The sequence below is a fragment of the Microtus pennsylvanicus genome, chromosome 13 (genome assembly GCF_037038515.1).
Source record: "Microtus pennsylvanicus isolate mMicPen1 chromosome 13, mMicPen1.hap1, whole genome shotgun sequence".
Taxonomy (NCBI): domain Eukaryota; kingdom Metazoa; phylum Chordata; class Mammalia; order Rodentia; family Cricetidae; genus Microtus; species Microtus pennsylvanicus.
In genome coordinates this window covers 68,276,452-68,344,394 of record NC_134591.1, presented here as the reverse complement: position 1 = coordinate 68,344,394, position 67,943 = coordinate 68,276,452, and the positions used below count along the sequence as shown (strand labels likewise).

General features: G+C 53.1%; 2 protein-coding genes across 4 annotated transcripts in view; both read left to right on the top strand.

Annotated features, from left to right (window-relative positions):
• The first annotated feature begins 8,639 nt into the window (after window positions 1–8,639).
• On the top strand, window positions 8,640–36,301 carry Epha8 (EPH receptor A8). 3 transcript variants are annotated; one of them, XM_075945600.1, is made up of 17 exons: window positions 8,640–8,803; window positions 13,545–13,609; window positions 18,825–19,488; window positions 25,233–25,388; window positions 27,161–27,496; window positions 29,572–29,696; window positions 29,805–29,967; window positions 30,713–30,806; window positions 31,206–31,273; window positions 32,057–32,152; window positions 32,230–32,415; window positions 32,676–32,737; window positions 33,227–33,436; window positions 33,713–33,862; window positions 33,947–34,137; window positions 34,302–34,475; window positions 34,607–36,301. In XM_075945600.1, exons 1-17 carry the CDS (start codon window positions 8,713–8,715, stop codon window positions 34,719–34,721), a joined length of 2,946 nt encoding a protein of 981 aa, XP_075801715.1. In that variant the 5' UTR covers window positions 8,640–8,712; the 3' UTR covers window positions 34,722–36,301. The 3 variants fall into 3 exon arrangements, with proteins under 3 accessions (XP_075801715.1, XP_075801714.1, XP_075801713.1); XM_075945599.1 differs by having other exon boundaries at window positions 31,988–32,152; window positions 34,302–34,436; XM_075945598.1 differs by having other exon boundaries at window positions 31,988–32,152.
• Window positions 36,302–67,604: 31,303 nt separating this feature from the next.
• C1qa (complement C1q A chain) overlaps window positions 67,605–67,943 on the top strand; it is a 3,362-nt gene continuing 3,023 nt past the window's right edge. The window contains exon 1 of the mRNA XM_075946173.1: window positions 67,605–67,736. The gene's annotated coding sequence lies outside the window, so the exon portion shown is untranslated. The remainder of the gene's footprint in view (window positions 67,737–67,943) is intronic.

Here is a 67,943-nt window from a genome sequence, read left to right as displayed (position 1 = left end):
CCCTCACAGGCACAGGAGTGGTGAGACATGACATGCAGTCAGAGAGAAGAGAAGAGCCAGAGAGTCCTGGGGAACAGTAGAGCTGAGGGGTATCTAAACCCTTCCTGTGAGCCCCCCACCACCACCGGCAGAATTACCATGGTACCTCAACGGGCCTCACGTCTAGTGCTTGGTGAACAGAAATGATGGCCTGAGGTGACCCAACAGGGATGTCGGGTGCGAGCCCACCACCAAGGCTGCAGCAACCGCTGCCCACCAACACCCAGTACTCCGTTTCAGACAAACGCACAGAATGCCCTAAGGCAAGGCAGGAGAGAAGCTGTTCCTTAGCCAATGGGAGTCAGAGCCAAGGTTGGAACCCAGAGCCCAGAGTCCCCATTCAGGCTTTGCAGCTCCATCAGGAGGGCTGTTCCTTGAGGGCCAGGGCACCTAGTTCATCTCTTCCAGTGCCTGGCATCGGGCTGCACATTTGGTGGGTGGGCTGAGGGATGAGATGGTGTGATATCAATTAAGTGGCATTTGAGCCACAGCCTTTCTAGAAGGACACAGAGAAGACTGAGTGCTGTATACATGTGTCAAACGTGGCCTGGAAGAGGGTGCGGACCATGAGGCGGTGTGGGGCCCCGCTCTCCCCCTTGTAAGGGGCTGCTCGCCCTCCTCTTACCCTTCTGTCCAGCCCCCTGAGCTGCAGAAATGTATGCTCATGCACAGCGATGTGTGCCTGTGTGTCGAGCAGGCGCAGCTACAAGCGCCCCAGGTGTATTCCAGGGCCGCTAAAGCTCCGTGCTTAATGGCTGGAGCTACAGCGGTCACGGCTGTCACGCGGGATTTCATGGGTTCGTTTACATCTTTAGCACCGTCCTTCTCTGACAACTTCATCATGCCCAGCCCCCAGCTCCCTTCCTTAATGGGGAAGAGGCCTGGGGCCTGAGCTAAGCTCCTATGGGGTTTACAAGCTGTTCTGGGGGCAGGAACAGAACATAGCCAAGCCCAGTGGGGGGTCTGGGCGGGCTCTAGGATTAGGGCACTTCTCGGACTGCCCGTCGTGGCACAGGGCTAGCCAGCAGCAGGCATGGCGAGCCAGGAGACGGGGTATGAAGTGAGGGCACGAAGATCTAAGCTGTGGGGTGAGAGCTGAAAACTCAGACATGAGGGTGATATGTGGCAAGGGGGGGCTGGGTAAGTCAGAGTCCTTGGATTCCCCCTTTTGTGTGGGTACATCACCCCTGATCTCTTGTCAAGAGCGGTTCTGTGGCCTCTAGTCTGGGTGGGTAAAAGAATGAACAAGTGTCACCATGGTCAGCGCTAGGGTGGAATTCGACGTGGCAGCAAACGGCAGTTAGCTGGCTTTGAGAGCACCCTGCTGTAATGACAGATGGTCCCAGGGGCATGTGATGGGGGTGGGTTCACTCTACTCAACACCGAGGCTTTGCTTCAGGAAAGGCTTCAAGGAAGAAGGGAGGTGATGACCATGGGAGGCAGAAAGAGCCACACATGTAGGGCCCAGAGCCAGCGAGATGTGGCTACAGGAAGAAGCCACACCACAGACATGGGAGGCCTTTTCCTGCGTCAGGGGCATTGCTGCTGCAGCCGAGAAGCAGGGGGGATGTCCTGTTTTGGGAAGGCACCCTGGTCAGGGTGGAGGCAGAAAATCCACTGGAAGCTGTAGCCAGGAGACAAGAGGCAACAGAGTTAAACAGGGTTGGATGTGGTCAGTGGTCTCCGGAGACAGATAAGTCCCAGGGCTCCTGGGGAGGAGACCCTGAGCTGAACCCTTGCTCAGGAAGCCACAAAGAAGCATGAGGACTGATCTGTGTCCACCCCGTTCTCCTCCAGCCAGAGATGAAGCTGTCATAGCAGCCCCAGGAAACTCCCCCATGGAGACAGTGTCACCGCGGACCTGTCTCCCCAGCCAGCCCCTTCCTAAGCTTTCACTAGGAACTGTCTGTCAGCCCCGCCTGAGCCCGAGCTCAGTGGGCAGCAAGGGCGGGCAGGAGCTGCCTTTCTTCCCTCAAAGATGACCTTGAGCTGCCAGTTAGCTTAGGAGGCATTTGGCCACCCTGGACACAGACACCTCTGGCTGGGCCCCTGAGGGGCAGGGCTAGCCCCCCAATTCTCTGTTATTCCCTAGGGTACATGTTTGCATTTGGGGCAATTTCAAATTAAAATGGCATCTCAAGAACTGAACCATTAATGGGTCTCTAGCTTTCAAGTTATCCCAAGAAATCCATCTTAGGGACTCTTTTGGCTGATGGGGAACATACAGGGCTGGCAGCTCAGGCCTGTATCTCGGCCCAGCTACTTCCTTCTGGTACTTCAGCGGGACACTTTCCCACTGCGACTCTCCATGGAGTCTGGGTTTCTTCGGGGCAAGGCCAGTAGCGCACAGGGGCATTGCAAAGCACCCAGCTACTACTGTGGGCACCTCACCAATGACAGCTCCTTCCAGCTGTGTGTCCCCTGCACTGCTGGGGGTTCACAATGCCACGCTCCAGTCCTCTGTACTTGGGGAGCTGGCATGCATACAGGCCAACAGCCTGACATTCTCTCGGTCCGCAGTGGCTCCATGATGAGATGGTTTCCTGAAGGGTCAGAGCACTAAGCGAGGGATGGAGATCAGCTGTGTGGCGTCAGGGGCGTCCTCTCCTCTCTCTGGTCCTGAGGTCATTGCCTCTGTTCCCACGTGCACACTGTCCCCACACTGCCTTTCCTTTGGACTATTCAGTAGCTATTTGTGTTCCTGTCTCACAGTCGTGAATTGGCGACTAGGCGGCCTGTCCTGTCCAGTCTCTGCTATCACACTAGCGGTGTCCCAAGGGACGTCTATGTGCCCCCCGAGTAACTCCAGGCTGCCGGGCCCTACAGAACATAGGAGAAGGAATGAAATGCAAGATGAGTTGGGGTCCTTGCCTATGTGACAAATGGGTCGGGGGGGGGGGGATGCTGCGCTCAGGGAGCCCTGGGCAGTTGCAGCGGCAGCGGTGACTGATGACTGGTGTTGGCCATCAGCACCGCAGGGCAAGCGAGAGCAGAACTTCCTCCAAGCGGCTACTGAGGTGAGGGCCTGGATGGGAGCAGCTGGCAGGGTAGAGGCTGGTACCACACAGACCGGGCTGTGATCCTGGCACTAGACCTTTCCAGATGTGACAAGCCACCACCCCTCTGTCTGACCCTCAGTGAAAAGCAGGCTCAGGTCATCAGGTTGCCTGGCAAGGTCCTGTCACCAGGTACTGGTCTGCTGGCTTTGCCCCCATCATTGTCTCTCTGTCTGTCTAACTGGCTATAGAAGCCATCACAACATACAGTGAGCTGCTCCCAGCTGTCAGAATGCCATGTGGGCTCCCTTCCTAACAAGGCAGGGTGACAGGAAGGTTATCTTTTAATATCAGGGATAAGAATGCATCTCTTTCTGCTGATGAGCCCTGGACTGCCCCAGCTCCTGATCCCATCTTGAGATGGGCAGGGAAAGGCAGGTCCAGGAAGGTGAGACATGTGGGCCTACTGTGTGCCGGGTGCCTTTTAATCTCCATAAGCTTAAAGGCTGGGTGGTGGTGTCCTTGTTTTATAAACCAGGACAAAAGCTCAGAAAGGTGAAGTGTCCTCGCAAAGCCACACAGCAAGAGCTCTGCCTGGAGCAGGTCTGAGGCCAGGACATACACTCTTTTCAGCCTGCCAGCAAATCTTGACCTCTCCAGCTGCTGCCCAGGAGTCCCCGCTCTGGCTCTGCTCCGTGCCTGCAGGGAGGTCAGGCCCAGCTGTGGTCTCTGGACTCCACAACAGCATCCTGCCCCCTCCCTGTGGTTTCCAGGCATGAGCCTCTCCTCGGGCTATGAGCTGTTCTATTTCCCCTCTGGCAGGCTAGAGTTGAGGGGACAGCAAGCCCAGCAGTCCATAAATCAACAGCCTGGACCTGCATGGGGTCAGCTCCCTCCAGAGCCTTCAGGACCCTAATCCAGGACTTCTCCTCTCTCCCAGTGCTCCAGCCCCCCTCCCCCACTTCCTAGAGACCTCGTGGCTAAGTGCTCCCCACTGTGGAGCCAGGCAGATCTGAGCCTGCCACTTAACATCTGTGACATCTTGGACAAGTTATGTCACCCCCCCTCCCCACCCGGTTCTCATTTCTATAGAGATAATGCAGATAAGAATAGAACTCGCTTCAAAGGGCTGCTATTAAGATTAATAAGAACAGTGCATGAGCTGTCACATGATTCCAGATGTGGAAAGCCCTCAGTAGCTCCCCCCGCCCCGTGGCTGCACAGAGCCCCAGATAGGAAGTTCGGAGATTTGCCTGGAGTCACAGGGTCACCTGGTGGCAGAGCTTCAGTTGCAGGTCTATCTCAAGTCTCAAAGGGAGCCATGGCCAAACAATACCAGGCATTTATGATAGGAGACCCCTCTGTCTTGAGATCCAGCAAGCACAGAAGGGAGGGGTTGTGCCAACCCAGGAGGAGTTACTTTTTACAGCCAAAACTCCCGGTGGAGCCCAGTACCAGCGGAAATGGCTAAGACAAGACCTGAGATGCGCTGTTGCCGTCGAGCTCCTGGATTGGCCTGCAGGAGCCATAGGGGTAGACCTCTACTGGCACAGGGCAGCTGACTCTGGGAGGGTTCCAGTGGGGTGAAGGTTTGGATCTCGATGACTGTGATCTTGGGCAGTGAGTAGTAGCCAGAGGAGTCCAGAGAGCATGCCCAGATCTAGCGATACAACATAGAAACAACACGGTACTGGGGACTAGAGGCAGCAGAGACAGTTGTGGTCCAGACTCGTGTGCTGCTGTCATCACAAGGTACGGGTGGCCCTAGAGTGAAGAGAAACCAAGTGCAGCTTCCTGGTTTGTGTAGATTGGAGAAGGCCAGGGGTATCAGCCCTTGGCATGTGGCAATGAGGATGAAGGAGGCTGTAATGGATCGCAGGGCGAGGAGAGTTGAGCAGAGGAACAGAGGCTGGATTGAAAGCCAGACACAGTGAGAACAGACTTCCCATCCACACAGGCAGAAGGGAGGAGAGGGAGAAGGCAGTGGGACGGGGGAAGGAGCCAAGCATGGCTTGGGTGGCTTTTCTGGCTGTTGTTTTGTTTTGACATGAGAGTCTTGAACTTGAAGGATGGAGCAGCCGAGGCCCCTTCCCCGTCTGGGCGTCTTTCTGATCCACTCTGTGCTTGCCAGTGGTTCCCACCATAGAAGTGATTGATTGTGCATAAACAGGAAGGAGCAATTAGTCTGTGCATGCCCAGCCATTAATAAACCTCTTATGTATTTGTAACGACACCTCTCTTACCCTCCAACCTGGAGACCAATATCCTAAGAACAAACATCTTTGGAAAAGATTGGAATAAGAAGGGGAGGCCTCCAAACAGCCTTGGCTCCCCCAACCCCACTCCCAAGTCCCTTGGAATCCACAGACTCCTGATTTACATGTAATTCTCACAGCAGTGATGGTCACTAAAGCCTGCAGTGAGTCAGAAACCACAATTTAGGAGGAGATTCTGCAGCAGAGGGACCGGGCAACTGCCAGCCTGTGAGGAGGAAAGGGCAGAGCCACCCGGGGTCACCCAGCTGGAGGGCAAGTCAGCCGACCCACCTCAGTGTTCCCAAGGGCACCTGTCTTAGACTGCCCCCTCACCACGTGGTGGATCAGACCCGCGCATCTCTGGATCGGTTTCCGCATAAAGCCAAGGATTCTTTGTTCATATATGGTGACTCTGAGCCACCAAAAAAAGGACTAAATCACATGCCACGTTTATGCCTGAAAGGGACTTTAAAAATATGTATTTTTAAATTGTAAATTTGGTTTTAAGTTTTGGTGCCGACAGCTCCTGCCGTACCCCTCTATGTGGGAGGGAGTTTGGTGCTTGCTTGTGTATCTGTGTCATGGATACGCCACCTCTTAGCAAGGGCAGAAACTGGCTCTGTGTGGCCCATCAGCTTAGGCCGGACCTGGCACCACCTCAGAGAAGGACCCAAACACAGCTGCTGATTGACAATTTGAATTGGCTTGTTGTTTTGTTTTGAAGCCTGCCTGGCCTCATGTAGCCCAGGCTGGCCTCATGTAGCCCAGGCTGGCCTCACATTCATTATGTAGCTCAGGATGACCTTGAACCCCTGATCCTCTTGCCATCACTTCCCAACGGCTGGGATTACAGGCAAGTGCCTAAGTGAATTAGCGAACAGGTTCACTGGTTAATATTCCATCCCCGGCAGCATCCAGTCTACACATATATTTTTACACTGTGTCACTGCTTCATTTTACTTTTTAATGTGATATTGGAGGAAACTTTGAATCTCCTACGTGGCACACACTTCCTTAAGCACTCCTGCCTGGACTCAGGTAGAGGGTACAGCTTGAGTCTCCTGCAGGGTAGACAGCAGCAGACTGTGGGACTTTAGCTGTAGGCTGGGTTGCCTCTGCTCTGGCCTCGTATTCTGCAAGGGCAAGGTCACATTTTACTACGGAGAGCTAGGCACGCTCACAGAGGAATGCCAGGGCCAGGCTCCTCCATGCCCTTTGCAGCTCTAGAAAAACAACCCAGGTGGCGCATTACAAACTGGAAACTGAGGCTTGAGGAAGCTGCATGGCCTCACGCTGAGAATACAAGTTCTGTCTAGATCTCAGGCTCCTCCCAGGCATGGAGGGGGAGACTGGCATGCCAATTACGGAGGGCCTACCCTCTCCAGCCCTGCCCCAGTGAACCAGGCCCGAAGGGGGTGCAGGAGGACAGCCCAGAGGTTGCCCCAGTTCAGCCAGGCTTCTAGCCTCGCCACCTTGACCTGCGTGCTCTGCAGAGCAAGGTTTCACTGTGCCGGTAAGAGAGGAGCCAGTGCTCAGCTCCCTTCTCCAAGGGTTCTGGAAGCCACACTTGGCCATTCAACAGCTACTCCAGTGCAGCAGGAAGATCCTGTGCAGACGGGCCTGCCCGTAGGTCAGCAAGCATCGGAAGAGGAGCGGACCTCAACTGTCAGATCACACATATGCAGGGATAGCTCCTTCCCCACACCCTCTTGGCATCTTTCTCAGAGCTCTGATTGCTCTTCAGTCACTGGTCCTCTCTGCCATCCCTTTCCCTGTCTGTGTCAGGATAGAGCCTGGCTGCAGGGGTTCAGAGAGAAGAGTGTAGGTCCAGACTGAGTGTGCTCAGTGACTGGAAGACCCCGCCCCCAGCCCATCTATGGACCTCCCAGTGCCCTGTGGCTGCTCTACCACCCCGGGCAGGTGTCATTCGCCCAAGGCCCTGCTGGAGCACTTTTAATGGCTTCTTCCACTCTCCATAGCCTTGGGATACCCAGAACAACAGAGGCTAGGAAGCAGAGACTCCTCAGAGAGGACACACTGGGACATTCCTCAGGGACTCTCATATCCCAGGGATGCCTGCTGATCTCATGTAGGTGTTTGAGTTCATCACCCTAAGTCCAGTCAAATTTGCCTCTTCTACTGCTCCCCCGCCGCCCCACCCCTTGACAATCTTTAGCTTAATATCTGCTTAAATGTCTCTGGAAACAGGAGGCTCACTACATTTTTGAGACAGTCAGCTCATTCTGCTAGAAAGAGTTCTGAAATGGAGCTGCCCCGCCCCTTCTGTGATAAAGATGCAGGGAAAAATATGGACTTGGAGCCAAACAGTCTGGAGACCCCTTGAGCATCCAGCTCATGATGGCCTTACTTTCCTTCCCAGCTCCTCCCTGCCCAGCCGTGTGGAACTTAAGCTAGAACAGGTGTATTTATAAGGCCCAGAAATAGGGGGCTAAGTATACTTAAGGCATGGGTATGCTCCCCAAGTATGTTCTGTATGACCTCAGCAGAGGATTGTGCCAATCAGGAACTTGTGTGTCTCATCCTCAGTGGCACTCATACTTGGGGCTGGTCTCCAAAGACTGCTCAGAGTGTGGAAGGGTGATGGGGTGGGTCTCCTCATGAGACATTACATAACTCGATACCCCCAGCCTGTGGCCCTTCCAGGATGGATGGGCTTTAGGGGAATCAGGTAAAGGAGAAGTAGGAAATTAACTTCAGCCACTGCCAGCTTGGCTGTGTGCCCTTAAAGGATGCTGGGAGTTTACTTGGACCCTCTGACTTAACTCTCACCACAGCCCTGGGGTACAGGCATAGTGACTCCTGCTTTGCTCAGCGAGGGTAGGAAACTTGCCTGAGGCCACACAGCCGGATGCCCAGCATGCAGAACTCTCTGGAGCATCTGACCTGTATTTCTTTCCTGAACCTCGGTGGCCGCCTAGTCCTGGAGGTGGGGGAGGCAGAGAGGTGTGTAAACAGCAAGTGGCTCTGAGTTACCTAAGGGCCCACGAACTAGAAGCATGCACGCGCGGTCCCCTGAGTGGTACTACATGGGCAGGAGTGAGAGAGCTGGCGGTGCGTCCCGCGTGCGTCCTCTGGGACATCCCCAGGCGCGCCTAGGTCACGAAGCCTCCTGTGTGCGGTGCGGTCCACGAGTGGTGTGGGGGGCCAACGCCCCCAGGCGCGGACCGGCCGGGTCGGGCGTGTGCACGTGCTGCCGGCCAGTGGCCGCGGTGCGGGTTCGGCGTCCCGCCTGCCCGGGCCCTGATTGGCTGCGTGCGGGGGCGGCCCCGCCCGGGGCGGCGGCGGGCGCGGGTGCCCGCGTGCGGCTGAGCCGCGTGTGCGCCGGCCGGGGTGCGGGAGAGGCAGGAGCGCGCCACGCGCGGCCGCCGGGCCGAGCCCGAGGAGCGCGGCGCCGCCCGGCCATGGCCCCCGCCCGGGCCCGCCTGTCCCCTGCTCTCTGGGTCGTCACGGCCGCGGCGGCGGCCACCTGCGTGTCTGCGGGGCGCGGCGAAGGTGAGCGGAGCGGCGGGGCGGGGGCGGGGGCGGCGCTGCCCGGGGCGCAACTTCCCCGCCTCGACCCCAGCCAGCCTGGGCTCGGGATGGCACAAACAGGGGCTGAGGGAAGATACACAGGGGATTGAGAATAGAACGCCAGGGCAAAGGGACATGACTGGACAGAAGACAGACGAGGTATGGAGGAGAGAGGGGACAGAGAGAAGGCAAGGGATGGGGACCTAGGACAGAACGAACTGGCAGGCACCGGACCGACAGGGAGACAAGCAAGATTCCAAGAATCGGAAACAAGATACAGAGGACTGAAGGAATGGGGGCTGAAGATGGCATTGAGAAACAAGGCCAAGAACTGACAGAGACCAGAGAACAGGGGTTAGGAAACATGGGTTTAAGGGATGCTTGAGAGTGGGGTGGGGGCGGAGGCTGGCCAGGGGAAAGGGGCGCAATGGAGAGGCACTCGGTGGGAAGAGGTGCGGTGAGGAAAGGACTGGGAGAGACAGAGGCATGCTGCCTCCAAGAAGGGTCTTGTCTGGGTCAAAGCCAGGTGCCCCCTTCACTCAGGCCCCAGGAAGGTGGGAGGGTCACGGAGTCATCAGGACATCAGGACCAAAAGAATCTGGGAAGGGATTTGTGGTGGGGGAAGAGACGCCGGAGCTAGAGGGGCTCCAGGGTGCCCACCCACACCCTTTCTTAGTCCCACCAGACACTACAGTCAGACCAAGGGTCCTGCCTCCTACACCCCAGCTTCTGGTGTGGATTCTCCTTAGGATGCTGTGCCAAGGAGGCTGTGGCCCACCGTTCAGGGCTAAAGCCAGTCTCGCCAGTCAGGCAGGACTTATAGTGCTCACTGCTCCCTAGCAAGCTGAACTCTTCTTCCTGCTCTGAGTGTCCCTGGAATCCAAACATTTAGCTCAGGGGGCCCAGCCAGCCCACAAACACAGGCTCTTTCATCCACACAGACCCAGGCTAGCAAAACCTGAGATGCATGGGCAGCACGCATGCCATCATGCACACAGCAGTGCAGCCATTGCACACGCATGTGCACAGTATATGCACATGGAAATGTATTGTGACACCCACGTAGGCATGTTAGGTGCCGCAGCACACTCGGAAAGAGACCCTGTGACTTACATTCGTCCCAGGGAAACGTGTGCACTCTGAGACAGGTAGGATGCTGTCCCCAAGGAAAGCAGAGCCGAGGAGGTATGGGGGCGTGTTGCAGGTGGGCAGGCAGAGCTGGCTGGCTATCTAGTTATGAGACAGGTTTGGGGGTCATTCTTCTGAGTGAGCAGGGAAGGGGGCAGAGGCAGGTCAGGAGAAAGATGGCCTGAGAGAACAGTTTTCCCAGAGCTGGGCCAAGTGCTGCGGTATGCGTTGGGGTGGGCTAGGGCTGGGGGTGGGGGTGGTGTTTCTAGCCCAGTAATTTTTAAGGAGGTCTACAGAAAGGCTCCAGGAGTCAGCTGTACTCCCCGAGTCCTTTCCTCAACTGTTCGGTGGAGGAGCCAGCCACCTTCCAGAGTCACAGGCTGTGGGTCCCAGAGTCTCCATGGTACAGTGACTCTTTCTCAGGCTCTAATGCTGCAGATAGATCCAAGGTAAGGAACACATGCAAAAGAGGGGTCACAGCTGGAGGAAAGGCAGGCCTGGAAAAAGGGGAGAAACCTGCCCACACTGAGGGGGTCATGGCTAAGTGCAAAGTACAGAGCCAAATGATAGCTTGCGGAGTGGCCAGCCAAGCAGGGGTGACCCACACAACTCAGATGACCACATTATGGAGACCTGGGCCCGATGTCTACGTGGAACTCCCAGGAATCCTTGCCCTGTACAGAGCCAGAACCTGCTAGGGAGACCATTGGGGACTCGGGGAGAAGGCACACTTCCCAGCTGGGGACCAGCGGAGGCAACAGTGCCCAGCTTGGCTAGCTGCCCGTTGCTCGCAGTGGCTGCTGGGCAGTCGTACACCTGCAGAGATTCCTTGAGTCGCGCCAGCCACCAGGCCCCTTCTAGCTCCCTAGTGTGGACAGTCCTCCACTTCAGGGTGGTCTCTAAGGCAGTCTGCATGTCCTGCCTGATGTCCCTGGGCCACCCCGATTCTTTGGCCTCCCCATCACGTGCTGTGTCCTCGGGGAATGTGAATCAATTTAAGTATTAGTCTCAGCGAAATGGAATGGGGGAAGGTGACAGTTCTGGAGAGAAAAGGAATCGCATAATGCCTTCCACGGTCCGGCGGGAAGCTGCGGTGGAATTATCTCTGCTGCTCAGCACCTCACGGCCCCGTGTGGTCCCCAGTACAACCTGGACAGGGAGTTCTCAGAGGACTGCCTGTGGGCATGCTCCAGATGAGGAAACTGAGGCCTGAAGGGTTCAGTGGGAAGCCTCAGAGTCCAGCCTCCCATTTTCCAAATAGGAGATCCATCCAGAGCAGGGAATCGATCCCACGGTCTGGCAAGACAGGAAACCAGGCAGCTATATGATCAGGGGGTCTGGTCCAAGGGGCCTCAGACTGCCTGACAGGCCTAGTACTGGAACTCCACCCAGTTCCCATCAACCGCTGTTGGCGTGGGTTGTCCTTTGAGGTTCATCCCACTTCTCCTCCGTACCCTCACGGATGAGATGCTGAGATGCGAGGTACGATGGCTGGCAATGGTCCAGAGGAGAAGGATGGGAGGAAAGGGACAGAGAATGGTCTGGAAGGGATCGAAACAAACAGCCCTGGACTCCTGTAGCCTGTTGTGAATCCAATAGAATTGACTTTTGACTTAACTGTGGATTATCTGAGGACCGGCTGATGTGGTGCTACTTCCTAGGGACAGAACCCTGTAGTCAAGGTGTTCAGGGGGAGCCTCCATGGCAATGGAGGGTCCTCTAATGTAGAAGCAGGTCTGGACTGGGCTGTTCTGTGCCTGGAAGAGGGGCCTCAGGCTGAGACCCACATGTGGGATACTGGCTCATGTGGTGACACCTCTGGGTGTTCTTTCCCCACGCTAATGGGGCCCCATCGGTCTTGGGGGGGCTGCAGTACAGCCCCCTTCCCTCCCCCAGCCAGCAGGAGGAAAGAGCTTGCCTGACCCACTTTTCTCTCTATTGCCTGAGAGCAAAGAAGGGAGGGAGACGGAAAGCCTTCTCTCTGCCTGCGCCCCTGGCGTAGGGCTGGCTCCAGAGAGGGGACTTCCCTCTGTGGGCATTTTTTCTGGTTCTGGTCCCACCCAGTCCCTGGGGACCTAGAAAGGAGTGCAGAGGAGTCTTCCCCCGTTCAGCCAGGCTCCTGACATTGAAGCGGGAGGGTGGAAGGAAGAAGAAAATGAGTCTGTAAGAGCATCCTCACTCCACGGTTCCTGATGACACTTGGCTGCGTCTTTGAGGGCCAGAGAGGGCCAACTCGGAGCTATGCAAATGTCAAACAGAAGGATACCCCTCCTCCCGGTGGGAAAGTTCCAAGAGCTTTAACCATCTGTGACCTAGCCAGGTCACATTCCACCCTGGTAGATGGAAGCCCATGGTGGTGGGCTAGGGAAGGAGACCCACAGAGGACAAAACAAAACACGGAAGGCTATGGGGCTTTGTGCCAAAGGCATATTGAGATTAAAAAAAAAAGCAGAGCCCAGAGACAGGAAGGAACTTTCCTAGGACACACAGCAGACGCAGATAGTTGAGACTGGAGTCCTGTTCTCTAAGCAGGATAGCAAGGGAGTAGGCATAGGGTTGTAGGAAAAAGAACGGAGTGTCAACAGGACCAGCTTTGGACCAGGCAGCTGGCCCTGTGCTTTACAAATGGCTTCCTTGCCCCAATCTGAATCCCCAAGTCCTAATGATTCATTTTACAGATGAAGAATTGAGATTCAAAGAAATAGAAGCCATTTGGTAATGAGGGGCTCATGTAGCAAGGGCCCAGGAATGCCTGATCCCAAAAGCAGGCTCTTTACTTTGTGATTCTGCCAGACCCCCCCAGGTGGTCGTGGGGCCTGACTTTGAACAAGCTGGCATTTGTGTCAGAGCTCCTCCCTGCTGCCCAGGGCACCACCCAGAGAACCTGCTTCTCTGGCTAGCCTTGTCAAGTGGTAGCTCTCTCTGTGATGGCCCTGCTAGCCACACCCGGGCTTCTAGGCAGATTCCGAACCTCTTAGAAACATATGTCTTTCATTCCTAAGTGGAAGTAGTACAGACTGCTTCTCTGGACTGTCATGAGACACCGTCATAGGCAAGGTGTCATCTAAGGCTCCCGTGGGCAGAGTTCAGCACACAGATGGTGTCAGGAGGGAGCTCTTGTCCATCCACGACCTTCCCATTCCTGTCTTCAGTGGTCTAGCAGGTGCCGACCTCCATCCTGGGGACCCTGAGGACATTAAGATCGTGCCTGTCCTCGGGGAAATGGTGGGACCTGATAGTGTAAACGTGAATGCTGTCATCTCCTTAGAGAGCACTGGGGGTAAACACCACCACCCCCGTTCCACAATGGAGGAATCTGGGGCTTAGAGACGGTGAAGAGGCAGAACCAGAATGGCCCCCACCCAGACCCAGCTCTGTACACCCAGATATTCCAGGAAGCCCAGGGCTTGGGTAGCACGTGCTGCAGTAGTGACGTGGCTGTTGGTTGGGGCGTTGAAGGACACTGGCAAGAACAAGCATCCTGGGATAGGAACTGTGAGCTCCTGGGAAGGGGCAGCTAAGAGTGACCGGTGTGGTTGGCGCTGGCTGGAAAGGGGTCCCAGGGTCCTAATGCCCTCTTGTCTTGTTTTGACAGTGAACCTGTTGGACACATCCACCATCCACGGAGACTGGGGCTGGCTCACGTATCCGGCTCACGGGGTGAGTGATGGAGTTGCGTCGTCTCTCTGAGAGGTTACAGTTTGGGGTCTTGGCATGACACAGGTCAAAAGGAAGCAGAGGCTCTGAGAAGTGTGCTCATTCATTCAAGGGCACAGAAATAGGAGGCAGAGTGGATAGTTCTTAGCAGTTTAGCTCATTGGCACCCCTGGGGTCACAGAGCCGGCTCTGACACGGGCCCCCAATTCCTGTCTAACCCTCTGTTTGAGAATCTTTGTATCTGTGCCCTGGACTTGCGTATTCACGGCCTGCCCAGCTCAGGCCCAAGGTAGTCGGAACCAGAGCAACAGAAAAATAGACAACCAAGTCCACCGAGACCTTCCTTCGTTTGGGCTGGGTCCCCTCCCTCCAACTGCCAGGCCTCACCAGGACTCCTAGGACCCAGGAGCATTGAGTGTCTGTCGGAATCACCTTGTGCACAGCAGCCCACGATGGCACATTCCCAGGCCCCATCAGGTCTCCAGGTGACCGTGGACTCCATAACAATACTGCACAACCTGTGGCCAAATTCCGTGGACATCATAGTAAAGGTAGGACAGTGACTGGTGGGACCTGGGTCACCACCTCACCTCCCCAGGCCTCAGTTTCCCTGTCTGTAGAAAGGCAGGTGTGCATGGTGGTCTAGGCTGTCACATGGCCTTCGTGCAGGGTGGGACCTCAGCAGTGTGGCTCTTAGAGTCAGTGAGCATTGTTACTAGTGTGTGCGGTGATTGTATCCCATAATGAACACACATACGTGACACGAACCCTTGTCCCAGCACAGGCATGTATATTGACGGCTTTTATGAGTACTTTTGACTTTCATAGTCCTGGGGACAGGACGTAGTTTGTCCTTGATGATGACAGCGGCACCAGGAGTTCAGGCCTGGAAAGGGACAGGGTTTTTTTTGTTTGTTTTGTTTTACCTCGGGTGGGGTTTTCTTCTTGGATGCCAGGATGGATCTCTGCTCTCCCTCCTGGGGTCTCACGGCAGGCAGCAGTGGGCCGAGCCAACAGCCATCAGCTCTGGGCACAGGACTCTGGGAGCTGGCAGGGACAAGCCCCAGTGCTGTTATTCTCGAGGCCCAGAGCTGTAGCCTGCACAGCCACAGATTTTGAGGACAGAGGCTGGGCCTTCTGCTCCTGAGACATGCTGCTCAGTGTGGCTGTCCTTGGGAAGGGCCTGGGATGGGTCTGTTCACGAGAAACTCCAGTCTCAGGCCTGGTCCATGCTCAGTGCCCTGATACTAGCTGAGCAGGCATCTCCCTTGCCTCGTAACTGTGAGGTAGAGGTAGCCTTGGCCCCAGGTGGGCTCTGTGCTGGCTGTCTCTGTTGCCCTGGGGCCAGGGCTTGGCCATTAGGTTAATGAGAACCTGGATTTGGTTTGGGGAGGCTCACACCTGGTGACAGATGGCTCAGCTTTTCAGGCATGTGCAGCGTCTTCTTGCTTCTAAGATTTGGAAAACAATGATAAAACCTTGTGTTTATATCACGACGGGAGCAAGTCCTTGGGGGATAGTAGGCCCATTCCACAGATGAGGCCTGCATCAGTGCAATGAATGCAAACAAGCAAAAAAGCCCCAAAAAACAAAAGGCAAAGAACCCTCCTCTGGTGGTGAGCCAAACTCAAACCGAGATCTCTCTAGGCCTGGCACCTACGTGGAACCCATAGGCACCTCAGGTGGTCAGGGCTTGTCTGACCTCCCTGTAAGGGGTGAGGGAGGATTCATATTGTCTGCTGAGCCAAGGATGCACTCCAGGGATGCCTGGACTTGCCCAAAAAGGAATAGCTTGCTGGCTCCAACCCCAGGCTTGAAACTGAGCAGGTAGAGCAGAGGCGTGATCACGTACTCCCATCTCGGGGGCCCTTCTGCTGATCCTCCTGCCCAGCAAGGAGGAAAGCCTCTGGGACTGGCTCACCAAGCTCTGCCCAACTCTCTGCAGCTTGCTCCTTGGTCCTCTGGTCTGTGCTTAGCATTGGGGGGTGGTATCTCACTTGGGCAGAGCATAGCTGAAGGTGTGGGTACCAGGCCCCAAGATGGTCCAGCGTTGCCTTCTCTGACCAGTGGGATCGCACAGGCCATTCACCTCCTCGTTTATACCAAGATGATCATGGAGCATGCTCTGTGCAGTTGCAGAGAGTGACGCATAGAAAGGGCATTGGCCAATGAGAAGCCAGAAGCTTTTGAGAGCTTAATCTACTCTGCTTAGGCCCCGACCCTGTGTACTTAACCAGGATGCATCTCTCTTTCTGCCCCGCTGGAGTATCCAGTGCCTTGCCTGTCAACAGCCAAAGTGCACGCTGCCCTTAGAAGGGGGCATATTACCGTCCTCACCTCCCTTGACCCTTACCATGCCCTGGAGTAGCTAGAAGAAGCAGGCATTCATAGATAAAACACCCAACACTCAAAGAGGAAGTGTAACAGACCCACGGCTGCACAGCTGCTTTGCACAGTTCTGTTCCGGGAAGAGAACACGGTGGGGGACAGCCTGAGGTGTCAGCTGCAGAGGTAACTTGGGTGCGAGTGGCCCAGAGTGGTCTTGACTGGGCTGGCTTGTCCTTGCATTTATTTCCAGGAACCTGGCCACTCCAGGCGTCTGCCCTCACTCTGGGGCTGCCAGGGCTGGGCCAGGCCATTGGCACTGGTGGGGACAGCTGGAGCGGACTCTGTTCAAGCTGGTTAATTTATCTGGGCCCCTGGCAGGAAGCAGACAGGGAGCATCTGGCAAGCTTTCTGGTGTTCCGTTAACTGTGACAGTGACTTTAGCCCCAGATGTGGCACCACTGCCTGGAGCTGGGGCTACGGTGTGGTGTGGGGGGCAGCAAGCACGGGCTCTTACAAGTGAGACCACACCTCCCAGAAGCTCTGTGGGCAAGAACCTCATTCTAATGGTCCTGCAGGCATGCAGGCAGAGCAGGGATGTGCTGGCAAGGGCAGCAGTGCATTCGTGTTCTGCTCTTTGAGCGTCTTCCTGTGCCAGGCCTGAGCTCAGCACTCTGTAGACATTTTCTCCTGGCGTCCTCCCAGCCTAGCAGAGATGGGCCTGTCTGGGGGTGCTGGGGTTGCTGCTGGTGCGGCCAGCAGAAATGAGGACAGGTGGAGGGCCTTGTAACAGGCAGGAAAGGCCTTGGGGCACTCAGGACCCCCACTGTGCCACACTTAGAGCAAACTCAACCTACAGATTAGTCAAGTGTCAGGAGGGAGGGTCTTCAAGCCCCCCTGCCCCATACTGATGTAACAAGATCCTTAGTTCCCACAGGGCAGAGAGAGAGAGTTAACAGAGGTGGACATGGCCGTCTGTCCTCAGCCCCCGCAGTTTCTTGAGGCCCTCATGACTCAGCCCAGTGCCTGCCCCTGGCTAGAGCTAGGTAGTGGTGTGGATGAGGGAGCCAGGGCTCTTCCCTCACTGTGCCTACATAAGCCCCTGCTTCACCCAGGATGTAGCTGGCAAGTGCCACATCAGAAGGGCTCAGGTGTTACCCTCCCTCTCCCATCTGGATCCAGGTCCCCTGAGCTGTCACTCTCCACTGCTGGGGGGGTCAGGAGCCCACTTTGTTTTTGTTTTGGTTTGGTTCGGTTTGGTTGTTTTCTGAGACAGGGTTTCTCTGTGTAGCCCTAGCTGCCCTGGAACTCGCTCTGCAGACCAAACAGGCTGGCCTTGAAGTTACAGAGACCTGCCGGCCTCTGCTTCCCAAGTGCTGGGATTAAAGGCGTGTGCCACTACTGCCCAGCTCCCATTCCTTTTTAAGGCTGAGTAATAGTCCCCTGTCTGTGTGCGCTATTTTCTCTGTCCGTGTGTCTGTTGGTAGACAGGTAGGTTGTGTACTTGAGATGTTTGTGTTTTCGGTGCTGGGGATCAGACCCAGGGGATGTTGCATTTTAGGCAGGCTCACTCCATAGCACATCCGGTTGCCCGCCCACCTCGTGAGCGTGGTGGGTATACAGGTATCTCATCAAGACGATGTACACTGGGAATCGCTGCCTCGTGTAATTCTGGTTTTTGAGGCCCTCGCTACACTGCTTGCCACGGCAGCTGCACAGTTCAATAATGCACCAGGCTCAGTGATGCACCCGGCTCCCGCGTTCTCCGTGCCCTCGCCGGCACTTCTTTTCTGTTTAAATATCTAGCGGAAGAGAAGTGGGCTCTCACTGTGGGTTTGATCCGCATTTCCCCAGTGGTTAGCGATGTCGAGTGTCTTTTCTTGTGCTGTTTAGCCATCTGTGTATCTTCTTTAGAAAAAAAATGTCTTTTCAAGTCCTCTGCTCCTTTTTTAATTGGACTCTTAGTTTTCCGTTGGTGAGCCGTATTTATTTGTTATGGATATTAATGTCTCGTCTGATATATGGTTGGCAGATTTCCCCTGCTTCCCGGCTGCCTTTCTTTCAGCTCTGTGGGGGTATTTGGTTTATCTCTGTTTCCATTGCCTGGCTAGGGCCAGACAGAAGCAGTACCGCTTAATTTTCCCTCAGCCTCGTTCTAGCCTGAGTGGGGTCCAGACCATCCCTAGGATCCCAGGCCAAGGACAGTGGTGCAGAACCTCTTTCAGTGGCTTTCCTGCCAAGCACACAACATAGCTCTGAGTCCCATCCCCAGCACTCCACCAACCAGTCAGGTCTGTAATCCAGGCACTCAGAGGGTCCTGGCAGGAGGAACGGAGGCGTTCGGGCTTGATTCTGACTACAAAGTGTGTTCAAGGCCAGTCTGAGTTACAAGAGACCCCATCTCCGACAAACTACAAACCAAAAAGCAGCAGGGTAAAGGGAAGAGTCCATCAGTCATTCAGCAAGCGGCCACAAAGGAGAGGGAGCCGGAGAGGGATTGAGGTGGGGTACAACCTAGGGCCACTGCTTCTTGTATTGGACAGGTCCCTTAAGTAGCTCAGTGGGAACTGGACTCACCCACTTCTCTAAGCTAGACCTGTCACCCTGGGAATGGAGGGACAAGCCATATAGAAACAGTGCTCAGAGCCTGGGTGGCAGTCAGGCGAAGATGGGCTCTGGTGTACCCCTTGGTGGCACACAGCTGGCTCTTCCTCAGTAACACTTCCATGGGCGTAACTTAAGGGTTCATTTGCAGATATCTGGCATTGGGCAGTGGTGACTTCCTGCCCAGAGGGACATTTCTCCTGTGCTTTTCCTGGTACCTATGCAGGGGCTGGCCGGAGAAGGCCATGTGTGGCCTCCACCCTAGCAGACTGTGTTCTCTTTGCCACAGTGGGACTCCATCAATGAGGTGGACGAGTCCTTCCGGCCCATCCACACGTACCAAGTGTGCAACGTCATGAGTCCCAATCAGAACAACTGGCTGCGCACAAGCTGGGTGCCCCGCGACGGCGCCCGGCGTGTCTACGCCGAGATCAAGTTCACACTGCGTGACTGCAACAGCATTCCCGGCGTGCTGGGTACCTGCAAGGAGACCTTCAACCTTCACTACCTGGAGTCTGACCGGGACCTGGGTGCCAGCACACAGGAGAGCCAGTTCCTCAAGATCGACACCATCGCGGCTGATGAGAGCTTCACGGGCGCTGACCTGGGCGTACGGAGGCTCAAGCTGAACACGGAGGTGCGTGGGGTGGGCCCGCTCAGCAAGCGCGGCTTCTACTTGGCCTTCCAGGACATAGGCGCCTGCCTCGCCATCCTCTCCCTCCGCATCTACTACAAGAAGTGCCCCGCTATGGTACGCAACCTGGCGGCCTTCTCAGAAGCAGTGACCGGGGCTGACTCGTCCTCGCTGGTAGAGGTGCGAGGGCAGTGTGTGCGGCACTCGGAGGAGCGTGACACACCCAAGATGTACTGTAGTGCCGAGGGCGAGTGGCTGGTACCCATCGGGAAGTGTGTGTGCAGTGCTGGCTATGAGGAGCGGCGAGATGCCTGTATGGGTGAGTGGAACTCAAGGCTGGCTGGCCGGGTGGGTGGCAAGTGGCTCCGTGTGGGCAGGGCGGCCAGTGTCCATCATCCCCAGTCATCTGGCTCCCTGTCAGCAGATGCACAGGACATCTGGGGGCTGGGGAACAGGCAGGTGGCCTGTCCTGTGGACATTGTCAAAGGGATCAGGTATGCTATCAGGCGAGTCCCTAGGGTAGGAAACCACTCTGCATGCTAATTCATGCGGCCGTTGTTCTAGGGGCTTCACATGTATTAACTTACTCAGTCCCCATCACCACCCTGTGAAGCATTGGCTGTTAATGTCCTGGTTTTGAAGATGCGCAGAGAGGGGGAGCAGCGTGCCCCAGGTCACACATCTAGGCAGTAGCCAAGCTTGATTTGGATGCTGGCTCTGGATTCTAAGCTGAAAGTCAACCCTCTAAATTGTGGAGTGGACAGAAGCAGAACCAGGGTTCTGAGTAAAGAAGTGTAGGGAGGGGACATTGCAAAAAACATGTCTACAGGGCCACCCAAGGAGGACAGGCTGGGCTGGACTTGTCACATGGCCCTAGACTCAGGGAAACTTGCAAAGTAAGTGCTGTTGAGAACAGCTGAGCAACCGGGTATTCCAAGACTAGGCACCATACTGCATGCACGCGTGCTTGCCTGTGTCTGTGCACGTGCACACACAAGCATGTGCACACATTGTGCTCTCTGGAGCCATGTGGGACCCTGCAGCCTGGTATGCTGAGAACAAGTTACTTAGGGGAGTTCCGTGGGCACCAGCTGGGGCACCAGCTGGTGTGGGGCTCGGCCTGCTTTCCCTCTGCCCTTCTTGGATCCCCTAGAGGCTGGACACATGGTCCCTCTGCCACCAGAGCACAGACAAGCCTGGCTATGGAAAACTTTGGTTCTGGCTACAGAGGGTTCAGGGAGGGACCTTCCTCTGTGGCGGCCATGGAGACACCTCCTACAGACCAAGGAGAACACACTGTCTCTATGGCACCTTTTCCAATGTTTGCCATATTTGGAGACTTTAATGTATTCCCTTAACACATTAGGTCGGCTATTCTTCCACTGAGTATCGTGTGCTCAGGGCATGGAGATCTGGGCCGGAGGCCTCTGCCCTTAGGAAGTCCCCATCCTTACAACAGTTTTCTAAGTGAGATGGGATTTTTTTTTCTTGCACATGGGACAAACCGAGACCCTCTAACATGAGAAGCAGAATGGATCTGATCCCAGGCCACCTGGCCCTCAAGCCAGGGACTGGCCCCTCAAGACTCCCCCTCTACCTATGGAGCCCACCTATCCCATTCAGGCTACTAGTGATGGGTACAGCCATGCCATCATGACTAGGCAGACGACTGGCTAGTAACACCTGCTCAGGGCTGTCTCAGCTCCCAGTTCTGTATGCCACCAGCTCTACAAGTAAGCCAGCCAGTCCCACGGGGGCCAAGACAAGCTGGCCTTCGGGAAAGACTAGGAAGTCCCCTTGTTTGGAAGAGGTGAGAAACGGCGCAGGGCAGGGCTCTTGGTGAGAATTCCTCAGAGACTGGGAGGCCAAGGCCAAGCTTCCTGCCTGCCGCTGCCAGCCCATTAATAAAAAATAACAAAGACGCGCAGGGCAAGGTTAGGGAACTGCAGTGTGTTTTGAGTTTTACATTTAAATCATAATGCAACGTAATTATGCTAGTTGCAAGATAATTACAGGTTTTATAAAAAATATCAATTCACAGTGCACTGCAGGCAGCCATAGGGATGAGCTGCGGGTTTCGAGTCCCCCATGGAAGGACACTCCCCAGTCCTGCTGGTGGCATCTGTGACTGTCTATGTCACCCCATCTGGAAGGAGCCACATATGGGGTCTGAACTGAGACCTTCACATGGGAAGCCAGGCCAGCAGCCTTGCCTGGGTCTCTGTCTGGAGACTGTAAACTCTGCCGTGTCACCTGGCTCCTCAGGTGACCAAGTGAGATTTCTTTCGGGCATCAGAAAATATCAGAATCGTATGCAGCTAGTCCAGTTTACCATTGAGAGACAGAGGTCCAGAGAGGTAAAGTTACTGGCCCAGGGACACACAGCAGGGACTGGTGGGTAGATCTCCAGTCTCCGGGATCCTCCAAGCAGGAAGTTGCCAGTTAGTGACTCAGTGACCTCCTTAGCCACCTGTACTCCTCTCTTCCCCCAACTCCTTCAGCATGTGGGGGGGCCTTGGAGCATCACCCCCATCCCAAGTGGCAGGAAGAGTCTGAAGCCTAGTTGCTGTCCTTCCTGTCACCTGGATGGGAATGTAAATCACCCTCGGGGGCCCTAATCATCTTTCTATAAATATCAGAGGCTCATGCGGAGGGGAGCGGGGACGACGAGCTCTTTCGCCTTCCTGCCTGTGTTTAAAATCTGATTTAGAATTAATTTCCTTTGGTCGACCACGGGCGGGCACCTTATTTGTCAAATCTCAGGCTTGGTGCAGGGGGAGCAGAGAGGTGGCTGAGGCTGTGGGCAGCTGCCAGCCTGACAGGCAGGCTGGGCAAGGTGCCCTCGGCGGGGCAGCGGCCTCTCCTGGCCCACAGCCTGCCGCTCCAGCCCTGTACCACTCCGGAAGCCCCCTGGGTCATTGGGCAGGACCAGGCCACAGCCCGGAGCGCCTCCATCTGTCCCAGCCACTAATTCCTAGCCCAGCCTCCAGGATCCAGGGCTCCCTGAGGCCCGGTGATTAGTATTCTTATTAAAGATGATTTTATTTTCAAGGCGTGGATTAATCTGGCCTTGACACGTGATAGCCATATTGGGTATTAGCGGAGCAGGAGGGAACTGCCAACCGGTGAGCTGTAGGAAGGCACAGCCAGCCTGTGGAGAGATGGCTTGGTGGTTAAGGAAGACACAGCCACCTCTAAGCTCAGGACTGTGAGGAGAACCAGGTAGGGGCCCAGCTAGGTGGTCCTAACTGTCTTTGCATCACCTCCAGGCTGAGAATCTGGGGCTGAAGGCTGCAACTCTCTGAGCTGTTCCCTCTTCTGCCAAAGGGTCCTGTGTGTTGTTGTGCAATGCAGTGACAGAGTGCTTGCTGAGCTTGTGCAAGGCCCTGGGTTCTAGCCCTAGCATGCACACACATACACACACAGAGACACGTGAACACATACACACAGACACATGCACACATACACATACACACAAAGGCACATGCACACATACACACAGACACAGGCACACAGGCACATGCACACATACACACAGACACATACACACAGACACATGCACACACACACATACACACAGATACAGGCACACATACACATACACACAAAGGCACATGCACACAGACACATGCACACAGGCACATGCACACATACACATGCACACACACAGGCACACGTACACATACACACGCACACAGGCACAAGCATACGGAGACATGCTCACCGACACACAGGCATACGCACTCAGGCACACACACATACAAAACAATTGTACTACAATTGCCGATTGTATCTAGTTATAATAACCGGTGCCAGGTACCACCAGATCCTGATGCTCACGTGACCCTCTCTGCAGCCCCAAGCAAGCACTATTGCTGTCCCCGTTTTATAGATGAGGAAACCAGGTCCAATGACATGCCCTGTGTCACTTAGCCCAACTGTGGGGTTATACCAGAAAGAGATTCAGTCAACCCCCTGTCCCCCTGTGCCCATCCAACAGCCATGAGCTGTTGACAGCCAAAGCTTTTCAGAGATGCCTGTCACATTGTGCTCCCTTCATGCCGTGCCACAGCAAGATGTCCCTAAGAACTGCTTCTCTGTCCATTGCTGCTCCAACGGCTCCCTGGGCAGAGCCAGCTCCTCTGACCTAGTTTGTAGTGGAGGGGCAGGGGAGTGGGGAATGGGTAGGTAGGGGAGGAACAGCACACAGGGGTCTGCCCACCACAGTGAGGGCACTGTTGCTCAGCACAGTCCCAGGTCCAGTATGGCGGTGCCAAGCCCCCTGCTAACAGTGCTGCCCTGATAGCTCCCTGCCTCAGAAGGAGCCTGTGTCTAGGCTGCACCCCAAGACAGATCCCTGTACTCCGAGCCCAGATGGAATCAAGCCTGAATCTTCTTGGGGTCCCTTTGGATGGGGCAGGTACCTCAAAACGTGGACATATTGTCCCATCACCTGACAATGCTGAGCCCCCAAAGTCACTCTAGGGTCATCCTTTCCCCGACTCTCACTTTCTTACAAGTCTGCTGACTTTTAGAATTTGCTTGGCATTAGCGGGTATAATAAAGAGATCTGATCGGCATCCACAGGCACCGTGCTCTGAAATGACATCCTTAAATAAAACTCTGGGGGACTGGCTTTTCCAGAGTGGGATTTAGTGTGAGAGAATCCAGTGAGCCTGTGACTGTCCCTGTGGCACAGGACTTCTGCTATGACAGAGCTGGAAGCGACTGGGTGGCATTGGGTGTGCCTGACCTTCCAGAAGGGTCCCATGAGTACCGGCTTTGGCACAAATCAATCCTAACCTCCTAAGGATCTGGGAGGTCCTGGATTGGGAATCCAGGAGGAGAGACTGACTGGGAAAGGGAGATGCAGGGACAGGCACAGTCATTTCTGTGTGTCAATGGAGAGGGCCAGCAAGGCTGTCATCAAGGATCAGTTGGAATGGATCCAGAAAGAGGAGCTCAGCACATGGATAGGAGAGAAAAGACACCCTGGGAAGAAAACCCAACACGTGCAAAGGCCCTGAGGCCAGCAGCCTGTTCAGACTGGCCTGGGGATGGGCGACTGCATTGGCCTGGCAGAGAAGGTTATTTTTATTTGGAACTCCAAGGGACTGAGTGGGGGCATGGGATTCCAGAATTCCTGCACCCATCTGCCTGTGTGATTTTGTTCTTACCTTTCAGACATAACCCTCCTTGGGGAGGGGGGCTTCTGCCACCGCCCTCCACGATCCCCTTGCCCTCCTGAACACGATTTCATCATGTTTACTTTGTGTCTCCTTCTCTAACATGGTGGCCCCCAGAAAGTGGGTTGGGTTCCTGTCAGGGTCTCCTGGGTCTGGAAGGGGCCTGGTCCTGGGTCCTTCTCTAAGCTATCTGGCCAGATGTGAGAGAGCAGGTGGCGCCACTATCACTCAGATGAGGTAGAACAGGTGAAAAGTTCTGCAGAAGAAAGGATCGGGCAGGAGACAAGCCGCTGGCAGCAGAGGTAACAGGGTAGTGGGCCTTGGAGTTAGGTTCCCTAGGGAACTTGTGAGGCATGAAGTATGAGACCCCAGCCATAGCCTTTGCCACTTTAGAGTTTGTGCTCGAGCCAGGAAGCTGGCTTTAATTGGGGAGGGTCCCTGTTTGTCCAGGCTTGGGCCAGGTCGTGCTTGGGGCTTTTCTTACTCGCCCACATTCCCCCCTCTCCCTCTTTGATCCACTCAGGTCACGCAGGTCATGGCTTTAACCACCCTACCATTGATTCTCAGCTGCTTAGGCCCTGTAAGACCCCAAGGCCAAGGAGGGTGGGTGATTTGGGAAGCTTGGGAGTGGGGTTTTGGGATGTCCCTTTTAGTATTGGGATGCATACTAGCTCAGCTCCGTGCAACCTTACAGAAGTCAAATGTCCTCTCTACACTCTGTCCCTTATTCATTGGTGAGGATAGCAGCATCGTATTACAGACGAGAAGCTCGTCCCTCCAAGATCCCCCAACACACACACTGGGAAGCTCAGGGGGAGTCCCCCTGAAGCCGTTTGGTCAGCCCCCAGATTGCCTGCAACTGTCTTATCCTCCACAGCCTGTGAGCTGGGATTCTACAAATCAGCCCCCGGGGACCAGCTGTGTGCCCGATGCCCACCCCACAGCCATTCTGCGACCCCTGCAGCCCAGACCTGTCGTTGTGACCTCAGCTATTACCGCGCGGCCTTGGACCCACCGTCGGCAGCCTGCACCCGTGAGTATTGCCTAGCAGCTCTCCTGGTAGGACCCCCAAGGTTCAGGAGCTGTGTGTCTGTGAAATAAGGGTGGATTGTGTGTAGGGGAGGGGACTGGCCCTCACTGCAGCATCAAGCTTGACCTCCTGGAGTCTTGATGTGGTCCCCTGCCATCTCTTTAGGGACACCCAAGAACCTCCTTCTGTCCTTCCCTCGGTCTTTCTCTCCTAAAGGAACATCCAGTCAGGGCTCCTGCTTTCCTGGAGCAAGGTGGCTTTGGTCATCAGACTTGGCAGTGATGTCAGTGTCCCAGGGCTGGGTGGGCAAGCCTTATGCTCAGTGTGAGGTGAGGGTAGGAACCAGAACAGCACTCCCCCCCTCACCGTCCTAGACAAGCCAGCAGGAGCTGCTGGATGCTGGGAGCTGCGTGCGTGCGTGCGTGCGTGCGTGCGTGCGTGCGTATGTGTGTGTGTGTGTGTGTGTGTGTTGGCGGACCCACGGGTGATGTCTGAACGCCTGAGTGTGAGTGTGCAGCATGCATTTGTATTCATGTGTATTACAGATTCTCAGGTGGTTGTGTGTGAGACACAGGACAGTTGAACGGATTCCTGAGCTTGCACAAGTGTGACTCGTGCCTGGAGAGGGTGTGGTTCTGTGTATGTGTGCCCTGTGTACCCAAGGGGACTCTGAGGGCTGCAGGACTGTCTTGGCATTGATGTTGTTCCTCAACCCTGGTCCTTGATCTCCACTGGCCTGGGGCTCAGCATTCACCAACCCTCGCTCACTGCCTGCTGCAGAGGGGCTTGCATGATTTTGCGTGGAAGCTGCTGCCTAGATCCCTCCTCCCTTGCCCCTCCCATACCACCCAGCCCCAGGCTCCCTGCACAGGCAGGTCAGGGCTTGAATGTACTCACACCCACGGGTGCCACACACACGCATGCCAGCCGTCCCTCCATAGTGATTCCTGCCCAGGCTTGAGCATTATCTTGATGTGAACCTGATGGGGCAGAAAGAATTCCTCCTAGCTCTCGGTCCCAAGCAGGTGCCCACATTTGGCTAGACTCTGGCTTCTTCCTAAGCCCAGGCTACAGAGCCCAGAGCTACCAATTGGCCTAAGTCCGTAACTCCAGGCTTTTGGTGTCTTGTACCTTGGGCTTGGAAATTCTTTCCTACATCTTTCAAGAGCCCCAAGAACCCTTTAAGAAGGGTTCTGAGAACGTGTGCTTCTAATCTCTCAAGGCCAGGATTCCCAGCCTGGAATGATGAGCCCTGGGGTCCTCTACCCACCCTGTGCTCTCCCGGCTCAACCCCCATGACACACTGCCCAGTGCCACAATTAGCTCAAGTAAGGAGCCACCAGCCCCTCTCCCCAGAGTCTGTGTTGCCCAGCCTGGGGCTGTATTCCAGGACAAGGCAGGGATGTGTGGTACCACACAGCCTAGTGCATACACGGCAGGATTCCTCTTCCGCAGAGAGTGCTTGGTAGCATTTCTGTTAGCATAAGAACGCAGAGATGAGACAGGTGGACACGACCAGCCTGTTTACATAAAGCGTGGCTGCTATGGGCTCCCCAGGGCTGTGCGGTGTCCCTCCAACTATAAGTGGGAATTGTAGGACACACACTGTGACCCTGTGACATGGAAACTCAGGCTCCTTTCTCTGATGCTGGCACAGTCTTCACCCTGTGAGCTTCTGGAGGATGGAGTGGATGTGGCTTCCTTAGTAAAGAGGCCCCAGATACAATGGTGGTCTTGGGCCAGTGTCACCCCAACTTGTTACTCTCTGCCCTCAGGGCCACCCTCAGCTCCAGTGAACCTGATCTCCAGTGTGAATGGAACATCCGTGACCCTGGAGTGGGCCCCTCCCCTGGACCCAGGTGGCCGTAGTGACATCACCTACAACGCAGTGTGCCGCCGCTGCCCCTGGGCCCTGAGCCACTGTGAGGCTTGTGGGAGTGGAACCCGCTTCGTCCCACAGCAGACCAGCCTGGCACAGGCCAGCCTGCTGGTGGCCAACCTGCTGGCCCATATGAACTACTCCTTCTGGATTGAGGCTGTCAACGGTGTGTCCAACCTGAGCCCCGAGCCCCGCAGTGCTGCCATGGTCAACATCACCACGAACCAGGCAGGTAGGCGGAGCAGCCCTAGGGACCCCCATGCCCCCCTAAGCCATTGTCTCTCTTGGCTCTTCCTTCCCACCAAGACCTAAGCAGGGGACAGTTTTGCCTGTAGGAAAGCAGAACCCATACTGTGAATGGATGTACTCCAGAAAGTACAGAGGCAGGCTTCTTTTGGGGGGGGGAGGTCATAAGCCTGGATTCTAGAACTTTCCCTGCCTATATCTCTGCTTTCTCTCTTGTGCAGTGGAAGTAACGGCACTGCCCTCCATACTGTGGAGGCATAGAGAGGGGAGAGTGCCCAGCCCAGCAGATGGCAACAGAGTCTGACGCTGGCCCAAACTGGCCTTGAACCCACACCAGTCTTTTTGCCTTAGCCTCCCAAGTGCTGAGATGACAGATACGGCCCTCCACTTCCAGTTTATGCGGGGCTGAGTATCGAACCCAGTGCTTCATGCATGCCAGGCAAGCACCCTACCAACTAAACCACATCCCCAGCCCCAGATATCATCACATCAGTGCCTATTTCCAGAGCCAGGTGGGTTTGGATATATTCTGGTCAGCTGGACTGAGTTCAGCCCCCCAGAGGTTCGTTCTTTTCAAACTCTGGGGGGGGTCCTGCCTGTCGTGCAGCAGCCTGGTCCTCAGAGCATCCAGGGGCAGCTTTCTATGCTTGGTCACCCTGGAACATTCCCAGGACCTTCAGCTCCGCCCCACCATTGACATACACAGACGTGGTTCAGAAATCCCCTGTCTCCACATAGAAAGCCGAGGTTGGGACCCAGAGAAGCAGCCTCCTGGGAAGTTTACCACTCCCATCTCTCCCATGGCCCAGTGACATCTATCCAGGACACACCTCCTTTCCCCACATCTTTCCCACCATCTTGTCCAGCAGTGTTCAGGAATGGACCCTTGCCTGGGTTCACAGCCCTGTTCCTCCAGCTGTCTGCAGGAGTAGGAAGGCAGGTGGCTGGCTGGCGCGCGGGGGGGGGGGTGGGCAGGGAAGAGCAGAGACCCCAGCAGCATTTGGACAGCACCCACATTAAAAAGAGATATGCCACTACCCCACTCCACCCACTGCAGATCTCATGTGCTGTCCCTGTCAAAAGGCCCACGAGGCTCTCCTTGCAGAGTGACCTCAATTGCACCTGCTAGTCTTTTCCCCACCTTGGTACCATGGCCACACGCAGCAGGTGCCTCTCCTTGTTCTGTACCCCTGACCATCTGCCTGCCAGCCCTGGTCTCCTTAGAGCAGCCTGCAGGGACAGCCGAAAGTGACTTAGCTGGCCCTGGCTAGCGAGAAGAAAGCTACGGCAGAGCTGTGAGCTCCCACATCTGACTCCCTATTTCAGGTCCTTCCATAGGGGCTTCTTGACTTTTCTCGTCACAGTGTCTAGCAGCAGCAGCATCTATTGGGCACCAGCTGTATGCAGTCCCTGCCTTCAAAGTGCTCCCAGGCATGCTGGAGCAGCAGGACACCTAGACGCAGGAAGAACTGGCCAGTCAGGGTCTCACTCTGCAGCCCAGGCTGGCCCTGAATTCATGTTGATTCTCTTGCCTCCACCCCAAGTATTGGGAGTACAGGTGGGAGCCACCATGCCCAGCTTATGTCATTGTTTGGCCTTGTCTGTAGCTATGTGTGACCTTGGAGCAGACTCAGGAGAGCACAGAATACCTGAAGATGAAGCCAGGGGTAGGAGGCAGGGCACCTCCGGTGACCAAAGAACCCCTGAACACAGACAGGCCTCCTCAGCTCCTGCCCCTTGTTGTCCAGTGCTACCCCAGCCAGGACTCCAGCCCAGGGTCCTTCCGCAGGCATACCTGCTATAGCCGGACCTCTGCTCAGGGTGAAGGCCCTGAGGGCAACCAGGTCTATCCACGTGTAGCCAACTTCATATCCCAGCCCAAGAGCCAGGCTGTGCTGTTGTGCTGGCCGCAGGGAGTGTCCAGGAGGCAGCCAGTGCCTTTGCAGGGTATGGGGCTGCTGATTTTCCTGGTGTAGCAGAAGGGTCAACAAGCTCAGTCTGGGGTTTCAGAGGGGCCTGGGCGTGGCCTATGCTGGGCCTGATGGGTAGCTGCCACCCCAGCCCCGTCCCAGGTGGTGGTGATCCGGCAGGAGCGGGCGGGGCAGACCAGCGTGTCCCTGCTGTGGCAGGAGCCAGAGCAGCCCAACGGCATCATCCTGGAGTACGAGATCAAGTACTACGAGAAGGTTTGAGCAGGTCCCCGGAGGTGGGAGGGCGAGGAGCCAACAGGGGCATGGGCACCAAGGAGGGCCCCGGAACCCCGCGGCCTCACCGCCCTCGTCCCTTTCCATCAGGATAAGGAGATGCAAAGCTACTCCACCCTCAAGGCCGTCACCACCCGCGCTACCGTGTCAGGCCTCAAACCAGGCACTCGCTACGTGTTCCAGGTCCGAGCCCGCACCTCAGCTGGCTGTGGCCGCTTCAGCCAGGCTATGGAGGTGGAGACCGGGAAACCCCGTGAGTGTACAGAGGGGGAGGGACAGGGAGCCCCACTGGTGAGACCAGGAGGAGGATGAGGAGGACAAGCAGGGGAAAACCTGTGGCCATACCAGGCTGAGCCCTCAGGACCCCTGTTCTCATTATCCAATCCAGTGGGACCTTTACAGACAGGAAGGCCTCTTCAAGATGACCTTACGGGTGTCCCAGGGACATCTCTCGGAATCTCATGTTCTCCACAGACGGTAGAGGCTTTCCCGTGTGTATTCTGGGACCCACAGCATCCACATCACTGGGCCTTGTTGGAAATACTAATCCCCAGGCCTGTTGCCCTGAATCAGAAACCCTGAAAAGGGGGCCCAGTGGTTAAAGGTGTGCACAAGCCCCAGTGCTTATAGGTCATTTTGAGACCAAAGGTGGCAGTCATGCCCTTTCCCTTCCATTTATTGTGTGGCCTCCAGTAAGAGTTCTCAGAGCCTCCGGTAGGCTGCAGACGGTGCCAGGCCCGACCTTACAGGGCTGAGAAGAGAGGCCAGCGCTCACGTCTCTCAACACACTCCTGGTGCTGTGGGATTGACAGCAGCACAGGTGGTTTTCAGCTCTTCTTTGTTTGAGTCAAAGAGGGCAAGTAGCTGTCCCCAGCATGCACAGCTTGCACAGTGGGAAGCCAGGCAGCCCAGCTGCACGAACTCCAAGGGAAGCCTAGTGCAGGGTGGCAAAGGAACAGAGCAGGCTGTTGGTTGCAAAAGACCAGGTCTTCCTGCAGGACCCCGCTATGATACCCGGACCATTGTCTGGATCTGCCTGACACTCATCACGGGCCTGGTGGTGCTCCTCCTCCTTCTCATCTGCAAGAAGAGGTAGGTGCACCTCTGCCCCACCCCAGCCACAACCCAGCCTTGCCCAGCCAGAACCTATCCCCTCCAACCAACCTCAGCCCTGCCCCAGCCACAACCAAGCCCGTCCCGCCTCAGCCCCACCCCAGACACATACATGCCTAGTCATCCTCAGCCACAGCCTAACCACGCCCAGCAACACCCACGCCAGGAAAAAAGGGGACTTACTAGGGTGGCCCATCAGAGCCATAGGGCTATCCCCATGGGTTGTGAGCCCCAAAACAAGGACTGTCCCCTGAAGACTTGCTGAGGGACAAGAGCCAACCTGCTGGGAGAGGGGCATGCTAATTGATCTTCTGACTGGGTCTAGGCTGGCCTGGCCCCAGCAGGGTGGTGACTGCTCCCACCCCCATCCCCATGCAGGCACTGCGGCTACAGCAAGGCTTTCCAGGACTCGGATGAGGAGAAGATGCATTACCAGAATGGGCAGGGTGAGTGTGCAGCTTCACCCCAGCAGGACCTAGTGCAGGGCTGCCAGGTCCAGCTGTCTATAGGGAAGGCCAGGCAGGGCCCAGGCTAAGGCTACTGTTACAGAGGCATCTCCCACTTTGCCAGATGACAGCCTCCTGGGGGATGCTGAAGGCTCTTTGATCAGGCCGAGGCCCAGCCATGTCCACTCAGACCTAGTTCATGTGTGATTTCTCTGGTGGGGATTTGTGCAGTTTTGGACGAGAACCCCACTACAGAAAGATTTCCAGAGTCCCATAGAGAGATTCCAGGAAGCAGGGGAGACATGGGGTATCTTCCCCTCCACGTCCCACCACTATGCCCGTTAAATGCCAGTCAGAATAGTCTTCCCCACGAGGCTCCTCCATGCAGCCTTGGAATCCTTAGTGACCCACCTTCAGGCAGAGTTGGCACTTGTGAGCTCTTTTTCTTAGTAGCATTACCATCCTAAGAGCAATTTTAAGATTGCATGGGGGTGGGGCACAGAGAACAACAGACATGTCAGAATTAGCCGGAGACCCAGAACACAGAGCCACGTCATAGACTTCCCGCTTATGTCTATGGGTAAGCCTTGTGGGGTCCCTGCTGTCTGACACTAAATCTAGGGATTCCCAGAGACACCCCATTCCCCCCAGGAAATATTGGGAGAGGAAACTTCCTCCTGTCCCTATTGAGGGCCCTTCTCCTTGACTCCTCAGCACCCCCACCTGTCTTCTTGCCCTTGAATCACCCCCCGGGGAAGTTCCCAGAACCCCAATTCTGTGCAGAGCCCCACACCTACGAGGAGCCAGGTCGAGCAGGCCGCAGCTTCACCCGAGAGATCGAGGCATCCAGGATCCACATCGAGAAGATCATAGGCTCGGGTGAGCCCCAGAGGCTGGGAGGGGACCCGAGTGGAAGCTGGGTTCCACTGCTGCCTGCTCCTTCTGCGCCCCCACAGGGGAGTCGGGAGAAGTGTGCTATGGGCGGCTGCAGGTGCCGGGCCAGCGGGACGTGCCTGTGGCTATCAAGGCCCTCAAAGCTGGCTACACCGAGAGACAGCGACAGGACTTCTTGAGCGAGGCAGCCATCATGGGCCAGTTTGACCACCCTAACATCATCCGCCTTGAGGGTGTCGTCACCCGCGGTAGGTGCCAGACAAGGGTAGCTTCACCTTGTGGGATGCTCCTACTCACTGGGGGATCAGGCCCAGCTGCTGGGCCATCCTAACTCTGTCCCTATGTCTCAGGTCCCTAAATGACCCTGGAGTGCTCAGAGCCCAGGATTACAGTCGGACCCTAAAAACGGTCCTGACCACCTCCCTGGGTGGGCATATGTTCTTGGGGTCCCTGATCAGCAGCCCTGGCCCTGCACACACCAGGCCTGCATCTCCCTTTCCCTGTCCAGGCCGCCTGGCAATGATCGTGACAGAGTACATGGAGAATGGCTCTCTGGATGCCTTCCTCAGGGTATGTCTGTGCCCACGCGGGGGAAGGGTGCTCGTCCTTCACTGCCACCCACACAGATGGGGTATGTTCGCTTGCCGTCCACATATGGAGGTTCAGTCTGGCTGCTGAGGGTTTGTAAGCGGCATCCCTCACCCCACCCAAGCTTTCATCTCGCATACGTGGGGGAGAGGCAGGTACAAGGGACATCTTGAGGGTCAGGTGATTGAACTGCTTTCTACCATCCTACCGTGAAGGTCCCACTTTTGCAAGGGCCCTTACTGCCCTGCCCCAAGCTAAGGGATAGCGTGTCCTTTGCCACCACTGCTGGGTATTCACTGGGGACTGTCATACCTGGAACGTGACCCTTCTGGGCCTCCATTTCCCCAGAGGAGACACCTCTAAGCAGCTCGACACTTCACTTTGCCCAGTCTCTAGGGAATTATGGGAAGTTCCCCAGCCCTGAACCAGGAACTACCTCCAAAGCCCACACCACTCTGTGTCCCTTTGCAGACTCACGATGGGCAGTTCACCATCGTGCAGCTGGTGGGCATGCTTAGAGGGGTGGGCGCCGGCATGCGCTACCTCTCAGACCTGGGCTACATCCACCGTGACCTGGCCGCCCGCAATGTCCTGGTAGATGGCCATCTGGTTTGCAAGGTGTCAGACTTCGGGCTCTCGAGGGCTCTGGAGGATGACCCTGAAGCCGCCTATACCACTGCGGTGCGTTTCCAACATCTTCTTGTGAGCAGGGGGTATAGGCAAGGCTTTATAATTGTTTCTATAGCTTGGGGGGCAGCCCGTCACGTTCTGATGTGTTTTGTGGAACACACCATGTGTTTCAGGGTTCTTTAGTCTTCCCTTATCTTTCTAGTGACTTGGGAGGTGGGCTCCCCTAAGACAGGCGCTCTTGGTTGGTGGACTGGGAAGCAGGACTCTGCCTGGGGCTAGAGGACAAACCCAGCCACCGGTCCTTCAACATTTTTGTATCCATACCAGGGAGGGAAGATCCCTATTCGATGGACAGCGCCCGAGGCCATTGCCTTCCGCACTTTCTCCTCAGCCAGCGACGTGTGGAGCTTCGGAGTAGTCATGTGGGAGGTGCTGGCCTATGGTGAACGGCCCTATTGGAACATGACCAACCAGGATGTGAGTCTGGGGCCCAGGGGAGAGGAGCAGCAGTAGGGCTCCAACAGGGAACCCGGCCTGAGCCCAGCACTGTGCCCCACCCAGGTCATCAGCTCAGTGGAAGAGGGTTATAGGCTGCCAGCACCCATGGGCTGCCCACGCACCCTGCACCAACTTATGCTGGACTGCTGGCATAAGGACCGTGCCCAGCGGCCTCGCTTCTCTCAAGTCGTGAGCGTCCTCGATGCTCTGATCCACAGCCCTGAGAACCTTAGGGCCACAGCCACTGTCAGCAGGTACCTGAGCCCTGCACCAGCCGTACTGCCTTCTTCCCAGAGTCCAGCTTTGCAAATCATCTACCTTATGTGGGGCTGGGATGGAGGGAGAGGATGCCCAGTGCCCATGTCCCTGGCAAAGACCAGAGCCCTGATAGGCTACTCACTGGATTCTCTACACCCAGGTGCCCACCCCCTGCCTTTGCCAGGAGCTGCTTCGACCTCCGAGGAGGTGGAAGTGGCAGTGGGGACCTCACTGTGGGGGACTGGTTGGACTCCATCCGAATGGGCCGGTACCGGGACCACTTTGCAGCCGGCGGGTACTCCTCCCTTGGCATGGTGCTTCGCATGAATGCCCAGTGAGTGACAGGGCGGGGAAGAGGGTGCAGGGCCAGAAGCAGTTCCACAGCAGTTCAGGGGTGGGCAGTGGGCTCTCTTCCCAGCTCCCAGACTCCTAAGACCAAACTAGTGGACCTTGTTTCTTTGGCAGGGATGTGCGTGCCCTTGGCATCACCCTCATGGGCCACCAGAAGAAGATCCTTGGAAGCATCCAGACCATGAGGGCCCAGCTAAGCAGCACTCAGGGGCCCCGCCGGCACCTCTGACTCCTGGCTGCCTGGCCCTGGTCGTACTAGCTGTTAGGGGCTCTGCAGGGCCACCCAGAAGTTGCAGTAGCCCCGGAGCTCTGCCGTAGAACCTACAGTTACAGCAGTCAGGCATCCGGGACAAGGTTCTTGGTGCTTCAGGTGGATAGAACACCTGCCCACTGGAGGCACAGGACCTGTGTCTTCTAGAGCCTGGGCCCTCCAACACCAGAATCCAAAAGCGATGTCACTCCCCTACCTGTGTGTGCATTCATGCATGTAGGTGGTAGTCAGAAAGGTCCTGGCAGCTGATGGAAACAATATGTGATCATGTCTCTGTCCCCAGATGTGTGCAGGTTACCACGTGTGTGCTTATCCACTAGAGGAGGAGCCACATGTGTGTGACCACAGATAACGCATCATGGATGAGGAGGCATGATAGTGTGAGCAAGGAATCTGTTCTGACACTGTCCAGTTCCCAGTACCCGTGGGGACCAGGCAGAGGCCCACATCCACTCCCCCCCAGTGCCTGGAGGCTGGAGCCCAGGCTGCTCCCGAATCACACCAGCACCAGGCCCACCGTCCAGCCTGGGTGAACCCACCATGGCTATATCTCAGGTCCGGGCCTCCTTCCTATATGGGGGAGCCACCTGTAGCTTCTGCCTGGCTCCTCTTGCTGCTCAACAGGAAAACAGGGTTCCTGGCCAGTCCCTCTGGCCACCTTCCATAGAGGGTCACAGCAGAGTGTGAGATGCCCTCAGAGGGGCTCGGCTGCCTGGCCAAGCTCTTACGGCTGTGATGCCTCTTCCCAACTTCTCACTGCCCATCCCTGCCACCCCTGCCCATGCTGGGAACAGGAGCATGGGGCAATTGCTAAGGCCCAATCCCACCCCTTCCTATACCAGATAGGAATGCCCAGAGAAGGGGATGCCTTGTCTGAGGTCACATGACAACCAAATTCCAGATCGGGCCCCCTTCCTCCCAGTCATGGTCTGTGAGGATGGGAGGGGCCTGGGAAGCCCGTCACCCACAGGCTGACCCACCCGTTACGGCCCACCAGGGTATGTAAATATCTTTTTTTCTACCATGTCAGGATATTTTTTCCTCACTCCTGGCAATGCAAAAATGGTCTTCAAAGCACATACAAAGCACCCCGGGTGAGAAAGCCCCACCCTGGGGGAGGCAGGGCCCAAGGAGCCCCAGCACAGAGCAAAGGGCGGCCCCCTCCCCTTCCCAGCCCTGCCCACAGCCAGCACAGCACCCCGCGAGACACCAGCACTGAGCCCCTTCCCTCCTGCAATAATTCAGGGGCCTCAGCCCCACCCAGGTGCCGCGGCCAGCTCCTGCGCTTCTATATATTATAGTACTATGTAGCTGAGCTGCCCTTCCTTCCTATGGAAGTGGGAAACATGGTCAGGACACGAGGTGGGGGGACACCCAGTCTTCCACCCCACCCCACTCACCCAGTGTCTGGGCTTGGGATCCTCAGGCAAGGCCTCTGAGGTGGGTCCCCCTGGGGGCTCCTGGGGCCTCTCTGTGGCTCCCATTCTGTCTGGAAATTACCTGTGATGAGAATAAATTCTGTCTCATCTTTGCCTGTGCATCCTGTTTTTCCCCCATTCCTGTTTCCACTGGGCACTAGCAGTGTGTATTTCACAGCAAGATGACTCCCCAACCCCCAGATGTTTCTGCTCCAGGAGAAATGGGTCTTGGAGTCAAGTCGGGGGTACTGGCGAACTGAAGCCCACACACTGGGAGATGCAATCCTCCCCTAGGCCAGGTTCTGACTCCAAGGCTGCAGTTGGGGTTCAGCCCCCAGCCCAGTCCTCACGGCAGTTTGATGGCCTCGCTGGACGTCTCGTAGGTAAGAAACACGCACGCTAGTGGAGAAAGACGAGGTAGGAAAGGCCCATGGGAACAACTCACTGGAACTGGGAGGCAGGGAGGCCCAGAAGTCACCTCAGGAAACTGAGAATGTAATACCAGGAGCCAACGGGGCGAGCAGACATCAGTGCCTGGATGGGACAGGACACCATGGCAGCAGAGATACTCAGGGCTGTCGGTTTGAGTCAGTGGCATGGGCATTTGGGTAAGATGCTTCCATGTTCCGTGGACAAGTAAAGGCTTTCCAACTGAGGAGGGGGCGTCCTCCCTCTTCAGCTCCCTCTGACAGTGGAAACAGAGAAGTGGCAGTGGGCAAACAGCGGGTCCTGTGTCCCAGCAGCGAGAACCTCTGTGAAACCATACCTGATGGGAACTCCAAGCCCAGCCCCAGGCCCCTCCCTGTGGCTCCTGCTGTTCTGTCTTCACCCTTACCCACCAATCATCAGGATCCACTGAACCCACGTGGGCCATGAAGCTGAGCGGAGTTTCGCAGACTATCCAGCATGCTGGACCTTCCTGAAATGGGCACAGGGGTTTCGGGGAGGCCAGAAAGAAGGGTGCCTGGGACTGTCCCCGAGGGTTTCCTGAAGTAGGAAGGGCTGGGTGTTGATTTTCTGGGCAACCCTTGGTAGAAAGCATAGAATGCAGAGAGGAAAAGGAGCGAGGTGGGTTGGGGATGGGCAAACTTGCTGAGCCAGAGTTGGTTGTTTCCCTCCGTTTTGCACTACGCCTTGCACTTTGAATAAAAGATTCACCAGCGTCGTCCCTGCCGTGCGACAAGGTCAGCCCAAGGTAAGTGTGGAGTAAGAAAGAACCTAGAGAAGCCAATGTGGCTTCACAAAGAACAAGGAGGAAAGGCACAGGGACTCGCTCCAGTGTGCTGGTCACTATCTTGAAGTGGGAACTGGAGAGTTTGTTTTAGTCCCAAGCCAGGGACCAAGTTAGGAAAATCGCAGAGACTCTGCCTCTGAACGAAGCCTGATACACAGGAGAGTTTGACAATAGCAAGGGTACAGCCCGGTCCCATTTAAGGATGACATCAGGACGTCTGAGCGCTGCAGAAAAGGAAAACCAGGGTCCCAACTCACACTAGTCACAAAATAAGTTTCAGGGCAACTGTAGCCTTAGATGGATAAAGAAAGCTAATAAAATTTTCAAAGGAGCAGGGCGGTGGTGGCGCACGCCTTTAATCCCAGCACTCGGGAGGCAGAGGCAGGCAGATCTCCGTGAGTTCGAGACCAGCCTGGTCTACAAGAGCTAGTTCCAGGACAGGCTCCAAAACCACAGAGAAACCCTGTCTCGAAAAAACAAAAAAAATTCAAAGGAGAACTACTAGGGGAGAAATATCAACAGAGCATAAAAAGCTTAAATGATAAAAGAAAATATGATGAGGTTTAATTACTAAATACAAGGACTTCTACTGGAAAATAGATAGATGGGGGGTAGCATCTGTTATCCCAACACATGGGAGGCAGAAGCAGGAGGCTCTTAAGCCCAAGGCCAGCCTTGGCTACATCAGGAGTGAAGGCCAGTTTGAGCTGCCCAGCAAGAATTTGTCTCAATAGACTAGTGAGAATAATGCTTTTTGTGGTACTAGGAATTGAATCCAGAGTCTTGGGCATGATCTAGGCAAGCTCTCTACCACTGAGATATATTCCCAGCCCAAGAAGAATGGGTTTTTTTTCCCGCTAGCTACATACAGACTGTGGAAATACCTATAAACTTTGTAGTCAAACCAGAATTTGTTTCTAAACTAATTTATGGGTTGTTTTTTTTGTTTGTTTGTTTCTGTTTTTTTATCCAAAGGTTGATGAGGTGGTTCAGTGGGTTATAAAACTTACCAACAAGCCTGACAACCTGAGTTTGGTTCCCAGGATCAGTGTGACTCCCAAAGTTGTTCTTTGACTTCTACATGTGCACTGTGGCATGTGTGCACACATGTGACACACGCATGAATAGTGTGGGGGGAAACCCTTTTAAAATCCACAGGATTCATGATGTCACACCGAGGTAGTGTTTGGCTAGTGGGCATGAGGCCTTGGGCTCCATCTCTAGTACCATGAAAACCAGGAATGAACAATAATAATAACAAAACCTTGGAGTCATTTCACCAACTCCCCCCTCTCCAAAATAGGAATATGGGCCAGAGACGGACAGATAACAGGAAGAAATTTGAATAGCCAATAAAGATATTACAAAGATTCTCAACCAATAAACACAGAAATGCAAACTAGAACAATAATGAGGCCACAGTCTACATCAATCTGAGTGTAGCATCCGCTTAATAATGGCTACGGATGGAGTGGGGGAAACAGCTCTGTTTATAGACTGCTGGGGGAAATACAAATTGGCACGCTATGCGGGGATGCAAATTGGCATGCTACTCTGGAGAGTCATTTGAAAATGCTTAGGAAAATTTTATTGTTGTTTGTCTTATGACAAGGGCTCCTGTAGCTCAAGCTGGCCTTGAACTCCTCACTACATAGTAGAGGATGACCTTGAACTTTTGATCCTCTTGCCTCTACCTCCAAAGTGCTGAGATAAGGGTGTAGACCACCACACCCAGCTCAGAAACATTTAGTAAATTGTAAAATGAACAGGTCTATGACTTGGCCAATATCAAAATGAATGTGTGCTGCCATAGCTTCTGGACTATCAGCAGGACCTGGGAGGGAGCGTCCTGCACAGGACGTCCTGCACATGAGGGGCCAGCAGGGTAGTGCAGTGATCTTGCGACATTAGCATTAACATGATCAAGGGAGGCACTGGAGTATCAGTGACCCTATAGCTTGTCTTTCTGTACCTTCATGTTAACCACAGCCTGTGGGTCATCCACAAATTCATAGCTTGCTTAGAAGGGACAGCTATGAGCCCTTAGCACCCGACTCTCACAGCCGCTGAGGAACAATGCCACCTACAGATGAAAAGACACCGGGAGGGGGGGGTATCAACTATGACTTTGGAGTTGGAACTTTGGGGGACAGTATTGTGGAGTAGTCTGCTCCCCCAAGAATGCTAAGCAATCTGTCTGCAGCTAAATTACCCTCCCAGCCCCATCAGCAATGGTTTCCATTAATATGCAAAAGCACGTATGTCCGAGGGTATCCATTCCAGCCTAACACATAACGGAAAAGCAAAGACGCAGACAGGCTCTCGGCGGGGGATCAGGAAAGCACACTGCTTAACAAGTCCAATGAAATAATCTACCTCAGTTAACATGAGTAACCAGATCAACACGAGTCAGCATGGATGAGTCCTCCAAACGTCATCCGGAGAGAAATGAATGACAGCAGGGCAAGCACCGTGTCGTCTCATTTATGGAAACCTCAGAAGTGCATGCTGCAACAGGATGCCGAGGTTTTGAATGAATAACTGGATAATGGCAGCACAGACCCTGTGGGGCAGATAAACCCTGGCTTCAGCTCCAGTCTACTTGTTGTGTTTCATTGATTTTCTTTTCTAAAAGACAGGGCTGAAATAAATATGGCCCAAAAAAGTGCTCAATCTTGATGATGGATGCATATATGCCCGTTAATTGTTTTCCAGGTTTTCCTGCTCCTGTGTGTCAAAATAGTCTATGATTAAAAATAAAAATGGTTGGAGGCTGGAGAAGGAGCTCAGTGGTTAAGAGCGCTGGCTACTTTTTTCAGAGGACAGGAGTTCAGTTCCCAGCATCCACGTTGGTTAGCTCACAAGCGCCTATAACTCCAGAGAACCTGATGTTCTCTTGTAGCCTTCGAGGGCACTCAACAAGTGTATGACATGCACATGCATTAAATAATAAAATAAATCTTAAAAACAAAATAAAGTTTGAAAGTCAGAAGGAATTGTATGTGTGGGCACCTGCCTAAAACTCCAGCATCAAGGAGACTGAGTAGGACAGATAGCCAGCCTGAGACACAGTTCAAGGCCAATGTGGTGGTTTGAAAGAAAATGTCCCTCTTTGGGCACTACTAGAAGGGTATGGCCTTGTTGGAATAGGTGTATTCTTGTTGGAGGAAGTATGTCACTGTGGAAACAGACTTTGAGGTCTCATATGTGCTCAAGATACCGCCCAGTGTCTGAGACCACTTCCTGTTGCCTGAGAGTCAAGCTATAGGACTCTCAGCTCCTTCCCCAGTGCCATGTCTGCCTGCATGTCACCATGTCTGCCTGCATGTCACCATGTCTGCCTGCATGTCACCATGTCTGCCTGCATGTCACCATGTCTGCCTGCATGTCACCATGTCTGCCTGCATGTCACCATGTCTGCCTGCATGTCACCATGTCTGCCTGCATGTCACCATGTCTGCCTGCATGTCACCATGTCTGCCTGCATGTCACCATGTCTGCCTGCATGTCACCATGTCGCACCACGATGACAATGGACTAAACCGATGGTTTTCTTTCTAAGAGTTGTCATGATCATGGTGTCTCTTCATCGCAATAAAACTCCTAATTTAGACATCTTTGCTTCACACAGCAGCATAGGAATGAAGAGATGACTCAGCAGCTTGGAACACTTGCTGCTCTTACTGAGGAAACAGGTTTGGTTCCCAGCACCCACACAGTAGTTCACAAACATCTGTAACTCCAGTTCTAGGGGATGGGAAGACACTTTCTGATCTCTGAGGCACCAGGCATGCGGTGCTCATACATACATGCAGGCAAAACACACACACACACAAAATGAACAGCAAACAAAACCACACAGAGCCCATGCCTATTTCCCATTCAACTTGTCTGTGAACCTGGGGCTTCTCTAAAAAGTAGATTTTATGCCTAGACCACCACGAAGATTCAGTGGGTACAGGTGTCTACTACAAAACCTCACAGCCTAAGTTCAAACCTTGGGACTCACAAACGTGGAAGGAGAGAATTGACCACACATGAACTCTGTGCCACAATACCTACACAACAAAATAAAGTGTAAAAAAAATAGCTTTTGTTGCTGTTGTTTAAATCAACTGGGAGGGTTCTGAGGTGCCTTAGGAAAGACCAGTGTCTCTGAAAAGGACTCAAAGAGCTGCCCGTGACTTGGCTAGGGCTGCGCTGTTCAAGGTCCTGGATTGAGGCAGAGCGCTGTCCAGGGTTCTGGACTCCAATGGTGGGCACAGTTTGCATTGCAATATACCTGCAAGTCTAAGCCCCAGATAGGATAGGGCTCCAAGTCCTCTACTTTCAAAGCCATTTGTGAGCTTCCTCGTGGCTTTCCATGTCCCCATCATTGCCCCGCAACTCCAAAAAAATGGAACTTTTTAAAACACCAATTTGGGGCCAGAGAGATGGCTCGTAAGGTACAGAAGTTTGCCATGCAAGCTTAATGACCTGAGTTTAATTCTCACATCTACACGGCAGAAAGAGAAAACCTGATCTACTCTCGTAAATTGTCATATGATTGCATCTCGGCTTTTTGGCTAAAATCAAGCGTAAGTGTCCCTCTGATCCTCACAGGTGCACCATGGCTTGGATATACATGAACACAAGTTTTGTTCTTCACTTCTTAAAAAATAATCTTATAGCTTTTTTAGTTATTTTGTTTTATTGTATGTTCATTGGTATTTTGCCTGCATATATGTCTGTGTGAGGGTGTCAGAAGCACTGGAACTGGAGTTACAGGAGTTGTGAGCTGACATGGGTGCTGGGAATTGAACCTGGGTCCTCTGGAAGAGCAGCCAGTGTTCTTAACTACTAAGCCACCTCTGTAGCCCCATAGGTTTGCTTCTCAGTGCCCATGTTGGGTGGCTCACTATTACCTCTAATTTTCACTCTGGAAGATCCAATGCCTTTGGCCTTTGCAGGCACTCATTCGTGGGCACACATTCACACACACACACACACACAGAGAGAGAGAGAGAGAGAGAGAGAGAGAGAGAGAGAGAGAGAGAGAGAGAGACAGAGAGACAGAGAGACAGAGAGACAGAGAGAGAGACATACACAATTAAAAATTGAAAATAATTCTGGCCAGGCGGAGTGGTCATGAGTTGAATCCTAGCACTCAGAAGGCAGAGACAGGCAGATATCTATGAGTTAGTGTTCCATCGCATCTGAAACCATTTTCTGACTCTCAGCATTGCCCAGATGATTCTCCTGCCTCTCCCACCACCATGCCACCATCCTCCCCCAGCACACTTCCTTTCATTCTTTGAACCTACGAGCTTTGTATTCCCTCTTCCTTCTTCTCAAACTCCCAAAGGCTCAGTCACAGGTGGCCACCAGAGGAGATCTCTGCTGGGGCTCCCATTCACCTGTGCCTCCATGCCTGCTCTACTCCTCACTGGAGGGCTTATCTAGCATGTGTGATTATCAGCTTGTTTGCTTTCAGGTCCCTTGTGTGATTCACTCAGTACTTTGTCCCCAGCAGGTAGCAATCCATGTTTGTTGAATGAATGCTTACCGGGCACCTGCTCTGTAACAGACGTTGCACTTGGGTCTGTAGATTCCAGAATAAGTAAGATAATCCTTGCCCTCAGGATGCTCATAGGCTAGAGAGAACAGAGTGCCAAATCGCAGACTCAGATGGCGGATAATCCTCCTTTCCCTTATTAAAGAATCAAAGGACTTTAAAGTAATCTGGTGGCTCATCTCTTGCCCCTTATTTATTACCTAAAATAGCCCAAGCCTGTCAGAGAAGGTCAAGGACTCTCCCAAGCTCACCCAACATCAGATGCATGGCCCACATGTGATCTCAAGCCATATATTTTCCTGTAGTTTGCATTTATAAGAAGTCCTCCCCACCCCCACTGACTGAAGCCTGTCCTAGGTGCCATCCGCAGAACGACAGCGGGAGAAGTGTGAGCCGGTGCCCAGGACACCTCCCCTTTCATAAACAGTGTCTGCACTGTCGATCTCAAAATCCATCTCTTTTGAGCAAGCTTCACCTGCTTTGGACTTCCCTAAGCAAACAGAAATCCCAGAAGATTGTCTCCTGGTCTCCTAGAATAGACAAAGCTGATGAAACTCTCTCACCTCAATAAGAATGTGCCCAGGAGTTCAAAGAAAACACTGGAAGAGGTAGCCAGGGCCCCAAGCCCCATTTTCTTGTCTTGCCCTTCTCATCTCAGCATCCATTGCCTGCTCTCGATCCTCAGCAAGCCACAAGGCCTCTCTGGCCATCAGAAGCTCTTGTAGGTCCATCAGGGCTTGGGCTTTCCCTGGCTAGCCATGTGTGACTCTCACTAGAGGAAGTTCCCTCTTCCCTCCCCACCCCATAGGCTAATTCTAACTCACAGTGCTGCTCTCAACCTCTTCACACTCCCCCTAATTCAGAGCTAGAACCTTGCTTCTCTGAGATCCCAAAGGACCCTGGGCTTTTCTACTCACAATGCACCATGGTAGACATGCTACTTTCCCTGTGGATTAATGAAGGACTGGCCCTGAACAAGTGAGGGAATGGCTCTGTTAAGGCAGAGCACATACATGCCTATCTCTGATGTGGGATTCCCCCTTGTATGCCATGGACATGTTTTATTACCATTGGTTAATAAAGAAGATGTTTTGGCCTATGGCAGGTCAGAATATAGCCAGGTGGGAAATCAGAACAGAGATAGAGAGAGAGAGTAGGTGAAGTCAAGGAGACGCCATGTGGCTGACAAAGGAGACAGATGCCAGAACTTTGCCCGGTAAGCCACAGCCTTGTGGTGATACACAGAATTAAAGAAATGGGTTCATTTGAGATATAAGAGTTAATTAATAAGAGTCCTAGGCTAATAGATCAAGCAGTGGTTTTTTTTTTGTTTTTTTTTTTGTTTGTTTGTTTGTTTTTATTTCTCGAGACAGGGTTTCTCCGTAGCTTTTGGTTCCTGTCCTGGAACTAGCTCTTGTAGACCAGGCTGGCCTTGAACTCACAGAGATCCACCTGCCTCTGCCTCCCGAGTGCTGGGATTAAAGGCGTGCGCCACCAGCGCCCGGCTCCAAGCAGTGTTTTAATTAATATAGTTTCTGTGTGATTATTTGGGGTCTGGGTGGCCGGGAAATGAGAGTGGTCCCCATCTACATATCTCAGACCTGAACCTAGTAGAATTCAGTATGGGATAGTGTGTCAGTGAAGGAGTCCTAATTGGGCTTCTAGTCTCTGTTCAAATAGTAGGCCAGGTTCCTCCTCTCTGCAAACTTAAGAATGCCAAGTTTGACCTATGTTTGAATCCCGTTTCATCATCTATAGCAAGGGGTCACTTTGCATATCCATCCCACGCTCTACTTATGAGGGCTTAGGTGCAAGGGACGGATGATTGTCTTTGCTACCTCAAGGAAGCTGGCAGAGAGCTGTGACTTGAAAGCTGAGCCATCAAAGATGGGTGCAGCTTTGTAAGCAGGAAGGGTAGGCCAGCCAGAACCGCAGATGCTGTAGCAACCTCAGCCATGCCTCTTCTGCCTCCTGCTGTCTTCTCATTCTCTCCCCAGCATCCAGCACCTCACAAGGACCAGCCTGCCTCCTCAGGCATGGTGGCTGGGGAAGGGTCAATGCTGGCCTGTGAGCCACAGTCCTGGGAGAGTATGCATTTCTGTGTCTCTTGTGTTGGGGCTGGTGGAAGGTGATGAATAAAAGATGGGGAGGGGGAGCTCCGGTGGCTTTAAGAGGGATGTGACGAGCATCAAGAGTGGGGAGATTACCGAGAGAGCTTCTCTCTGAATACCAAAAATGCAAAATAAGCCAGAGAGCCACCTTCCAGCTTTGAGATGGCAGAAGCCCCGGGGAAGAAGGAGGGGTCTGGGAACTTTGCTGCTGGAGGGAGAAGGGAAGAAGCATGGGTGAGTGGTGCAGATTCAGCCAAGAAGGAAGAAGCTGATTTAGCAGAAAAAGTCAAGCCTAGACATGGTCAAGGTAACCCTAGAGCAGGGATAACATCTGCTAGATGCTGCCAGAAGTTATCCACACACCCAAATGTGCACTCAGAGGGAAGGGACTGCAGAGAAAAGATCTCCTGGGAATGGCATGAGTCTTTTGAAACCTAAAAACTCACCCCAAGTGACACACCTTCTCTAACAAGGCCACACCCCTTAACCCCCCTAAACAATTATCAGCTGGAGATCAAATATTCAAACATATGAGCCAATAAGAGTCATTCTCATTCAAACCACCACAAGGGGATATAGTCCACCATGGAAAGAATGCATAGCAATAAGAGAAGCTCCATCCATGGCTATAGGAGTGTTCCATCTGTAGTGGGAAGAGGGTTCCATCCAAGGCTACGAGGGCTCCATCAATGGTGGTAGGAAAGCTCTTCTCTCTATGGCTATAGGAACTCAACGCTAGGCTTATTCACACCTCAGCAGATCAAGAAGCAAGAACTCCAGACAGACATGCATTCAGACAACACCCCCTCAAGGCCTTCTTCCTAATGACCCAATCAGCCAGATAGGCCCTGCTCCTACAAAGTTTCTCAAGCTCCCAAAACAGAGATATTAACTAGAGTTTACATCATGCTCAAACACAGGAGCCTGTAGACAGCATTTCTCATTCCAACCATAACACGGGTCACCCTGGCTCAGGACTCACCTTGCCAGTCAACAAGTCACACCTGAATTTGCCTTCCAAGGCCTCTGGGGCCCACTGGCCAGAGGGGCAGAGCCATTGTTATGGTCTTAGCTGAGGTGTGAAAGGATTGTGTCTGTATATGAGCGCATGTGATGGTTGGTACGCCATGGCTACAAAAAGGTATGTGCGGTATCATCTCCAAGTGAGTGTACACATCTTTGTGTGTGTGTGTGTGTGTGTGTGTGTATCTATGTGCATGCAAATGAGCAAGATCAGAGCTGGGACAGGTAATCACTTTCTCTGAGACCAAAGGAAGCTGAGGCTAGGTGATACAGGCACATAAACGTATGTGTGATGGCTGCACAGCACCGCAGTGTGATTTTGTGGGAATGTGTCCGAAGGTTCACGTCTCTGTAGCTGTTAATGAACCTGTGTGAGACTAGGTATGTACTTTGTGTGTGTGTGTGTGTGTGTGTGTGTGCGCGCGCGCGCGCAAGCACACACACGCACATGTCACACTGAAAGGATCTGCTGGCATCCAGGCCCTCCATCTCTTCAGCACTTAGGATCTGTCCGGGGTTTTGAATCTACTTAACAGGGCAGTTGGGCTCTTGACTGGGTTCAGGCATCCCCCTTCAGGCTAGGCACAGTCCTTGCTACAAGGTCAAGAAGAACTAAGTCTCAGAAAGATCCACGCCCCAAAGAAAAACATATAGGCATCCTCCTGAATATTAACCTTCATCAGGCAATGAAAGGAGACAGAGACAGAGACCCACATTGGAGCACCGGACAGAAATCTCAAGGTCCAAATCAGGAGCAGAAGGAGAGAGAGCACAAACAAGGAACTCAGGACCGAGAGGGGTACACCCACACACTGAGACAATGGGGATGTTCTATCGGGAACTCACCAAGGCCAGCTGGCCTGGGTCTGAAAAAGCATGGGATAAATCCGGACTTGCTGAACATAGCGGACAATGAGGACTACTGAGAACTCAAGAGCAATGGCAATGGGTTTTTGATCCTACTGCACGTACTGGCTTTGGGGGAGCCTAGGCAGTTTGGATGCTCACCTTACTAGACCTGGATGGAGGTGGGAGGTCCTTGGACTTCCCACAGGTCAGGGAACCCTGATTGCTCTTGGAGCTGATGGGGGGGGGGGGGACTTGATCGGGGGAGGAGGAGGGGGAGGGAAATGGGAGGCGGTGGTGGGGAGGAGGCAGAAATCTTTAATTAATTAATTAATTAAAAAATAAAAAATAAATAAAAGAAAATAAAAAAAGAAAAAAGAAAGATCCATGCATCATGCCTTTAATGTAACAAATGTAATGGGATTTCCTTCTTCCCACAGTGCAGCTGAAGGAACCCAGACTCTTGTTTCCAACTTCAAATGGCCTTCTCCCAAACCCCTACTTCTCTAGGCTTTTTGTTCCATATTTTTCCTTAACATTCATAGTTCAGCATGTGCACCCTGTCACCAGACATCTGTAGGAGTCCCTGGGTGGAGCGGGAGGAAACACCTGAGTTCGAGGGAGCTGTTCTTGGTGCTGAAGCTGCACCTGCCAGTATCTGTTGTAGGCGCCTGGGGTGGACCCCGACTGACTTTGAGAAGCTGTAAACTCTGATCCAATGATAACTTCGGGTCCTGGGGGTCATATTAATAGGAGAAGAGATTTCTGATTAGGGAAAATGAGTTTTCCCACCGTGTTGCATATGGGCCTGGCATGCCTGGAGCTTGCTTCACTGCTGGCTGAATACCTCTTGCGGAGCATCAGGAACTTAGAGAGTCCGGGAGGCTGCAGCTGAGAGAGAAGAAGGGTGGGTATGCCTGAGGGGATGTAACAGTAGAGAAAGATCTTCCCAGAACCAGATGGTGGAAACCCTGGGAAGACAGATTTCAATTAAGAAACTCTTCGTACAGCCAGAGCTCCTCAGTAAGGGACTGTCTTGTCTCAGTCAAGAATAGATGGGATTCTTGACAAAAAGGATCAGTCCTTGTGAATCAACCCCTAAGCACCATGGCTGCTACCTACTGAACACTTATTATGTGCTGACCACTGTAGGTTTTTTTTTAACTATTTTGGGGCCTGCCACCTAGCTCCCAAATAAATACATGGAGACTTATTCTTACTTATGAATGTCTGCCCTTAGCTTGGCTTGTTTCTAGCCAGCCTTCTAACTTCAAATATTCCATTTCTCTTTAACTATGTTTTGCTTCTCTGGACTTTTTACTGTGCCTTTTTTTATATATCTTTCTTTCCTTCTTACTCCTTGGCTGGCTGTGTGACTGGCCTCCTTTTCTTGTTGCTCCCTCTTCTCTCTTGAACCTAGATTTCTCCTTCAGTTTTTCCTCTCTGCCTGGCAGTCCCACCTATCCTTTCTTCTGCCTTGCTATTGGCCATGCAGCTCTTTATTAGACCAATCAAGTGTTTTGGGCAGGCAAAGTAACACAGTTTTACAGAGTTAAACAATTGCAACATAAAATAATGCAACATGTCTTTGCATCATTAAACAAACACTCCACAGCATAAATGAATGTAACACATCTTAGTCTAATATCCCATGACAGCCCACAGGCATGTGTGTCCATGGCTCCATGTTATTCATGAGGAAACCATGTTCTGAGAGGGAAAACCACGCGATCATTGTCACACAGCTGGAAAGCCACAGGGCTGGAATCACACACATGTGTCTGACTCCAACCCCTTGCTGTTGGCTCAGTGCTATGAAGGCTCCCTAAACAAGCCCAGGGCTCAACATCCCAGCCACAACCCAGCTCCCCAGCTTTCTCTAACTCCCTCCCCTCTTCCCTCCTATGGCTGGTTTTTAAAGAAGAGATGAATAAAAAATGGATGAGCAGGGGCCCAGTGTGTGGAGCTGAAGGAGATTAGAATTGATGTTTATTTCATGAGAGTTGGGGCAGTGTTCATCACCATCAGCTCAAGGAAGCCATTGACTGTAGGTCACTCAGACCACCTGCCTGCTGGCCCTGTGGGCTCTCTTGTCTGTGCGACCATCTGCCACTATATCCCCTTCTCCCTTGCTCCCCATGCTTCATGAAGATGCCCCAGCTTGGACCCATCTCTGAGATGACAAAACAGGTCCAGCATGGATGCCAACTCTGCCTTCTGCCATGAGTTCCAAAGCTACTTCAGGGTGGCTGGTCCTAGGAATGAGACAGTGGCAGCCTCATGGGTGAGGACTAAGCACAGACATCCTGAGAGCTGGACCACCTCTCAGTCATCGCTCCACAACTGGCCACTGTCACAACCTCTGCTGATGTTCCCACCATAGGTATGACAATCTTCCTGTGCTTGCGTCCTGAAGACTGGCCACTACAAAGAGATGAGACAGCTGAGTGTGGTGGCTCACATCTGTAATCGCTTAGAAGGAAGTGAGACCGGAGGATTGCTGTGAGTTCAAAACCAGTCTGGGTTACATAGTGAGTTTCAGGTCAGCCTGGGTTACAGTGAGACTCTATCTCAAACAAACAAACAATAATAGAGCCTGGGCAAGTGGCTCAGTGGGTAGAATGCTCGCCTAGTACACATGAGGCCCCAGGTTCAATTATCAGTACCAAAATAACAATAATAATAACAACAAATCAAGCGAGGTGGTGGTGGCACACGCCTTTAATCCCAGGACTTGGGAGGCAGAGGCAGGAGGATCTCTGTGGGTTCGAGTCCAGCCTGGTCTACAAGAGCTAGTTCCAGGATAGGCTCCAAAGCTACAGAGAAAAACCTATCTTGAAGAAAAAACAAATAATAATAATAATAATAAAGGCTGGAGAGATGGCTCAGAGGTTAAGAGCATTGCCTCCTCTTCCAAAGGTCCTGAGTTCAATTCCCAGCAACCACATGGTGGCTCACAACCATCTGTAATGGGGTCTGGTGCTCTCTTCTGGCCTGCAGACACACACACAGACAGAATATTGTATACATAATAAATAAATAAATATTAAAAATAATAATAATAACAAATCAAGGCAACTGGAAGGGAGACCCCATTCACTCTTTAGAGGAACTCCCCAATGCTCAGCAGTAAGGTTGGACTGGAGCTGAAGGCGGAGACCTGACCAATCACAGCTGTTATGGGATTGTGAAGGACTTGTCCCCTGACTTTGTCACCATCTGAAAGTCTAGTAGAGAGCCTCAAAAACTGGGTGATGCTGCTCAGTCCTGAGGGCTATTGGATTTCCTGCAGTGAACTTAGGTTATGGCTGACTTTCAGCTCAACCAAGGAGCTCTGAACTGGGAGCCCCACCTCCAGAACACAAGTAGGAGAGAATGTCTCCTCTCCCCTGCCTCCTTGTTCTAATCCCTGTCTGGTCTACTAAGTGGGGTTTATAATAGTATCTTACACACCACACTGAGTTGTGGGAAGGGGTGGAGGATGAGAAGGTGGTAGAGAGGTGTGACTATAACCCAGCATGTTCCTTCTGGACTTTCCAACCCCTCAATCCCAAGGGCAGGGACTGTGAACTGGGTCTGAACTTCTGATGACAACTGGGCCCAGTTGACCACAGAGTTTGCAGACAGTGCCCCACATCCACCTCAGCCCAACTCAGGGAGCATTCCAGACTCCCTGCCTTGCGTGCCATGATGCTCTGAGGGGGAAGAAGGGAGGGGATGATGTCAGGAAGCCTGGGGCCCAGGGGAGCACCCTACATGCCAGTCTCCCTCACGCAAAGGGCTTGACACGCAATGTGAAGACAGCTACCCGGTTCTCCCCTCCTGCTGAGAGCACATGGGGCCCCCCCCCACCTCCGCAGCCCAAGTCCCTGCCCCCAGCTGCTGTCTCCTCTCCACTGCCTGTCAATCATCCACCCAGCTTCTCGGCAGACAGACTGACCATCCCACCCTGACCTGCTTCAAGCCATCACCACTCTGTCTGCTCTAAGTCGGCCCAGCAGTCCACCTATCTGCTGGCCACTCTATCTGCTGGCCTTCCTCTCTCTATATCAAGTCTGTCTGTCCTTCCAGAGCCACCTCCAGTGCATTTGTATTCCATCCATATAGCTGTCAGGCTGGCCATTGGTAAACATTCCTGATTGGTTGGGCCATCCTGTCCTTTGATTTCTCCTGCCTACCCGGCAGACAGGCAGGCCTCCCTTCCACCTGTCTGTCTCCTTTCTAGCTCCCTGCTCTTCCTCTGCTCTCTGCCCATTCCTTTCTTCACATGGAGTGGTCTTATAGTCACCAGAGCCACCCCTCAAGGCCACAGGCCAGCGAGGGAGTCACGAGAGGCAGCCCAGCTACCCCTGAAGCCACAACCTCAGCACAGCATGGCCTCTGTCAGCCCCAGGCTCCCTATTCCAGCCCCACAGTTCAAGAGAAAGATTTAACTAAATGTATTTGGGGAAGATGAGGTTCAAATTAATGGTGAAAATAAGGTTTTATGATTCCATTTCAGTTTTATTCCTCAACCGATTTTCTCCATTAGCTCCGAGCCATCAGTGAGCATAGACCATCCTCCACAGTCTTTATGGTAATGCAGGTTAATGTCTGAGTTTGAGGAGCTCAATTAGCAAATTCATGGACAAGGGGGTCTGTTGGCTTCTCTTGTGAAGCCCGACGATTCATTAGCCACAGGGAGATACCGGATTTCAAGTCTGCATATAAAACGTCAGCTACAATTCTCCAAGCTTGGAGTCGGGTGCAGAACAGGTGTGTAAGGAGCCCTGAGTCTCTGGTCTCTGCTTTCAGCACAGAGCCTGGCACAGGCTCAATCTTCCACACTCAGCAGAGGGCCGTGGTGTGTCTAAGGGTAGAGCAAATCAGTTAACCACTGTTCTCAATACCTGGAACAGAGATGCATACGCCTGAAGCAGAGGTGCTGAAGGCTTCTGGAAGAAACCGACACCACTGGGTCAGTGAGATAGATGCCTCAGTAAGTAAAGGTTCAGACGACATGGGTTTGATCCCTAGAACCCATGTTGTGGAAGAAAAAGAAGTGACTCCCACAATGCATCTTGACCTCCACACGCACCCTGGGACACACCTCCATGAAATGAATGTATTAAGACAAAATTGACACACACACTCCCTCTCAGTAAGCTCTGCGTCTAGCATGGAGTTGCCACATGATAAATGCTAACCAACTGTTTGGTGATTGACAAGGACTGAATGAATGAATGAATGAATGAATGAGTAAGTGAATGAATGAATGAAGGCAGGCTGTCCCCGCAAGTAGAGACTTCAAAATGGTGATATCAAAAGGCCAAGTCACCATTTCTGGGGTCACAGCTTCTAGGTCCGTGTTGAGCGGAAGTACTGTGAGTGGCTTTCCCACAGATCCCCTGTTCCTTGTCTAGCCCTGATCTCCAGGAATGGAGCTCCGTTCTCCTCGTGCTCGCTCAGGCCTGGCCTCCTGCTGCTCTAAAACTGAATGACTAGTCCCATTCTGAAAAACGTGGGAACTGAAGTCAGAGAGGGAAGTGTCTTGTTCATGGTCACACAGCAAGTTAGTGGTGGAGACAGACTCAGAAGCAGGTCTTCTGTGCCACCCTTTGACCCCTCCGGGCCATTTCTGACACTAGAATGTCAGCTCCCTAAGTGGCTTCGTCTCTGTTCATTGTGAACTTCTGGGCCCCAGGGACTGGGAGTCACAGGAGTGAGCAACTGCTCTTTCTTTGAATGAGCCAATAGGAGGCAGAGGGTCGGAAGTTCTAGGCCCGCCTGGACTGCAGAGGGAGTGCAAGACCAGCCTAGACAACTTTGTTACATTTTGTCTCAAAATAAAAAGTGAATTAAAAAAGCTGGGAACACAACTCAGTCGTCAAGCAGTTGTCCCAGCATACTTGAGGCCCCAGGTTCAATCCCAGCGAGGGAAAAGCCATAAGAATGAAAAGAAAAAAAAAACAATAATAATAATAACGAAAGAAATGATGAGGCTTGTGCCTACCTGGGAAGCAAGAAGGTGACCATCTCCCGTCTGGCTGGTTCCTATCACCTGTATCACAGTGGTATGAGCACCACTCTAGGCTTCCCCAGAGCCCTGTGGGGAGGATACCGCCTAGCCCTGCAGCCCCCAACTCGACCCCACCCCCCACCATGTGAGCCCTCCGCTACAGAGACAACTTCACCTGTGGCGGATGAGTGAGGGGTGGATTCAGCTTCTACCCTGCCTGTTCTGTGCTTGAGCCATCCCACTCACCCACCCCCTCCCCCGGCACCCTGCTGAGGCAGAGCCTTCCACAGCCTTCCAGCTTCCTGAAGACCGGCTCACACTGACAGGTCCCTAGGCCCAGGCAGGTGACCTAAACAACCAGCAGGGTCACCTCCCAGGGGCTACAGTCAGAGCTGCGACAGTGTAAAGGAGAAAGGCCAGGCCCTGAGCACCCCCCACTGGGGGCTCCTCAGTTTGGCTGAGGCCTCTGAGTGACGCGAGGTTGACACTTTGCATACAGCCTGGCAGGCACTGCCTGTCTCTCCCAGGAAGGGGCTCTGGAGGGAGGGCCCGTGATGGGAGAGGACATGTGACAGCCAGGCCTTTGAGAGCAGCCCATGTGCCCTCCTCTTCCAAAAAGTTGAGAACAAAGCAGAAGGCCCCAGTCTGTACTGAAGATGCTGACAGGCAGTGACCAGCATCCCCAGATACTCATGCTGGCCCGGAATCATAGCCACTCTACTCCTTAACATTCACCACTGTGCGGGAGTGAGGCCTGGGGGTGCCCATTGTACAGGGAGGGTGACTGAGGCTGGAGGCATGAACTGAGAGACCGCTATAGGACAGAGCTGTGTTTGACCCCAGAGCCTTCATCCATGAAGGCTGTTGGGAGAGGTAAAGAGGGAGGCTGGGAAGAGGACTCGGTGGTTAAGGCCAGGTCTGCTTTACAGACAACTAGAGTTTAGTTCCCAACACCAACTGGGTGCTTAGAATCTGTATCTTGGGGCTGGAGAGATGGCTCAGAGATTAAGAGCATTGCCTGCTCTTCCAAAGGTCCTGAGTTCAATTCCCAGCAACCACAAGGTGGCTCACAACCATCTGTAATGCCCTCTTCTGGCCTGCAGGCATAAACACAGACAGAATATTGTATACATAATAAATAAATATTTTTTAAAAATCTGTATCTCATGCTCCAAGGTATACAACGCCCTTTTCCGGCTTCCTCAGGCACCAGTACACATGGCAGGCTTTCATGCCAGCATATACACATACGCACGAATAGAATAAATTTTAGACTAAAAAGCTAGGCATGGGGGCTCATGCCTGTAACCCCAACATTGTAGGGACAGAGACAGGGGATCGTGAGAGCTCAGCGGTCAGTCCTACGAGCAGAAGTGTGAAGCTCCTAGTTCAATGAGAGACCCTGTCTTCAAGGCAAGCTCTGACCTCACTTATACCACACATGAGAGAAAGAAAGATGTAAGGTGAAAAATTATGCTAAAGGAAAGGAGACCCCCTTTCTAAGTACTTCTTCCTGAACCAGAACAGGCAGGTAAAAACGCCCCAGACTGTCAGCCAAGAGATAGATTCAATAGCCCTGTTCTACCATAGATTTCCTCACTGTGTGACCTTGGGCCAGTTGCTTAACCACTCTGGTCCTGAGCTGTGGCTCTCTCACGATGGGGAATCCATTCTTCAGGGCTTGTTAGAGCATCCTGATGTAGCTTTGTCCTTTGCCCGATCTGTGTTGGAAAAGAGGCCTGATCTGGGACAGGGGGAGAGTGGCAGGGACCCCTCATTCCCTATGCTGGATCAGGTGACTAGAGGTGACTTGCCCAAGGTTGTCCAGCCCAGTTAGTGTCTTCTACCACACAGCTGCTGCAGCGGCAAAAATATTCCAAAGCATTTCTGAGCTTCACCTTCGCCCCTTGTTTCGGGTTTTTCTGTCTTTGTTCCTTTTTCTTTGAAGTGAACTAGCACATCGGGGTTCTCAGAAACTCCCTTTTTGTCTCTTTAAACAAAAAAAAAATAAGCAAAGTCTGTCTCGGAGACCCTGAAGATGGGAATGTCATCGCGGTTTCCTCTCACAGCCCCCCTGAGATGCAGTGGCTGTCTCCCTGTGTCCCCAGTGGCTATCCCCATCATGAAAATGCCCGGCAGGAGGGCCTCGCTGGACCAGCTGCTACATAAACAGTAAAGGACTTCAGACAGACTGGAAAATCAGGCGACACTTCAAAGGCTCGGTGACAGGAGGCAGCAGTGATGGGGGAGTGGAGGTGGCCTCCCCTGACGGCCAGCTGAGAGTGGGAGGTGAGACTGAGCCTCTGTTCTCACCGTGATGCGGCCAGAGGTAGACAGAAGGACAAGGATACCTCCCCTGCAGCACTGGCTGGTATAATATTTGTCAACTGGCAAGCACTGGGGAGCTTGCTATGAGGTGAGGGGGACTCGGAGAAGACGCCAGGGTGAGCAGAACACTCCCTTTCCATAGCCAAGAGGCTCCTGCAAGGCAGAAAACCCTGAACACAGCTGGGTGCCAGGAGTCCAAGTGGCCCTACCTACTGCAGTGGGACACAATATGGCCCAGGAACCTCACTGAGCCCCTAGGTGTGTTAGCCAATGGGTGAGCATAACACACCCGAGAACAGACGGTCTTCTACCCGTTGGATGGAAAAGCTGGACATTTGGCCCTAGGGTGGCTACAGAAACCCCCAAGAAAGATGGGGTGGGTGCTGCTGCCAAGTGTATGTGAGAGTATGTATGCACGTATGTATGTGTACACTATATGTGTATGACAAGGTGTGTGTGTGTGTGTGTGTGAGAGAGAGAGAGAGAGAGAGAGAGAGAGAGAGAGAGAAAGAGAGAGAGAGAGAGAGAGAGAGAGAGAGAGAGAGAACACTTGCATGCCTGTGTCTTTATGAACACCTAGTCTGTGCTTGAATTTGGCTGGGGGCGGGGGGGATTCTGGATTCACTGATCTCTCTCCCTCACCTCTCTCTCCTCTCTGCCTGCTTCTTTCCCTTCCCTCCTCTGGGTGAAGGAACAAGAGCACCTGTGTTCTGATGCACTGAGTTCTCTCCCTGCACAGTAGCCTCTCCTAGCCTCTGCTGGGAAGTGCCCTCCCCATTCAATAGCCGCCCTGTTAGGGGGAAGAAGGGTGGGTCACCGAGTTTACCCTTTCCACCCTCCAGCCTCCTCCCTCAGTGGGCCAAGCCCAACCCCCACGTGCCTCTATTTTCCCATCTGTGTGGCAGGGACGGCGTCCTGTACCTCCAAAGCAACAGTGAGACACCTGTGTAAGCAAGGTGGGTGAAGTTGGCACTCACTGGCCATGCGATGAAGGGAAGGCGCCCACGTGTGCACGTGTGTCTGCCTTGAGCGCACGTGTGTGTGTGTGTGTGTGTGTGTGTGTGTGTGTGTTCAACAGTTTTTACTCGTCCCAAAGGTTCAGAGAGACAGCGTTTCCGCAGCCCCACACCGAGACCCCACCACCCACATCATGAATTCCCGGCATTCTTCGCATTCCTTTCCCAGTCAATACTTCACCAACAGCTGGAAAAGCCCACCAAGCTGCAGGAACTGCAGGGGGTGTCTGGGTTAGTTGGAGGAGGGGGAGACCCGCAAGGTAGAGCAGCCTAGGGTGGGGGTGGCGGGTGAGGTGATGCTGGCTGTCAGAGGAAGACCCCCTTTCCCTGGAGCCTGCTGCTGTGGGAGGGGACAGCAAGCCCCTGGCATGTAGTCGTGTGCACCTGGAGCCTGGGGGATGGGCTGGCCCCACACCGCTGAGATGTGGGCAGCTGCCGCCCGGGCCCTTTGATGTGACAGAGATGGAGACACACACATGCCCGACAATTAATTAATTGTGACTTTCAGCGCACAGCAGCCGCTTCCTATTGATCTCCTCCCGTCTGGAGTGAGAGAGACAATTAGGGGAGCATGGCCACCGCAGCTAATTACGGTATAGAGCGAGAACCGTGCCTTTCAATGTATTAAACTCTCATCACTGCTGTAACCTGTTCACCCCAACTGCTGAGATGCAAAGGGGCCCTCTCTGCCGTAACACCCCAGGTTAGTCCCCCGACAGAAGCAGGAAGTCACAGGCCCCTCGTGGCTAAGGAGGATCTTGCCCAGCCCACATCCAGCTCTGGAACTTAGAGGGGAAGCCTGAGGGTGGTTGCAGCCTCAGAACCAGCACTACAGAATCAGGAGGGGGGCAGGCTAAATGTGAGCAGGGGGAGACTTCCCAGAGACTGGAGGCTTCATGACTACCTAGCTGTGTCCACATCCACTGAGCAGCAAAAGACTCTGGAAAAAAGCAGCCAGATCTGGACACAGGATGTCTATCAACTGTTGGAGCCTCAGTGCTTGCGGTCTGCTGGGATCTTACCACCTGCCTTTGTTTAGAGCCCGTGGAGAGAAAAGTTGACCCTGTTCATGTTACAGATGTGGAAGCCAAGGCTCAGAGAAGCACAGCTGCCTGCTCAAGGCCACACAGCCGTACTTACTGAAGTCTAAGTTCCCTGCCCTGAGCATCTTGGCACATGATGAGATCTTGGTGAGTTAAGTCACTTTTGGAGTTTGACACTGTGAACATCTAGATTAGTTTTTAACACGTTCCTTGGCTGGGATGATGGCTTGTGTATAAGTTCTTGCTTGAAGACCTGGGTCTGTAAGCCAGATGCCACTGTGTGTGTCTGGAATCTCAGTGCTCCCATGGAGAAATGGGAAAAGGGAAAGGAAGACTCACCAGAAGCCCATGGGCCAGCTCACCTGGAGTAGGCAGCAGAGGACAAGATATCCTGTCCCCAGCAAGGCAGAGGTGAAGTCTCCTGTCCACAGCAAGGTAGCTGGTGAGGCCAGACACTCAAGGGTGTCCTCTGACCCCCACATGCATGCTGTGCAGTGCACGCACACACACACACACACATGTACACACGCACGCACACACGTACACAAGAGAGGGGAGATGGCAGAGAGAGAGTCACAAAGCCTACTGAACCTGAAGCTGGAAACAAGGCAAAATGCCCAGGGCTTCCTGTGACGGGAACATTGAAGCCCATAGGGTGTTCACTCACTCAGGGCTGTGTTTGGGTGGATTAGGGAGCAGGGTCACCTCTAAGATATTGCATTAGTGGGAGTGGTCAGTGTCAAACTGGGTTTGCCCAGGAGGGAGAGCTTGTATCCCACCTTTCTTTAAGATATGCTAACCTTAGCCACAACTTAAGGAACTCCTTGTAGAAGGGGTGGAAGAAGACAGACAGCGGTCACAGTCATCTGAGGTTTAAGGTAATCAGAGACCCAGGTGAGTGGTAGACAGCAGCAGGAGCTCCAGAGGCAGGTGGGCCTCCAGTGGGCAGGAAATGATCCTCAAGAGCAAGTGGCTTTGGACTGCAGGGACTGTGGGGACCTGCGTGGAGAGTGGGGACTGGGGAACCAGAGGCATGGAGCTGAGGAACAGCAAGAGGCTCACAGGGGATGGGATATACAACCGGACCAGTGCTGATCTGTGCTCTGTGGACCTGAACCAAGGAGGTGACAATCATAGGGTCTCATGAAAACAGGGATATATTGCCCCTGTAAGTCACAGGAGCTCAAAGGGGAACGCAGTCCAAATGTCTCTCACTCAGTGACAAAGGGTTAATAATATATACATCTAGCTTAACCTCCAATTTGTGATCCTCCTGCCTCAGTGTACCCAGTGCTGGAATTCCAGTGTGCTCCTCATGCCTGGCTATGAAATTTTTATTTATGTACATTGGTGTTTTGCCTGCATGTATATCTGTATGAGGGTGTTGTAAACCCTGGAAATGGGGTTATAGACGGTTGTGAGCTGCCATGTGGGTGCTAGGAATTAAAGTCGGGTCTTCTGGAAGAACAGCCAGTGTTCTTAACCACTGAACCACCTCTCCAGCCCCACGGAAGACCTTCCTAGTGTTACTGACCTGTTTGCCTGAAATTAGGGTAATCAGTAGCCACGTCATATATATTTTTGCTGCAATACAAAAAGAAGTAATGACTCTCACAGGTCAGTCTGGGGTTGGGGACATCAAAGATTTGGAATCTTGGGGGAACAGGGTGACATTCAGCCTACTGATGACAAATGACACCTCGGACCTGGGCAGTGGGGTAGTGCAGCCTTGGGGTCAAGCTCAATTGGCTCCAGGCCACATGACTCTGAGCAGGTGACTGCCCCTGCAGCCTCGGTTTCTCATCTGTGAAATGGAGGGAACACTGGTCACCTCTCTTTTGCGGGATGCTGCAAGGACCAAATGAGGCCGCAACAAGTGTGAACTAAGCACCCACTATCCATTGAGCACCCCAGCCAGGTGTGCTGGCACACACGCTAAGTCCCAGCGCTCAGGAAGCAAAGACAGGTGGACCTCTGTGAGTTCGAGCCCAGCCTGGTCTACACAGAAGTTCCAGAACAGCCAAAGATATGTAATAGAGTGAACCTGTCTCAGAGAAGTAAACAAATAAATAAAATAAAAGTATCCACTCTGAACTCTGTGTGTGTGCATGTGTGTGAATATACATACATGCAGGTGTGTGTACGAGTGTGTGTATGCACATGTACACACACACTTGTAGGGGTTGGAGATCAACCTCAGATACCATTCCTCAGGAACATCCTGCTTATTATTTTTTTTTAAGATTTCCTTTTATTTCGGGGGGGGGGGGGTTGCACAGGTCTCTGCATACAAGCCCAGGCTGGAAGGAAGCACTGGATCCTCAGAGCTGGGGTTGTAAGAATTTGTGGGTGTCCAACTTGTTGTGTGGGTGCCAGAATCCAAACTCAGGTCCTCCTGATTTCAGAGCAAGCGTTGTTAAGTGCGGAGACATCTCTCCAGCTCATACCCTGTTTTTTGGGACAAAGTCTCCCACTGGGATCTGGGTGCTGAGAATTCAGCTCATGTTCACCCTCTCTCCAGAATCTACCCTCCAGTTGGCTGTTTTTAAAGCAGGGTCTTAGTCTGTAGCCCAGGCTAGCCTGGAATCCACTTTGTAACCCAGGCTACCCTCAATCTCAATCTCATGGTAGTCTGCCTGCTTCAGCCTCTTAGGATCATAGGTGTAAGTAAGCCAGCACACCTGGCCTCTCTGCACACATTAGCCCACTGAAGTCTCACGGTGATGCTACGGGGATGTGCTGTCATTTTTGGTTGCTTTAGGAGAGAAGATGCCCGTGTCATGGTTACACAGAGGGAAGCAGAGCACCATAAGCCCGAGCCTATGATACTGAGAAGGGGGTCCCTGCTGCCCCCTCTGCCCTCTTCTCTGAACAAGCTCCCAAGAGCCTACCCTGGGTGACGCCGCTCTTACCTACACCAGGTACTTCCGTCTCTAGTGCCCACAGTCTTCTGATTCCATTTCTGTGTCTGCCTATCCCAGGAGAGTCTAAGCCCAGTAGAAGTAACAGTCATCTTTTATTTAAGAATTCGTAGGTTACAGATACCTAGGCGGCAGGGGAATAGGCTAAATCGCATCAGGACCCTGGACAGCTCAATAGGGATCAGGGAGGGATGGTGCCCCCTGCAGGTTCCATGAGAATGTGACCACTCACAGTCCTGAAAAGAAACAAAAAGAGCTATGGTCAAGACCATGAGGACACCATCCTGTCTGTGCTTTATCAGTCAGGGTAAACTGAGTCACAGTGCCTCCGTGGCTCAGCCACGGTGATTTCCTCTTCATACCTGCAAAGCTCATTTGGTTTAATTCATCAAGGCACACGCAGTGAGCCAGATCCCCAGGACGCTGGGCTCTACCTGGGCCCCGTGAAGACATCTCAGAGCAAGAGCATGCTGGAAAGTTTGCACCTTCGATGTCACTTCTGTCCCTACGACAACTCACAGCACCAGGGATGATCCAGGATATGCAAACCTGTTGCACCTCCAGAAACACACAAGACTGGGCAGGGCAGCTGGATCTGCAGCCCACATTTGACAACACTTCACATGGCCCCCTCTCACTTTTATCTGTGGATAGGAGTCAAGGCCTTGGACTCTGGACTCAAGTTCATCTAAGTTGCAATCCTAGCTCTACAGCCAAACACACCATAGCCTCTATAGACAGTGAGCTCCCCATCACAGGGAGCATGCAGGCAGAAGCTGGATTCTGCACTGAGCACCATTATCACGGAGCCTGGGATCTACCTGGAAAGACTTGCCTTCTTTTTTTGACATGGTCTCATGTATTCCAGGTCAGCCTCAAACCCTATTATAGCCAAGGATAGCCTTTGAGCCTCTGATTCTCCTGCCTTCACCTGCTGAGTGCTGAGATAACAGGTGTGTGCCACCGTGCCCGGTTTATACGGTGCTGGGAATAAAATCCAAAGCTACGTGTGCACCCTAGGCAAACACTCTGCCAACGGAGATCATCTCCTGCCCCGACTTTATCTTATTTGAAAAACTTTTTATGACACTTAGATTTATAAACATATAGAACTTCTGCTTTGTTCCTGTGCCTCACCCATGACCTGCTATACCTCCAGACACATAGAACAGGGCAGGATATTAAAGGAGACCCAAGATGAAAGAAATGCTTATCCCTCCCCCGCACCGACCCCTGGAAGACTCAACAAGGGTGGAATTCCAAAAACTGGGCTAGTCAGCAAACTCCAAGTCACCTCTACCTCCCCTGTAGCTAGCTCTGTTTTCAGCTCAGGAAAGGGCAGAGGACGTTAAAGAGACACTTATTCACTGTCAGGGGTAACTGCACTTGAGTCACAGAGAGTCGGTGCCTCCTTGGGTGTGCGCCCTTAAAACCTCCCTCTATAGAGTGGATCAGGTGTGCATTCCAGGCTTGGCCCAGGAGAGGAGACTTCCAAATCACCAGCCCAGAGCACCCTAGAAGGCCGTCCTGGGTGGGACCCTGCCTTGTCTTGGCAACATGCAGTCCTTGATGTATCTCCAGGCTGCCTGTAAGCTCCCGTGTCCTGAACACCTGTTCACTCCTGGGCTCTCAGCACAGCCCAATCCACACGTGTTAGCATCCCCCTAAGAACCGAGAAAACTAAGACTCAACAGACCTACACTCAAGGTCACAGGGATTGTGGAGGAAAGGCAAATTCAGGAACCTGGTTCTCCTCCTCCTCAGGTGCCTCACATACAGCAGTGAACAAGTGAACTTAGGACCCTGAAGGGGAGACCTGCTCTTCCTACTCTGACCCCCTCCCCCCTGCCAGATCTGAGGAATGAGTTCTTTCACACACACACACCCCAGCCATTGCCCTTTCCTCTAGCCTATCCCCCCCTGTACCAGCCAGGCTCCGGGCTATGACAGCCCTTCCCAGGAGCAGCCGGGGCTCCTTTGCATACTACGGCTCATTTGCATACTACTTAGGAAAAGCCTTCACTTTCCCCACCTGCAGCACACTCTGGGCTGATTACTTCTCCCCACATCGGAGAGTTAATTACTCTCCCGCGTCGACCGGGTGTTTATTTGCAATCAGCAGAGGGCTGGGAAGAGGGGGAGGACACCAGCAGAAGCAACTGTCATTAGCCCAAATTTCAGAGCGCCAGTGAGACTGCAGGGTAAGGGCTGTGTCACAACCCAGCCTTGGCCCAGCATGCCCAGTCACCCTGGGCATCTCCCCGGCGCTGGGGAAAGGAGCCGGCTGATTAGACCTGAGGTCAGGGGGACTGTTGAACAAAGGACCCACAGGGAGCCGCTGCCAGGACAGACAAGCTCCGAGCAGCCCAATTACACGGTGGCCAAGGTGCAGGGACACCTCCCAGCTGGCTCCCCCAGCTGCCTGGCTTTTCTCTAAGCCCTTTTACCTAATCCCTCCTGATCTCTCTACAACTCACCTGCCTGGAGCCCAGCTGGGCGGTTTCTAGCTGGGATTTCTCCAAGAGGCTCCCCTGGCACATCCTGGGTTTGCCTTTTCACCATTCAGGGTGCCCCCCTCCAACTGGGGCAAGGAAGGGGGTGGGGGTTTTAATCTTCTCTAAACAGCAACAGTGTCTTTTTTTCTTTTTCTCATAGTTTGTTTGGGTTCTTGTTGTTGTTTGTTTGTTTTTTGAGACAGGCTCTCTCTACACAGCCCTGGCTGTTTTGGAACTCACTCTATAGACTTGACTGGTCTTGATTGCTCAGAGGTCCACCTGCCTCTGCTTCCTAAATGCTGGGATTAAAGATGTGACCACCAGGCCCAGCTTTCCGTTTTCTTACCCAGACTTTCAGGGGTCCCCTATGGAAGTGGCCCTCTGAGCAGTAGGTGAGGACCGGGAAAAGAAAGGCTTCTGGATGTCACCAAGCAACAACCTCTAGAGGATGGAAAACCTCAACGCTCACCAACTGAGGTCCATCACCTCCTCAGTTTTATGGGTGAAGTTCCTGGTAGAACCAAGGTGACACTAATCCTGGATCTCAGGTCAGCTGTCTTCCACACCGCCTGTTCAAAGAGAGGCAAAGAGTGTGCAGAGGCGACCTCAGTAGCCACTGCCAGTCCGTCCCAACTCCAGCCTTCACAAGCATCTATCGGGTGCTGAGGGCAAGACTGGAAGGGGAGACCTAAAGGAAGAGGGGAGGCATTGACCCAAAGGAGTAAGGAAGAATGGCTGGGATACTGTCTGGGTGAGGAGGGAAGGGTGAGGAAAGGCAAGGTGTCTCCACCAAGGTGCAGGGCTTGGGGCATGGATGCCGCAGGAGAGTCGGGGGAGAGGCTCCAAGGCCAATCTGCCCCTGCATGGTGGAAACGGCACAAGAGGGGTTTCAAGGCAACACTTCACAGGGCGGGGTGAGAACCTCACAATGTCACCCATCCTCGTTCCAAGCCATCCACTGACAGAACAGGGGAGCCGGTGTGGTGGGAGAGAGTGAGGGATGCCAGGCAGCTGTAGACAGAACTGACGTTCATGCCCACTCAGATGCTAGGAGGGACAATGAGGCAGATGGTGGATTCTGTACCTGAGGTTGGAATAGTGGTGACAGGAAGTGGGTGGGCCACTCTGCTTCCGAAAAGGGAAGGCTTGTGGCCTGAAAGGGGCTCCAGGACGCTTGTGGGTACAGTGGGAGTGTTCCAAGTCTGGCCAGGTGGCAATGGGCACAGAGGTATTCAATAGCTGGAAATCAAACATTGGGCATCATCTCACTCTATAAATTATACCTTATACCTCCTTCTGTTATAATTATTACTTTTTTGAACATAGTACCTCACTCTGTAGCCCAATTAAGCTTCCCAGGTGTTTGGATTACAGGTCTGTACCACCGTGTCTGTTCAATGTTTCTAAATGAAATTTTTTTTAAAAATTATATATATGTATTACACTAAATTCAAAGGAAGAGTTAGAAGTGGCGACTTGAAATAAAGCAGGGGTGTTGCGCTAGCTTCTGAGATGAGCAGGGTAGGGAAGACTTTCCATCCCCAGTTCTACCTCAGCTCCTTTCACTGTGTCCTCCCATCTTCAAAGATACAGCTCTGGGGCTGGAGAGATGGCTCAGAGGTTAAGAGCGCTGACTGCTCTTCCAGAGGTCCTGAGTTCAATTCCCAGCAACCACATGGTGGCTCACAACTATCTGTAATGAGATCTGGTGCCTTCTTCTGGTGTGCAAATATACATGCAAGCAGAACACTGTATATATAATAAATAAATAAATCTTTAAAAAAAAAGATACAGCTCATTTTGGGGAGGGAGCATTGGTTAGCATTAGTCAGTTGCTCACTGAAGGGAAAATCTGTCCTAACACCAAAGCCCAGAGGGACAGCAGAGGACCGTGGCAGAATGCTAATATGTCCTCCCAAGTGGCATTTTCTCTGGATATTTCCTCCAGGAGTATTTTTTTCTTTCAGTGCCAGGGATTAGACCCAGGCTTATACATGCTCAGCAAGTGCTGTCCCTGGAGCCACAGTCCTGCCTACCAACAGATTCACTGCCACAAGACAGGGCTCGCCTAAGGTGCTGATCTGAGAGACAATTCCACCAGAGAGAATCTGGATAGTTGAAAGGACATACATGTATATACATTTTTTTTCTAGGTCTGGTGGTGCAGGCCTATCATTCCAGCTAAGTAGGAAAGCTGAGACAGGAAGATTGTGAGTTCAAGGCCAGTCTGGGCTGCAGAATGAATTCAAACTCGACCTGGGTAATTTAGAGAGACTCAGTCTCAAAATAAAATGTAAAAGGAGAGCTGGGGATGTGACACAGTGATGAGAGTGTGCCCCATGTGCCCCGTGTGCCTCGTGTGTGTGAGGCCCTGGTTCAATCCCCAGTAGAAAACACACACGCGCACGCACACACATGCACACACGCATGCACATACACACGCACGCACATACACATATATGCACACACATGCACGCACATACACATGCACGCACATACACATACATGCACACATGTATATGCACACACACGTACGTGTGCCCACACATTCACACACGCACCAATGCACACACACATTTTGCTGTTGTTACTCCTTAGGTCCCTGACTCCACTATGCATCTGAAAGCATGAACCATGACTTCATGAGTGTTGCTCCTGTCTCAGTCTACTGCCTCCCCTCCATGAGTCTGAGCTCTGTAGACAGGAAAGAAAGGGCCCACTCACAATGTATGGGCCTGAAGATGTTCCCTGTGCAATATTGCTGCAGTTGTTGCTGACCCATGCGGTGTGTGTGCATGCATATGTGTGTGTGTTTGGTGTGCGAGGGTGTGTATGCACAGGCATGTGGAGGCCAGAGGACAACCCGAGGTGTCTTTCTTGGTGCTCTGCCTGCCTTGGTGGTCTTTGTTTTCAGACAGTCTCTTGCTGGCCTGGAATTCACTGATGGGGCCCACCTGTCTCCACCTCCCCAGCAGTGGGATTATAAACAGGCATGCCACTACAACACAGCAATTTTGCGTGAGTTCCTGGGATTGAACTCAGGTCCTCATGCTTGCAAGGCAAGCACCTTCCCCACTGAGCCATCTCCCCAGCCCTGGGCCACTCCTTTCCAGGCTAATGCTATGTGTGCGAATGTGAATGCTTGGACTTCTTGCAGGGGTGTGCACACAGCCTGATGAGGAAAACCACCCAGCGTGTGGGAACAAGGCAGGCAGATAACCATGTCCGTTCAAAGCCAAGTTCGAGCTGTGTCTAAGTAGTGCCAAGGGTCGCCTGCCACTTCACGGAAATGTCACTTTGCACAATGCACTGTTTGCTCTATAAGACAGCTGTGAACGGGAGAAAATTAATAACTCAGGATTATTTTAACCTCATAGAGATGTAAATGATGGGTTTCCTCTAGGCTTTATTGTCCCACAGAACTATAATTTTTTTTAAAAAAATTGCATTACGTTTAGTTATATATTTTGTGCTTACATGCAGAGTCCATGTGGAGGTCGAAGGTCAACTTTCTAAAGTGGGTTCTCATCTTCCACCCTGTGCTCCGAGGAACTGAACTCTAATCATCGGGCTTGATCCCAAAAGAACTTTAATCCGTTTTATTTCTAACACAGCAATCTTACTAACTTTCCAGAACTCTTGTTATTTTGATGGAATTCCTTCCTTCCTTCTCTTTTCTCTGTAGATACAAACGTGAATTTTGGGTGCCTTCATTGAGCCGGTGAAGTTCTGCTGGTCTCATCCTTCCTAGGCCACAAAAGCTGACATGTTCCAAGAAACTTCTGTTAGATTTGCTTGCTTATTTATTTAGGCACGTGTAGGAGTGCTTGTGTACCACAAGCGGAGGTCAGAAGCCAATTCAGGTCACCAACCTTGATGGCAAGTGTCTTTACCTGCTGAGACATCTCTCCGGCCCTTGTTTTGGTTTCTGTTGTTCCTTTATACAGGGCCTCATGTAGCCCAGGCTAGCTTCAGACTCACCAAGGTGGCCTTGGGTTCCTGATCTTTCCTGTTTCTGCCTCCCCAGTGCTAGAATTACAGGCATATGCCACTTTACTTGGTGTAATGGTATATTAAACAACAGCAAGAAAACCCTGCAAATATGTATGCAAATATTGCATAAACAAATATGTCTTTTTTTTTAAAAGAAAAACATTGCTGGGATGAAACTTGGGACCTTATACATGTCAGGTAAGTCTCCAAGCTGAAGCGCACGCCAGCCTTGTGGCCCTGTTGTTTTGTTTTAAATATTGATTTAAAGGACTTGGGTAGCTGGGCGGCAGTGGCGCACATCTTTAATCCCAGCACTCGGGAGGCAGAGGCCAGCCTGGTCTACAGAGTGAGTTCCAGAGACAGCCAGGGCTACACAGAGAAACCCTGTTTAAAGAAAACAAAGGGAAAAAAAAAAGAAAGGAAGGAAGGAGGGAAGGGAGGGAGAGAGACAGAGAGAATGGAAGAAAGAGAAACTGAGAGAGAAGAGATGTGGCAACTTCCTAAAGACTGGCTACTAGGAAGTGGTGAGCTTGAAACCGATTGCCGCATGCCTCCACCTCTCAGTGGTCTGTCCTCTCTGCTCCCAGCAGACTCTTTGTTCCTTCTCTGAATTTTACAAGCACTTGGCCATGAACTCTTGTGTCTTCCCTAATCAAGAAAAAAAGGCCCCCAAGTTACTGATTCGAAGACAGATTCCTTCTGCCCTGATGTTCTTTGCTTCTCTGGATCCCAAAGCCCCAACCTGCTCTCCCAGAGCCCCCTCCTCGTAACTGGGGCTGGGATAGGACATCCCGTGTCCCAGTCTTGCTGAGGTTTGCTTAAAATTTCCATGCCTGGTGTCTGGCCCTGGGGAAGTTCAGGGGGCAGATTCCAAGAAGGGGAAGTGGGAAAGGATGTGAAACTCGGCAGCACCCTGGCGACACCCTCTGCTGATGGGTGTCCCACCACCAGCAAAGTACCAGAACATCCAGTTTGAGCAGACCACGGAGGCAGGTGAGGCGGCTGGGAAAACAAGGTAGCAGGACCGGTCTGGATAACAGGGTAGCTGAACCGGTCTGGATAACTGAGGCAGGGAGGGAAGAACATTGCTGTTAGCTGGTTCTATAGAAGGATGTATGGGGTGGGGGGTACTGATTTAAGACCCAGACCTGACGGGTGGAGGGATCCTATCCTCTGGCCAAAGCTTGGGGGAAGGTGAGG

Excerpts from the sequence above, each read along its gene's own strand:
- Epha8 (XM_075945598.1), top strand. The coding sequence starts at position 8,713 with ATGGCCCCCGCCCGGGCCCGCCTGTCCCCTGCTCTCTGGGTCGTCACG. Across the intron at positions 29,968-30,712 it reads GGTGGAGACCGGGAAACCCC|GACCCCGCTATGATACCCGG; the intron begins GTGAGTGTACAG and ends GTCTTCCTGCAG. Across the intron at positions 33,437-33,712 it reads AAGCCGCCTATACCACTGCG|GGAGGGAAGATCCCTATTCG; the intron begins GTGCGTTTCCAA and ends TATCCATACCAG.